General features: G+C 42.2%; 1 protein-coding gene across 2 annotated transcripts; it reads left to right on the top strand.

Annotated features, from left to right (window-relative positions):
• Positions 1 to 33,864: 33,864 nt before the first annotated feature.
• On the top strand, positions 33,865 to 54,206 carry PRNP (prion protein). 2 transcript variants are annotated; one of them, XM_027559434.1, is made up of 3 exons: positions 33,865 to 33,971; positions 36,415 to 36,512; positions 50,114 to 54,206. In XM_027559434.1, the coding sequence occupies exon 3, from the start codon at positions 50,124 to 50,126 to the stop codon at positions 50,916 to 50,918; it is 795 nt and encodes a 264-aa protein (XP_027415235.1). In that variant the 5' UTR covers positions 33,865 to 33,971; positions 36,415 to 36,512; positions 50,114 to 50,123; the 3' UTR covers positions 50,919 to 54,206. The 2 variants fall into 2 exon arrangements, with proteins under 2 accessions (XP_027415235.1, XP_027415236.1); XM_027559435.1 differs by having other exon boundaries at positions 33,892 to 34,086.
• Positions 54,207 to 72,089: the final 17,883 nt, after the last annotated feature.

Below are 72,089 nucleotides of genomic sequence, written 5' to 3'. Positions count from 1 at the left end.
CATGCAAGAGTACTGGAATGGCTTGCCATTTCCTTCTCCAGAGGGTCTTTCTGACCCAGGGATAGAACCCAAGTCCCCCATGTGGCAGGCAGACACTTTACCCTCTGAGCCACTAGGGAAGTGTGCCAGATTCAGTGAAAACTCAACTACTTAACCAAAGATGTTCTGGAATGGAAGAGCAGAATGAGCCTGTTGTGTTTTTCTGGCAGGTGGGATGCTGCAACCACACAGGTTTCCCCAAGGGGAAATGACTACTTTGGGACTTGAGACCCCAATTCCAGTTGCACCAGAAGACATCTCCCTGCAGTTTCAAAGCTATGTAAATGCATTCCTAGGACACAGTGTACTCTCCATGAATGTTGACTTTTGTATCTCTTTTTGCACTGATAAGCTAAAACTGTACTGTTAGAAACTTTCCATCATGAAAGGGTAAGCCAACTTCTGGTCCTAAAGAAAGGAAATGTGCCCCCGTGAGCTTTTCTGTTAGGCTGGAGAAACAAGTACTCCATGTTTGTTAGGCGCAAATGCTGCTTTCATTTCAGGCCCTGAGTTCTAAGTTCAGAGAAACATTTCCCCACAGCTTCAAAGCTCTGCAAAGACACTCCTAGAACAAACAGTATCATTCACTTAAACAAGAGACCAGGGAGGAGTGTTCTGTGAGTGCTTCTGCCATACCAGTTGTTTCCTTGAGTGGGCAGAATTACACTGTCACATGACTTCGTAGCAACAATAGGCAAGAGGCTGTGCTTTCAGAAAATGCAGACACGGTCTGCATTTTAGCAAAGCTGTGATCCTAAGGAAGAAGCAAATGAACCCATGTGCATTTCTTTCAGGCTTAAGGCTGCAAACACCCTGCAGTCACATGAAGAAGTGCTGCTTCTGCCATTAGACTCCGAACCCCATGGGAGCATTAAAAAATGTCCCTGTTGTGAGAAAGCTGTGTAAGAGACCCCAGGACACACTGCACCATTCCATGGAAAAAGAGTTCAGTGGGATATGTTCTCAGAGTTCAGTGCGGAGTGTTCTGGGACTGTTAACTGCCATACCTGTTGTCAGCAGCCTAATTTCATAAAATTGGACTGGGTGATGACTTCCCAGTAAGAAGTGGAAAGCTGCACGTTCCTTTCGGAAGACTCAAAGAATGGCCGAAAGCTGTTGTCATAACGCCCAGACAAATGAGCCAGTGCATTTATTCCTGGCTGGTTGGAGGCTGCAACTATTCAGCTTTCGCAGGACAAATATACTGATTTTTCCATTTTATCTGGATTTGCACCTTCAAGATAACACATTCCCCTGCACATTTAGTGCTGTGTAAAGACACTCCTAATGTACAAACTCTGTACCGATGTGGAGCAAAGACAGTAGTGGACAGTGCTCTATTAAGGTGGATGGCCAACCTGTTTTTACCATGATGAGGTGAAAAGTACTATCTGATGACCTCACAGTCAGAAGTGGCAAGCCGCCTGTTTCATGAGAAGTGAAGTTTCTCAGTCGTGTGCAACTCTTTGCAATCCCATGGATTGTAGCTAACCAGGCTCCTCTGTCCATGGAATTTTCCAAGTAGACTAGAGTGGCTTGCCATTTCCTTCTCCAGGGGATCTTCCTGACCCAGGGATCGAACCCGGGTCTCCCACAATGCAGACAGACACTTTACCCTCTGAGCCATGGGTCCATTGAAAATTCAGCTACTTAACCAAAGCTGTTCTGGAATGGAAGAGTAGAATGAGCCTGTTGTCTTTTTCTGGCAGGTGGGATGCTGCAACTACACAGGTTTCCCAAGGGGAAATGACTGCTTTGGGACATCAGATCCCAATTCCAGGTGCACAAGACATTTCCCTGCAGTTTCAAAGCTGTGCAAATGCATCCTAGGACACAATGTGCTCTCTGTAATGCTGACTTTTTTATCTGCTTTTTCACTGATCAGCTAAAACTGTACTATCGGAGGACTTCCCATCAAGAAGTGGCAAGTAGCGTGTTTCTCTCAGAAAACATAAGTACTTGATGAGACTTGTGGTCCTACAGTGGGGAAAAATGCCCCCGAGTGCTTTTCCATCCTGATGGTGATTCCAAATATTTCAGGTTTGATGGGCACAAACGCTGCTTTCATTTCAGGCCCCAAGTTCTAGGTTCAGAGAAACGTTTCCCCACAGCTTCAGATCTGTGCAAAGACACTCTTAGAACACACTGTACCATTCCCTTAGAAAACAGACCAGGGAAGAGTGTTCTGTGAGTGCTTCTGCCATACCAGTTGTTATCCTGAGTGGGCAGAATTACACTGTCACGTGACTTTGTGACATTAATAAGCAAGCGCCTGTATTTCAGAAAATGCAGACACTTTAGCAAAGTTGCCTTTGTAAGGAAGAGGCAAATGAACCCATGTGCGTTTCTTTCAGGCTTAAGATTGCAACCACCCTGCAGTCACACGAAGAAATGCTGCTTCTCCCTAGGCTCCAAATCCCATGTGAACCAAATGTCCCTGCAAATAGGGAAAAATCAGTATGTTCCTCCTGGGAAAGCAGGAGAGTTGTAGCCTCCAGCCAGCCACGAAAACACCCCAGGGCATTCCATTGCTCATTATGACAACAGCTTTGGTCAATTATATGAGTTTGCTGAGAGGAACATGCTACTTGCCACTGCTTACTGGGAGTTATCACCCAGTCCACTCTCAAAGAAATAGGCTAACCACAGGTATGGCAGTCAGCAGGCACAGAACCCTCCCCACTGAACTCTCAGAAACCTCCCCACTCAACTCTTAACTCTTGGAATGGTGCAATCTGTCCCTGGGCTCTGTGACACAGCTCTCTAACTACAGGGACATTTGTCTTCTTACAACGGGATTTGGAGTCTAATGGCAGAAGCAGCATTTCTTCGTGTGACTGCAGGGTGCTTGCGGTCCTTAGCCTAAAAGAAACACACATGAGTTCATTTTTCTCTTCCTGAAGACCGGACTTTGCTAAAGTATCTGCATTTTCTGAAAACATAGGCACTTGCATATTAATGCTACAAAGTCATTGGACAGGGTCCTTTGGCCCACTCAGGGTAGCAAGAGGTATGGCAGAAGGGCTCACAGAACACTCTTCCCTGAACTCTTTTCTAAGGGAATGGTACAGTGTGTTCTGGGAGTGTCTTTCCCTGGCTCTGAAGCTGTGGGAAAAACATCTTACTGAACCTAGAACTCGGAGCCTGAAGAGAAAGCAACCTTTTCCCCTAACAAAACTTGAATACTTGCAGTCTCCAACCTGACGGAACACCACACTGGTGCATTTCTCCCTTCTTCATGACAGCAAGTGTCATCAAGTATTTGTGTTTTCTGGAAGAATCACGCTTCTTGCCTTTTTTTGTGGGAAAGTCCTCTGACAGTACAGTTTTAACTGTTCGGGATAAAAATAGGCAGAGAAGTCAACATTCACGGATAGTACATTGTGTCCTAGGAACGAACTCACTCAGCTTTGAAACTGCAGGGAGACGTGTGTTTTACGACTGGGATTGGCTTAGGGCATCAAACAGCAGTCATCCTCTGTGAAACCTGTATCGTTGCAGCAACCAACCTGCCAGCAAACGCACAGGCTCATTCTATTCTTCAATCCTAGAACAGCGTTGGTTAAGGAGCTGAGTTTTTAGTGAATCAGGCGGGCTTCCCGGTGGCTCAGGGGGTAGAACATCTGCCTGCAATGCGGGATACCTGGGTTTGATCCCTGGGTTGGGAAGTTCCACCCACCGGAGAAGGAAATGGCAACCCATTCCAGTACTCTTGCCTGGAAGCTACAGTCCATGGGATGGCAAAGAGTCGAACACAACTTAGCAGCTTAATATCTCATGAATCAGGCTGCTTGCCACTTCTTGCTGTGAGCTCATCTGACAGTACATTTCACCTAATCAGAGTAAAACAGCCTTGGCCATCCACATTCACAGAGCCCTCTCCACTTATATCCTTGCTCAGCACGTGGTACAGTGTCTGTACACTAGGAGTGTTAACATGGGATTTGGAGCCTAATGGCAGAAGCAGCATTTCTTTGTGTGACTGCAGGTGGCTTGCAACTCCTTGCGTCAAGGTCCTTTCCACTGGAATGTCAACTCATCTAGGTAACAACACTATGGCACTCAGCACTCTCAAATACTCTCCCACAGATTTTCCTCATGGGCAGTCCCAGTATGACCAAGGAATCTGTTCACTAGTCTCAGAAAGTGGAGGGAAACATACTGGCTGTGACTCTCAAAATTAGGGCCTGTGTGCAAATGTGGTGTTCTCACATCATAAAATCTAGACAGCTGCTGAGAGAGAGATGCCTGAAAATCACTCTTTTTTCGCCTTTCATGCATCAAAGCAATGTACATTTCCCAGCATTCTGTTTGCTGAGAGTAACCCACTACTTGTGAATCCTTGCTTGGAGGTAACAATTTCCCCTCACCTGTTTCACAGTACAGAAGGAAAGCATAATCGCTGCTGCGGCCCCTAAGTCGCTTCAGTCATGTCTGACTCTGTGCAACCCCATAGACGGCAGCCCACCGGGCTCCTCTGTCCCTGGGATTCTCCAGGCAAGAATATTGGAGTGGGTTGCCACTTCTTCTCCAAAGCATAATCACAGGGAAAAACAAGACAAAAACCCCAAGTTCCAACAACTTTTCTCTGTAGGAAGGATCCAGTGATCCTAGGTCTGTCTTGAAAATTCTTGGATACTGCAGGGATACCTACTGAGTGTGAACCTGGATATTGCACCTTGATGACAAAATTAGCATTGTCTCTTGGTTGACTCTAGAAGGCTGGGGTTTAGCAACTGCCTGAAAATCTATCCAATGTTGTTTTCATACTTTGACAGCAATAGCTTTGGTTAAAAACATTGGGATTTCTGAAGCAAGTAGGCAGCTTATAACTTCTTGTGTCAAGGTCCTTTCCACCGGAATGTCAACGAATCTAGGTAACAACAGTATGGCACTCAGCACTCTCAGTCACTCTCGCTCAAACTGTTTCCTCATGGGCAGTCCCAGGATGACCTAGGAATGTATTCACCAGGCTCAGAAAGTGCAGAGAAACATACCAGCTGTGACTGTCCAAATTAGGGCCTTTGTGCAAACCTGGTCTTCTCATATCATAGAATCTAGACAGTTGCTAACAGGTAGGTGCCTGGAAAACACTCCCTTTTTTTGCCTTTCATTCATCAAAGAAACATAGGTTTCCCAACATTCTGTTTGCTGAGAATAACAACACTACTTGCAAATCTGTGCTTGGAGGTCATTTTAACTAACAATTACCCATCATGTGTGTCACAGTAGGGGAGGACTGCCTACTTACAGGGAAAAACAAACAAGCAAAAAAACTCAAGTTCCTTACATTCCCTCTGTAGAAAAGATCCAGTGATCCTAGGTCTGTCTGGAATATTCTTGGATACTGCAGGGACACACACTGTGTGTGAACCTGGATACTGAACCTTGCTGGCAAAATTAGCGTTTTCTCTCTTATGGCCCTGAAATGGTGCAGCCTAGCAACTGCCTGAAAATCCATAAGTTTTTTCCCCTACTTTTGACACCAATAGCTTTGGTCAAAAATTGGGATTTCTGAAGCAAGCAGGGGGCTTGCAACTCCTTGCGTCAAGGTCCTTTCCTTTGGGATATCAGCTAATCTAGGTAACAGTGGTATGGCACCCAGCACTCTCAGATACTCTCGCACAGACTGTTTCCTCAGGGATGTCACAGTATGACCTAGGCATGTGTTCACAAGGCTCAGAAAGGGCAGGGAAATAAACTGGCTGTGACTCTCGAAATTACATCAGGAGGGATGCTGCAACTGCACAGGGTTCCCATGGGGAAACGACTGCTCTGGGGCATCAGACCCCAATTCCAGGTGCACAAGAAGACGTCTCCCTGCAGTTTCAAAGCTGTGTAAATGCATTCCTAGGACACAGTGTGCTCTCCGTGAATGGTGACTTTTATATGTTTTTGCACTGATCAGCTAAAACTGTACTATCAGAGGACTTCCCATCAAGAAGTGGCAAGCAGTGTGTATCTCTCAGAAAACACAAGTACTTGATGAGACTTGCGGTCCTAGAGCAGGGAAAACTGCTCCTGTGTGTTTTTCCATCAGGCTGGAGATTGCAAGTATTCCAGGTTCATTAGGCGCAAATGCTGCTTTCATTTCAGACCCTGAGTTCTAGGTTCAGAGAAACATTTCCCCACAGCTTCAGAGCTGGGCAAAGATACCCCTAGAACACACTGTATCATTATCTTAGAAAAGAGACCAGGGAAGAGTGTTCTGTGAGTGCTTCTGCCATACCTGTTGTTACCCTGAGTGGGCAGAATTACACTGTCGGGTGATTTGAGGCATTAATAAGCAAGTGCCTGTGTTTTCAGAAAACGCAGACACTTTAGCAAAGTTGCCATTGTAAGGAAAAGGCAAAGGAACCCATGTGGTTTTCCTTCAGGCTTAAGACTGCACCCACCCTGCAGTCACGGAAGTGCTACTTCTGCCATTAGGCTCCAAACCCCATGTGAACATAAACAAATGTCCCTGTCATTAGAAAGCTGTGTAAGAGAACTCAAGGACAGACTGCATCATTTCATGAGTAAAGAGTTCAGAAGGGAATGTTCTGGGAGTGTTGACTGCCATACCTGTTGTCAGCAGCCTAATTTGGTGAAACTGGACTGGGTGATGGCTTCCCAGTAAGAAGTGGCAAGTTGCATGTTCCTTTTGGAAGAATTAAGTAATGAACCAATGCTGTTGTTTTAATGCCCAGACAAATGAGCCAGTGCGTTTCTTCCTGTCTGGTTGGAAGCTGCAATTATCCAGCTTTCACAGGAGGAATATACTGATTTTGCCGTATTATCTGGATTTGCGGCTTCAAGATAACACATTTCCCTGCACATTTACAGCTGTGTAAAGACACTCCTAGTGTACACACTCTACCATTTGTGGAGCAAAGACAGCAGTGGAGAGTGCTCTGTGAATGTGGATGGTTAGGCCTGTCTTTACCATGATGAGGTGAAAAGTCCTGTCAGGTGACTTCACAGCCAGAAGTGGCAAGCAGCCTGCTTCATGAGAATTAACGTTGCTCAGTCGTGTGCAACTCTTTGCAATCCCATGGACTGTAGCTTACCGGCTCCTCCATCCACGGAATTTTCCTGGCAAGAGTACTGAAGTGGCTTTCCATTTCCTACTCCAGGGGATCTTCCCGACTCGGGGATCAAACCTGGGTCTCCCAGGTTGCAGGCAGATGCTTTTTCCTCTGAGCCACCAGGGAAGCCAGCCAGATTCATTGAAAATTCAACTACTTAGCCAAAGATTTCTGGAATGGAAGATAGACTGAGCCTGTTGTCCTTTTTGGGCAGGTGGGATGCTGGAACTACGCAGGTTTCCCATGGGGAAATTACTTCTTTGGGACATCAGACCCCAACTCCAGGTGCACAAAAAGATGTCTCCCTGCAGTTTCAAAGTTGTGTAAATGCATCCTAGGACACAATGTGCTATCCTTGAATGTTGACTTTCATATCTGTTTTTGCACTGATCAGCTAAAACTGTACTGTCAGAGGACTTCCCATCAAGAAGTGGTAAGCAGCATGTTTCTTCAGAAAACACAAGTACTTGAGGAGCCTTGTGGTCCTGATGAAGCAAAAAATGTCCCCGTGTGCTTTTCTATCAGGCTGGAGATTGCAAGTATTTCAGGTTCGCTAGGTGCAAATGCTGCTTTCATTTCAGCCCCCAAGTTCTAGGTTCAGAGAATTGTTTCCCCACAGCTTCAGAGCTGTGCAAAGACACTCCTAGGACAGACACACTGTATCATTTCCTTAGAAGAGTTCAGGGAAGTGTGTTCTGTGAGTGCTTCTGCCATACCCTTTTTTTACCCTGAGTGGGCAGAATTACACTGTCTGGTGACTTGTTAACATTAGTAAGCAAGCACCTTGCCTTCAGAAAACACAGATACTTAAGCAGAACTGTGGTCATAAGGAAGAGGCAAATGAACCCATGTGCATTTCTTTCAGGCTTAAGATTGCAACCACCCTGCAGTGACATGAAGTGCTGCTTCTGCCATTAGGCTCAGAACCCTAAGTAAACATAAACAAATGTCCCTGTCCTTAGAAAGCTAATGTTGTTCCAGTGGTTTGTGTAAGCTTTGTATAGGCTGAGACTTATGCTGAGTTTTTGTTTGTTTTTCCTCTGATGGGCAAGGCTGAGTGATTGGGTTTGTACTTTTGTTTTGTTTGTTGTTTAGATGAGGAGTCCTGCACAGGGTGCTACTGGTGGTCTGGTGATGCCAGGGCTTGTATTCAAGTGGTTTCCTTTGTGTGAGTTCACACTATTTGATACTCTCTAGGATTAGTTCTCTGGTTGTCTAGGGTCTTGGAGTTAGTGCTCCCACTCCAAACGCTTAGGGATTGATCTCTCTCCAAAGACCAGCCTAGGTCCAAACTACCAAGAGGAATTTCACTTGAAATGAAAGGGCCTTTACTTTACCAAGAGGAATTTCACTCGAAATGAAAGGGCCTTTACTTTACCAAGAGGAATTTCACTCGAAATGAAAGGGACTTTACTTGAATTCCAAAAGCCAGTGCACAAGAACACAGTGGAGATCTCTGACCCAGTGGAAACTCTTCCATGCCTTGGTTGCAGCAGATGTTGTTCCTCTTCTGCTTTGATCTGTCCCCGCTTTCTGTGGCAGCTGCCCAGCAGAGGCCATCTGACGTCATTTTGTTCATTACCTGGATGAAGGGGTGTCTCCTTCTCAGAGGAGCCTGAGACAAACAAAGGGACAGTGCAGAGCCATCCCCGCACGGAAGCCCCCTTCCATTTAGAAATGTTTCTCTTAAGCTATGTTAATGAACTATGTATTTAGCCTAGACTCTGTGTTTCTTCACTTAGGTTCTGCCTAAGACTCAGAACTGATAATGGCTCAACAAACCAGTATGTTTTTCTCATACAATTGTTCTCCTAATCTATATTAATGAGACTATGTATTTGCTTGGAAACCTGCCTTCTTCAAAATTCATGTCAATCATTTTATGGCCTGGGATGACTCACCTTGTTCCAATGTTACCTCAAAATGCATGTTGTGGGTGAGGGGCCCTGGTGCCACTCTCTGAGTTTTGAGACATTTCCTTTCTTTAATTAGTACCCTTCTGATAGGTGTATAAGTTACCATTAAAGTCTAGCAGGGGGGGCACTCTTTCTGCCCCTTCTAATGTCTATGTCAGAAGCTTAATCTCTTTTATACTTTAATAAAACTTTATTACACAAAAGCTTGGAGTGATCAAGTCTCATCACTGGCCCCAGATTGAATTCTTCTCCTCCAAAGGCCAAGAATCCCGTCATCTTTCATGGCTCAGCAACAACCTTTCACCTTGGGAGCTCATCTGGGATTCTTCAGGACAAGGTAAGGACACTTGGAGCTCTAGTTCTTTGTTCTCCTGGCAAACACATTTTCTGCTGTACTTTACTAACTCTATGGTGTGCTTGTGTGTGTGATTGAAAGATGCACACATGTGTGAAGCAAGATCTGGGTCCAAATCTTTGGTTCTGTGGTGACCTCATACCACTTATGGCAGGAACCCTGTTGGGGGATTATACTGACCTGCTAATGTCAAGAGGCACCCAATGTCTCCTCCAGGGAAACAGACCAAGGTGGATAAAACGTGTGGATGGAACTCTCCTTTTTTGGCCAAACTTTCTGGTCTCTTTGACCATTTCATAACTTCCTGGGAATTAGAACTACTAACCTAATCAGTGGGATCATAGACTTTCAAGGGACTTGTTATCTATGCTGTTACTGTGTATTGTCACTTAGGTTCCAAACTTTGTTTTGTTTTTTTTTGTATTCACAAATTGCCTAGCCTCACTAGGAGTCAATAGTTTGGAAGCTAGATGGAGTTCTAATTCCAAGAACATCTCTCAGGTTAAAGATTACTCAGGAAATACAGCAGTCTTCTTCCTTTGGTAACACTAGCTCTTAGTGGACCAGAGGAGGATCTCCAGTTGCTTCTGTCTCAACTCCTTAGATATTCTTCCTGTGGAATCTGTGGGAATGAACTGGAAGGACTGGCCATAATAACTTGAGGACAAAAATCACTTTTTCCTCAGTGGCCAGCCCCTCACCGTCTCTTTTGCTATCGCTTATATTGGTGTGGTGAGACTCAGAAGGAACATCTTGGTTTTATGTTTGTCCTTTATGATTTACTGGTCTTACTGTGGTCAGGAATGTACTCAGGGTTGTGCATAGGCACTCAGGAGACAAATATTTCCCTTAGTGGTCTTAGCTTGGGAGGCATTCTGGAAGGTTACTCTGACTGCACCTCGGGTGGCATCAGAGGCAAGCAAAAGTTTTAATGGTGAGGAACTGGGTATTAGTCTGGGATGCCATCAGGTCTACCCCTGATACATCTCCACCCCACCGCAGTGGTAGAATGGGGAGGGGCAGTAGTGGAATACCTGTGGTAAGAGACAGGTTAACTCCAGCCAGGGAAGGAAGCTTAGGTGGAAGACCTGTCTCCACCCCCATCTAGAACAGGGAGGGACAGTAGAAGGACAGTGCTGGTAGCTGTTTTTCTCTCTTAAAGGTGGGAGCTAACCATTCCAGCCTCACTCCTTTGAAAAACTGGGATAGATTTGATCCCCAGAGCCTAATGAAGACATGCCTGATCTTCCTATGTGATACTACATGGCCACAGTATCCATTGGAGGATAGTGAATGGTGGCTGGTTGGAGGGTCTCTTGATTATAATATTGTTTCACAATTAAACTGGTTCTGTAGATAACAAGGAAATGGGTAGAAGTAGCATATGTGTTGCCCTTTTTCTCTCTGTGAGACATATCAGATTTATGTCCTAAGGGTGCATATTAGGGTATGAAATTTTCAGCTCCCTATTCTGCTATATGACCTTATTTGGGAGGATGTGATGTATATCCTGGGACAGGCGCTAACTCCTGCATCAACAACTTGAGTTTGGAAAGCTGTTGCCTATGGAGATGAATGGCTTGGCAAGGAATCATCAGGGAAGAGGGAGGATGAGATAGCTGCCCTCCCCACTGGGGATCAGGCAGTCCCAACTATAGAACCAGATTGGGACTAAAAGGCTAAAGGATGATGGGATAAGAGTCATTTTGTCAGATGTGTTCTTGAAGGACTCAGACAAGCTCATGCTAAGACTTTAAATGATGCTAATTTGGCAAACAGAACAGGAAGAGAAGGAAGCTTCTGGTAAATTCCTAGATAGACTGAGGGAAGCCCTTTGCAGATTCACTGAGATTGAGCCTAGTCAGCTCCAGATAGCCACTAAAACACGTGTATGGACCAAATCAGTCTTTAGATAATCTGTTGCAACTGGCTCAGTCAGTCTATTATGGCAGGGAGTATGAGGGAAGAAAGAAAGGCAGAGAAAGACCAAGGTACTGGCAGAAGCCCTTGTAATGGCTGTCAGGACTGTTCTTAAACAGCCTGAGAAAAATTCCAGGAGAGACCCAGGTGAAAGGGGATGGGCTTGCTATTTCTGTGGAAAGGAGGAGCACCTCAAGCGGGATTGCCCTCAGGCATCTAAGGGGTCCCCAGCTCCATGTTTGTCTGTAAGGGGCCACACTGGAGGAGAGACTACCCCAGAGGCGTAGGTCCCAGTGGTGGGATTCTCAAGACAACCAGGACTGAATGTGCCCAGGGGTCCCCACACAAACTCCCACCCTAATTACAGCTGAGGAACCCCAGGTATTAGTAACTGTGGGTGGCCAATCTGTCAATTTCCTTGTGGACACCAGGGCAAGTTACTCTGTGCTTACTGAAGCCCCTGGTCCACTTTCTCCCCAATCCGCTTCCATAATGGGACTGTCTGGACGAACCAAACATTAATATTTTGGTCATCCTCTAAGCTGCAACTGGGACTCTATTTTTACAGAGTGCCAGATTGTGCCAGAGTCTCCCTCACCCCTTTTGGGGAGGGATATACTGAGCAAAGTCCATGCCTCTGTTTCATGAATATGGAGCCCTTCCTTTCTCTCCTTTTAATTGAACAAAATGTAAATCCTAAAGTGTGAGCTGATGGAAAATCTGTGGGTCAAACACAAAATGCTATTCCTGTAGTTGTGAAGCTCAAAAACCCACTCATATTTCCCCATCAAAAGCAGTATCCACTGAAACCCGAGGTTAAAGAAGGGTTAAAACCCATCATCGAGATTTTAAAGGAGCAGGGGCTATTAATTCCCTGTAACAGTCCATGCAACACTCCTATTTGGGGTATAAAGAAGTCAAATTATAAGTGGAGACCAGTTCAAGATTTACAAATAATAAATGAGGCTGTACATCCTTTACACCCCATGGTGCCTAATCCTTATACTCTATTGTATAAAATTACTGAACAAGAGAAATATTTTTCAGCATGCTTTCTAGAGTTAAACCTATACTATGTCATCCCCTACCTATGACTTTCAGACAATTGAGAGGATTTGGGGGAATCATAGGCTACTGCCTCATTTGGATTCTGGGTTATGGGGAACTTGCCTGGCCTATATATGAACTTACAACTGAAACTCAACAAGCCCAAACTGACAAACTGGTTCAGTCTCTAGATACTCAAAAGGCTTTTAAAGCTCTTCAGATTGCTCTCCTGCCAGCTCCTGCTTTGAGCTTGGCCACAGGGTCAGAATTTAATTTGTTTGTCACTGAAGGAAAAGGTATGGTCTTGGGAGTTTTGACACAACCCCGAGGGCCTCACCAGCTATATATAGGATACCTGAAAAACTTAAATCCTGCCACTTTCCTTCCTGACAAGGAAAATGAAACACCTGATAGCAATTGTTCCCAATTTCTAACTTTAAACTATACAGCTCGGGAAGACCTGATGGATACCCCATTAGACAATCCTGATATGGAATTATTTACAGATGGCAGTTCTTTTGTTCGGGATGGGAAACTTAAAGCAGGTTACACTATAATGCGACTGGACAGATTTTAAAAGCAGTCTCTCCCCGAGGGGATGAGCGCTCAGGTAGTGGAGCTTGTGGCTCTGACCCGAGCTCTAGAGTTAATCAAAGGGCAGCAAGTCAATATCTACAGTGATTCTAAGTATGCTTATTTGACTTTACATGTTCATGCTGTGATACGGAAAGAAAGACAGTTTAAAACGGCAACAGGAGAACCTATTAAGCATTTCAAAAGATTGAGAGACTTTTAACTGCTATAAATTGTCCTACAGAAGTAGCTGTTGTGCACTGCAAAGGACACAGTAGGGACGGGAATAAGTAGCTGAGGGTAATCAGCTGGCTGACTGTCAAGCCAGAAAACCAGCAGTTTAAGAAACCCCTTCACTGCAGATGCCTTTGAACTAGACAGGTCCTGTGGAATAGGAAAAACATCACAATGAGGAAGAATTAGAAAGATATGAGAAAGTAGGAGCAAACATTATCGATAAAGGATGCTTATAGTCCAAGGATGGATGATGAATAATTACTGAAAATTCTCAATGGAAAATTCTTAAGAGTTTACACCAGAGTTTTCATTTAGGTGTTGAGAGCACTTACCAGATGGCTTCTCATTTCTTTGAAGGAAAAATGTAATGGAAACTTTAGAGAACATTATCAAAAACTGTGAGATTTGTCAGAAAAATAACCCAAAGACTGAAAAGTTAGCAAAATCTGGGTTACAATGAAGTGGAAAATATCCTGGAGAGGACTGGGAAATTGATTTTACTCATATGCCAAAGGCAAATGGATATTCTTGATTACAAGTTTGGGTGGATATATTTACTGGACAGATTGAGGCTTTTCCCTGTCATAGTGAACAGCCTAAGCAGGTTATAAGAATTTTAATCCATGAAATTACTCCCAGGCTTGGGCTGCCGTGGAGCCTTCAGAGTGACAATGGCTTTGCCTTTAAAGCCACTGTAACTCAGGGGATGTCAAAAGCTCTAGGAATAGACGATCACTTACACGGTTCCTGGAGACCCCAATCCTCAGGAAAGGTTGAAAAAGCCAATGACATTATTAAGAGACACCTGTGCAAATTAACTCAAGAGAGGCATGACAATTGGTGTAAAGTTCTACACATAGCTTTAATGAGGGCTCGAATTGCCCCCCAAAATGAGGGACTGTCCCCCTTTGAGTGCATTTATGGAAGACCCTTCTTACCCACAGACATTGTTATAGACCTTGAAGCCTTGGAATTATCTAACTGTGTAACTCAGCACTCAGCTTTTCAACAGGCATTAAAGGAACTCTGATGTGACTCATGACCCAGACTCTAAGTCAAGAAAGACACTGTCTGAGCCAGGAACTGAGGTCCTGATAAAAATATTGGGATCTCGGGGGCAATCCCTGGAGCCCCTCTGGGAAGGCCTTTACCAGGTTATTCTATCTTTTCCCATAGCTGTCAAAGTGCCAGATGTTGATCATTTTACACCACACTTAAGAGTTGGCATCCTGATCAGAACTAAATGATGTCACTTTATGTCTTTATTCTCTACACTCTTACTTTGTACTTTTCAGATCAGCCTGATAATCTATGTGAGCTTGCTTCTGCTGACTCCAAAAATCCAGTGTCTGCCGTTTGACCCTCAAGACAATGCCTTCCTGTCCTGGGATCACTCCTATGCTGCATTTCACGTTCAGTCTAATTACTGGGTCTGTGGAGCACTCCCTTCTTCATCAGTGGAAGGCTTCCGTGGTGGGCATCTCCACTTGAAGGAAAGGAGTTTCTCCAAGTCTGCAAATCTTTCTACAAAGACAATAATATGTGATGCCTCTTCTTAATATGATAACATCTAACAATCCTAAGATGGACTGGTGCAACACTTTGTACCTTAACTATGGGCACTATGAGACTTTTAACTTTGCTGATTGTTCTGTTTTTGCTGTTTGCTCCCTGCATCTGTAAGAGTGTGGCTGGATTTGTTTCTAGCTGCATGAAGGATTTTAAGTGACAAATGGTTGCTCAAACTCCTGCCACTGTGGCAGCTTCCTCCAACTACCTACTTGGGGCCCCTGGATCAGAGACCCTCAATATGAGGGTTAGGAGAGTATGTTGCCTCACCAATTTAGGGACGATGCCCCTTATCAGCTTGGAAGCAGTTACAGAATGAAAACAATGCCCCTTTCCCTAGGAAACATAATTCTCCTAAAAGAAAAGGGAGAAATAAGACGGTAACAGGCAGGAAGGCTCAGTTCAGTTCAGTTCAGTCACTCAGTCGTGTCTGACTCTTTGCGACCCCATGAATTGCAGCATGCCAGGCCTCCCTGTCCACCACCAACTCCCAGAGTTCACTCAAACTCATGTTCTTCGAGTCGGTGATGCCATCCAGCCATCTCATCCTCTGTCGTCCCCTTCTCCTCCTGCCCCCAATCCCTTCCAGCATCAGAGTCTTTTCCAATGAGTCAACCCTTCACGTGAGGTGGCCAAACTATTGGAGTTTCAACTTCAGCATCAGTCCTTCCAATGAACACCCAGGACCAATCTCCTTTAGAATGGACTGGTTGGATCTCCTTGCAGTCCACAGGACTCTCAAGAGTCATAGGTTGCAAATGTCAGACATTTTTCATCTCTCTCTCAAGTGGCAGGAGGAAACAAACTGCAAGTGTCAGATTTCTTTTCCCTTCTCTATACAAAATTAAAAGATGCTTTCTTTTAAAATTCTGTGTTGCCATGACACCTGGTTCCACCTGAACTTAACTTTTCTCAAATCTTGAGCCAACCAATGCATTTTTCTTATGGAAATGTTTTTCTTAAGCTATGTTAATGACTATGTATTTAACCCCTAGACTCCGTGTTTCTTCAAGTCGGTTTCACCTAAGACTCAGAACCGATAATGACTCAACAAACCAGTATGTTTTACTCATACAGTTGTTCTCTTAATCTATGTTAATGAGACTGTGTATTTGATTGGAAACCTGCCTTTCTTCATGCCAATCGTCTTATGGCCCAGGAAGATTCACCTTGTGCCAATGTTATCTCAAAATGCACGTTGTGGCTGAGTGGCCTGCAGCCACTCTCTGAATTTTGATACATTTCCTTTCTCTAATTAGTAGCCTGCTGATATGTATATAACTTACTGCTGAAGACTAGCAGGGGGGCACTCTTCCTGCCCCCTTCTCTTTTCCTCTGGAGGCCAAGAACTCTGGTGTCTTTCATTGCTCAGCAACAACCTTTCAATAGGAGGATACTGATATTTCTCCAAGAAAAACTATAGTTTTGACTATACAGACCTTTGTTGGCAAAGTGATGTCTCTGCTTTTTAATATGCTGTCTAGGTTTGTCATAGCTTTCTTCCCAAGGAACATCTTTTTTTTTAATTTAATGACTGCATTTTTAATGTTGTTATGCTTTGGTCCAGCTGTTGCATTCTTTCTGAAGCTATTAGTAATTACCCTCTGCTCTTTATCAGTAGCTTATTCGACACTTTCTGACCTGAGGGGCTCATCTTCCAGTGTCATCTATTTTTGCCTTTTCATAACATTTATGGGGTTTTGGCAGCAAGAATACTGGAGGAAATTCCCATTTCCTCCTTCAGTGGACCATGTTTTGCCAGAATACTTCAAATGACCTGTCCATTTTTGGTGGCCCTGCATGGCATGGCTAATAGCTTAATTGAGTTATGCGAGACCCATTGCCGCGACAGTGCTGTGATCCATGAAGAGACAGGAAGCTCTTAGAATTACTTTCTTTTTAATGCATTCTATTTATTCCCCTCAGCTAGATTCTAAGTGTAATTTGTCTGTTTATTCATTGATACATTTAACAGATGTAGAAGAGTTCCTTTTGTTTCTAAAAGATTCAAAATATTTCTTTATATATAAAGGATATTCATGATTTTGTAATAATTTTCACAAACTGACATAATAATTTTACTGTTCAGTTCAGTTCAGTTCAGTCGCTCAGTCGTGTCCGACTCTTTGCGACCCCATGAATCACAGCACGCCAGGCCTCCCTGTCCATCACCAACTGCCGGAGTTCACCCAGACTCACATCCATTGAGTCAGTGATGTCATCCAGCCATCTCATCCTCTATCATCCCCTTCTCCTCCTGCCGCCAATCCTTCCCAGCATCAGAGTCTTTTACAATCAGTCAACTCTTCTCATGAGGTGGCCAAAGTATTGGAGTTTCAGCTTTAGCATCATTCCTTCCAAAGAAATCCCAGGGCTGATCTCCTTCAGAATGGACTGGTTGGATCTCCTTGTAGTCCAAGGGACTCTCAAGAGTCTTCTCCAACACCACAGTTCAAAAGCATCAATTCTTCGGAGTTCAGCTTTCTTCACAGTCCAACTCTCACATCCATACATGACCACTGGAAAAACCATAGCCTTGACTAGACGGATCTTTGTTGGCAAAGTAATGTCTCTACTTTTCAATATGGTATCTAGGTTGGTCATAACTTTTTACTGTAGACTACTTTTTTTTTTTTGAGATGGCAAGAATACACAGAAGAACTGTACAAAAAAGATCTTCACGACCCAGATAATCATGATGGTGTGATCACTCACCTAGAGCCAGACATCCTGGAATGTGAAGTCAAGTGGGCCTTAGAAAGCATCACTACGAACAAAGCTAGTTGAGGTGATGGAATTCCAGTTGAGCTATTCCAAATCCTGAAAGATGATGCTGTGAAAGTGCTGCACTCAATATGCCAGCAAATTTGGAAAACTCAGCAGTCCCACAGGACTGGAAAATGTCAGTTTTCATTCCAATCTCAAAGAAAGGCAATGCCAAAGAATGCTCAAACTACCGCACAATTGCACTCATCTCACACGCTAGTAAGTAATGCTCAAAATTCTCCAAGCCAGGCTTCAGCAATATGTGAACTGTGAACTTCCTGATGTTCAAGGTGGTTTTAGAAAAGGCAGAGGAACCAGAGATCAAATTGCCAACATCTGCTGGATCATGGAAAAAGCAAAAGAGTTCCAGAAAAGCATCTATTTCTACTTTATTGACTATGCCAAGGCCTTTGACTGTGTGGATCACAATAAACTGTGGAAAATTCTGAAAGAGATGGGAATACCAGACCACCTGATCTGCCTCTTGAGAAATTTATATGCAGGTCAGGAAGCAACAGTTAGAACTGGACATGGAACAACAGACTGGTTCCAAATAGGAAAAGGAGTATGTCAAGGCTGTATATTGTCACCCTGCTTATTTAACTTATATGCAGAGTACATCATGAGAAACGCTGGACTGGAAGAAACACAAGCTGGAATCAAGATTGCCAGGAGAAATATCAATAACCTCAGATATTCAGATGACACCACCCTTATGGCAGAAAGTGAAGAGGAACTAAAAAGCCTCTTGAGGAAAGTGAAAGTGGAGAGTAAACAAGTTGGCTTAAAGCTCAACATTCAGAAAACGAAGATCATGGCATCTGGTCCCACCACTTCATGGGAAATAGATGGGGAAACAGTGGAAACAGTGTCAGACTTTATTTTTCTGGGCTCCAAAATCATTACAGATGGTGACTGCAGCCATGAAGTTAAAAGACGCTTGCTCCTTGGATGGAAAGTTATGACCAACCTAGATAGCATATTCAAAACAGAGACGTTACTTTGCCAACAAAAGTTCGTCTAGTCAAGGCTATGGTTTTCCTGTGGTCATGTATGGATGTGAGAGTTGGACTGTGAAGAAGGCTGAGCGCTGAAGAATTGATGCTTTTGAACTGTGGTGTTGGAGAAGACTCTTGAGAGTCCCTTGGACTGCAAGGAGATCCAACCAGTCCATTCTGAAGGACATCAGCCCTGGGATTTCTTTGGAAGGAATGATGCTAAAGCTGAAACTCCAGTACTTTGGCCACCTCATGTGAAGAGTTGACTCATTGGAAAAGACTCTGATGCTGGGAGGGATTTGGGGCAGGAGGAGAAGGGGACGACAGAGGATGAGATGGCTGGATGGCATCACTGACTCGATGGATGTGAGTCTGAGTGAACTCCGGGAGTTGGTGATGGACAGGGAGGCCTGGCGTGCTGTGATTCATGGGGTCGCAAAGAGTCGGACGTGACTGAGAGACTGATCTTTTTTTTTGTAGACTACTTTTAATTCAAAGAAATGTCCGTCAATTATTTTCTTATGATCACCTCAACTTTGTATCTATGGTAAGCACAGAAAAGTTCAAAACTTTACCTCAGCATTTCCTATTATATTTCTTCCTTGTGTATACGTCAATAATATGTGAATCTAGCCAAATGCACAAACTGTTCAGTCATCAAAGCACTTACTAGGTGCCTGATACTGCAGTAGGCATGATGGGAAGCAACATACATGCATCACAGAGGGACATGCTAAATATTGTTGATATACATTAAAGGAATAGTTAGGGAAAATATCGATATAAAGGAAATGGTAAATCTGATGGAGTTTATAGAGGATTGTGTATTGTCAAATACAGATGTCAATTTCTATAAGTTTAACATATAAAAATGGAGAACAAAGGGCTACAATGAGAAGAAAGATATAAACATTAAAATCATCTAGCAAATGTTATCTCACAATTAAAAAATACCTTCTGTGCACTAAAGCACTAAACTTATTTTTCTTAAAGCCCTTGAAATTAAAGGCTATAAGCCAGTTCTTTCAAAGGGTAAACAAAATTGATAAACTTTAAGCCAGACTCATCAAGAAAAAAAAAGAGATGGAAAAGAACCCAATGAATAAAATCAGAATTGAAAAAGGAGAAGGTACAACAGATATAACAGAAACCAGTGGACTATACCCCAATCAAATGAAAACCCTAGAAGAAATGGACAAATTCTTAGAAATATACAATCTCCAAAGACTAAACCAGTCAGAAATAGAAAATATGAACAGACCAATTACCAGTAATGAAATTAATCAGTAATTTTAACACTCCCCAAAAAATAAAAGTCCAGGACAAGACGGCTTCACAGGTGAATTCTATCAATTTAACAGTTAGCACCTATATTTCTGAAACCATTTCAAAAAATTACAGTGAGAGAAACACTTCCAAACACAATCTAAATGCCACCATCACCTTGATATTAAAATCAGAAATATGCCACAAAAACAAATAAAATTACAGTCCAGTAACACTGATGACAGAGAAGGCAATGGCACCCCACTCCAGTACTCTTGCCTGGAAAATCCCGTGGATGGAGGAGCCTGGTAGGCTGTAGTCCATGGGGTCGCTAAGAGTCCGACACGACTGAGCGACTTCACCTTCATTTTTCACTTTCCTGCATTGGAGAAGGAAACGGCAACCCACTCCAGTGTTCTTGCCTGGAGAATCCCAGGGACGGGGGACCCTGGTGGGCTGCTGTCTATGGGGTCGCACAAGTCGGACACGATTGAAGTGACTTAGCAGCAGCAACACTGATGAACATATACACAGAAACCACCACAAAATACTTGCAAACCAAATCCAACAATACATTAAAAACACCAGACACCATGGTGAAGTGGGATTTATATTAGGGATGCAAGGATTTTTTAATATCTACAAATCAATCATTAGAAAATTTGAAAAATGAAAGCAACCTGATTATCTCAATAGGTGAGATAAAAAAAAAAGGTTTTAAAAAATTCAATCCCCACTTATGATTAAAAAAAAAACCAATAAAAGGACATGTGGGGAACCTACCTAAATATGATAAGGATCATATACAACAAACTCACAGCAAAAATCATTCTCAATGCTGAAAATTAAAAGGCATTTCCTCTGAGATCAGGAAAAAGACAATGATGTTCATTCTCACCATTTTTATTTAGCATAGTTTGGGAAATTCTAGTCATGGGAATCAGAGAAAAAAATTAACAAAAAGAATGCAAATTAAAAAAGAGTAAGTATGGACTCTGTTGCAGAGGGAGAGGGTGGGAAGATTTGGGAGAATGGCATTGAAACATGTATAATATCATGTATGAAACGAGTTGCCAGTCCAGATTCGATGCATGATACTGGATGCTTGGGGCTAGTGCACTGGGACGACCCAGAGGGATGGTATGGGGAGGGAGGAGGGAGGAGGGTTCAGGATGGGGAACACATGTATACCTGTGGCAGATTCATTTTGATATTTGGCAAAACTAATACAATTTGTAAAGTTTAAAGATAAAAAAATTAAAAAAAGAGTAAGTAAAACAATCACTGTTTGTAGATGACATGATACTATACATGTGTGTGTACTAGGTCACTTCAGTTATGTTTGACTCTTTTTGATCCTATGGACTGTATCCCAACAGTCTCCCCTGTTCATGGGATTCTCCAAGCAAGAACACTGGAGTGGGCTGCTGAAACCTTCTGCAAGGGATGGTCATGACCTAGGGACTGAACTCGCCTCTCTTACATCTCCTGCATTGGCAGGCAGGTTCTTTACCACTAGCGCCACCTGGGAAGACAAATACTATACATACAAAATACTAAAGACAATTCCAGAAAACTAAAACAGCTAATCAATGAATTCAGTGAGGTTTCAGGATATGGAATTAATACACAGATTTCCCTTGTATTCTGATACATGAAAAGTAAAAGATCCATAAAAAATTAAGGTAACAATTCCACTTACCATCATATCAAAAAGAATAAAACACCTAGGAATAAACTTACCTAATGAGGCAAAAGACCTATACTCAGAAAACGATAAGATACTGATAAAAGAAATCAAAGATGATACAGATGGAGAAATATAACAAGTTTTTGAGTTGGAAGAATCAATGCTGTTAAAATGACTGTACTACCCAAAGAAATCTACAGATTCAATGCCATCCCTGTCAAATCACCAGTGACATTTATCCCACAATTAGAACAAAATATTTTTTACACTTTGTATTGAAACACAAAAGAACCCAAAGAGCCACACCAATCTTGAGAGAGAAAAAAAGGAGCTGAAGGAATCAAGCTTCCTGACGTCAAATTATGCTACAAAAGAAGAGTCATCAAAACTATATGATACTGGCACAAAAACAGACATATAGATCAATGACACAGGATGAGACCCCATAAATAAACCCACATTCTTACGGCCAATTAACCTATGACAAAGAAGGCAAGAATATACAATGAAGAAAAGACACTATTTGCAATAAGTTGTGCTGGAACAAATTGACAACTATATGCAAAAGAAAAAATTAGAATATTCTCTAACATCATGTATAAAAATAAAGTCAAAATGGGTCAAATACCTAAGTATAAGGCTAGATACTTGAAAAATCTTAGAGTAAAACACAGGTAGAACATAAATTGCAGCAATATCTATATTTAGATATGTATCCTGGAGAAATGAAAATAAGAAAAACAGGCAAACAGGACCAAATGAAACTTTAAATCATTTGCAAAGCAAAGGAAGCCATAAAGTGAAAAGACAAACCAGAGAATGTAGAAAATATTTGTAAATCAAATGATTGATAAGAGATTAATTTCCAACATATACAAAGGGCACATGTAGCTCAACAGAAAACAAAACAACACAATCAAAAACGGACTATTCAGTTCAGTTCAGTTCAGTCGCTCAGTCATGTCTGACTCTGCAACCCCATGAACCACAGCACACCAGACTTCCCTGTCCATCACCAACTCCCGGAGTTTACCCAAACTTATGTCCATTGAGTCAGTGATGCCATCCAACCATCTCATCCTCTGTTGTCCCCTTCTCCTCCTGCCCTCAATCTTTCCCAGCATCAGGGTCTTTTCAAATGAGTCAGCCCTTCCGCATAAGGTAGCCTAAGTATTGGAGTTTCAGCTTCAACATCAGTCCTTCCAATGAACACCCAGAACTGATTTCCTTCAGGATGGACTGGTTGGATCTGCTTGTAGTCCAAGGGACTCTCAAGAGTCTTCTCCAACACCACAGTGCAAAAGCATCAATTCTTTGGTGCTCAGCTTTCTTTATAGTCCAACTCTCACATCCATACATGACTACTGGAAAAACCATAGCCTTGACTAGATGGACCTTTGTTGACATAGTAATACCTCTGCTTTTTAATATGCTGCCTAGGTTGGTCATAACTTTCCTTCCAAGAAGTAAGAGTCTTTTAATTTCATGGCTGCAGTCACATCTGCAGTGATTTTGGAGCCCAAAGAAATAAAGTCTCTCACTGTTTTCATTGTTTCCCCATCTATTTGCCATGAAGTGATAGGACCGGATGCCATGATCTTAGTTTTCTGAATGTTGAACTTTAAGCCAACCTTTTCACTTTCCTCTTTCACTTTCATCAAGAGGCTCTTTAGTTCTTCTTCATTTTCTGCCATAAGGGTGGTATCATCTGCATATATGAGGTTACTGATTTTTCTCCCAGCAATCTTGATTCCAGCTTGTGCTTCTTCCAGCCCAGTGAAGAATAGCAAGGAGCGATAAAGCCTTCCTCAGTGATCAATGCAAAGAAACACAGGAAAACAATGGAATGGGAAAGACTAGAGATCTCTTCAAGAAAATTAGAGATACCAAGGGAACATTTCAGGCAAAGATGGGCTCAATAAAGGACAGAAATGGTATGGGCCTAACAGAAGCAGAAGATATTAAGAAGAGGTGGTAAGAATACATAGAAGAACTGAACAAAAAAGATCTTCATGACCCAGATAATCACGGTGGTGTGATCACCCACCTAGAGCCAGACATCCTGGAATGTGAAGTCAAGTGGGCCTTAGGAAGCATCACTACCAACAAAGCTAGTGGAGGTGACGGAATTCCAGTTGAGCTATTTCAAATTCTAAAAGATGATGCTGTGAAAGTGCTGCACTCAATATGCCAGCAAATTGGGAAAACTCAGCAGTGGCCACAGGACTGGAAAAGGTCAGTTTTCATTCCAATCCCAAAGAAAGGAAATGCCAAAGAATGCTCAAACTACCACACGATTGCACTCATCTCACACGCTAGTAAAGTAATGCTCAAAATTCTCCAAGCCAGGCTTCAGCAATATGTGAACTGTGAACTTCCTGATGTTCAAGCTGGTTTTAGAAAAGGCAGAGGAACCAGAGATCAAATTACCAACATCCGCTGGATCATGGAAAAAGCAAGAGAGTTCCAGAAAAACATCTATTTCTGTTTTATTGACTATGCCAAAGCCTTTGACTGTGTGGATCACAATAAACTGTGGAAAATTCTGAAAGAGATGGGAATACCAGACCACCTGATCTGCCTCTTGAGAAACCTGTATGCAGGTCAGGAAGCAACAGTTAGAACTGGACATGGAACAACAGACTGGTTCCAAATAGGAAAAGGAGTACTTCAAGGCTGTATATTGTCACCCTGCTTATTTAACTTATATGCAGAGTACATCATGAGAAATGCTAGGCTGGAGGAAGCACAAGCTAGAATCAAGATTGCTGGGAGAAATATCACCTCAGATATGCAGATGACACCACTCTTATGGCAGAAAGTGAAGAGGAACTAAAGAGCCTCTTGATGAAAGTGAAAGAGGATATGGCATCACCGACTCAACAGACATGAGGTTGTGCAAGCTCCGAGAGTTGGTTATGGACAGGGAAGCCTGGCTTGCTGCTGTCCATGGGGTTGCAAAGAGTTGACCATGACTGAGCGACTGAACTGAACTGATTAATTAGTGATATTCAGTATCTTTACATATCTTTAGTGGCCATCTGTGTATCTTCTTTTGAGGAATGTTTATTTAGATCATCAGTCCATTTTTGGCATTGCCTTTCTTTGGGATTGGAATGAAAACTGACCTTTTCCAGTCCTGTGGCCACTGCTGAGTTTTCCAAATTTGCTGGCATATTGAGTGCAGCACTTTCACAGCATCATCTTTCAGGATTTGGAATAGCTCAACTGGAATTCCATCACCTCCACTAGCTTTGTTCGTAGTGATGCTTTCTAAGGCCCATAACCAAAGCTAAAACAACACTCAGGTGTTGATGTGACTGGTGATGGAAGTAAAGTCCGATGCTGTAAAGAACAATGTTGCCTAGGAACCTGGAATTTTAGGTCCATGAATCAAAGTAAATTGGAAATGGTCAAAAAGAAGATGGCAAGAATGAACATCAATTATTTTAGGGGTCAGTGAACTAAAATGGACTGTAATGGGTGAATTTAACTCAGTTGACCATTGTATCTACTTACTGTGGGCAAGAATCCCTTAGAAGAAATGGAGTAGCCCTAATAGTCAACAAAAGAGTCCAAAATGCAGTTTTTGGGTACAATCTCAAAAACAACAGAATGACCTCTCTTTGTTTCCAAGGTAAACATTATCACAGTAATCCAAGTCTATGCCCCAACCAGTAATGCTGAAGAAGCTGATGTTGAACGGTTCTATGAAGACCATTATGGAGAACTGCCCCAGGAGCCCTGACTCTCCACGCTTTGTGGGTGCTCCTATCGGAGACAGGGCAAGTTGAGACATAGCTAGAGAAAGACCTGAGGCAGAGACAAGAGATGCAGGCCTTGAGGTGGGAAGGTGTCAGTGTTCTAGAAGCCTGCAACAGGTGAACTCAAGTGGGCCAAGAAAATGCAAGACGAGGTCTCAACAGCATCTGTTCCAAGTCTATTGAGAGGTACACAAAACAATCTGAGTAAGCTGATTCATGTTATTTTCCTGGATACGCAAACAATGTCTTAGCTCAGGCTGCTATGACAAAGTACCACAGACTGAGTGGCTTAAAGAACACAAACATTTCTCAGTATTTATCATGCTTTGAATTCTATTTGTGCAATGTTTGAGGGGAATGCAGTGCTTATCTTTTTAATAGGTACATTAACTGTGTCTTCGTTTGGATGTACCAAAGGATGAGACAATGGGAGATGTGAGTTGGTGGATCGATGCCTCAGCTTCCCCTTCTTGCAGCTGGATGATCTGAGGTGTATTCCCATTATTTCACAGATGGTCCCTGTGGCATCAAGCTCCACTCACCTACCATGGTAATCGGCCCACTTTTCCTGACTTTGCTCCCTTCCTTGTCTCATGTTTTCTACTTCCTCACTTTGCTTTTCTGGAGGCTGGGAAAAATAAGATCTTGGTATTGGTCAATCCAGTTACTGGTGAGGACTCTCTTCCTGGTTTGCAGACAGCTGCCTTCTTGCTATGTTCTTATTTGGCTGAGACAGCAATCATCTCTCATGTCTCTTCTCATAATGACACTGATACAGGAGATAGATGGGCTCCAGTTTAGACATTTATAACTGGCCTCCTGTTTGCATTTTATGGGGCAGAAAAAAGTGGGCTTCAGGCTGGACACTTACAACTAGCCTTCTCTTTGGATTTCCTGGACAAGGATAGGTGGGCTCTGGGTAAGGCACTTACAACCAGCCTTCTGTTTGCTCTCCAAAATGGAAGTAACAATAGAAACAGAGTAAATAGCCAGATTTTGTCTCTTGTCAATATCTTAAAACAACAGTCGTGGCAAGAACAAAGAGGGGTAAAATCCTATTTGAGTAAAGGATTAAAGGCTCTCTGTTCCCCTCCTTCTTGGGACAAGGGAGACACTACACATGCACAGAAAGGCTACTTGGGAGACAAAAGTCAGAGGAAATGCCAGGCCATAATGAGTTTCCCCTCCCAAATGCTTTCAAGTCAGTTCATTTTGGCTGAGGGGTGCATGCACACGTAAGGGGAGGGTCCTGAGACAAATTAGCTGGGGGGACAAAACAAGATGATTAGCCTGAAGGAAGAAAAAGACCTGGAAAACTCCCCCCTTATAAAGGATTTAAACTTCCCAAAGGCATGACTCTTCTCTGAGCTTCCCTGTGCATCTTTTCACATGTATTTTTCCAATAAAATTTTTACTTTTCTCATTACCTTCTGCCTCCTCACCTGAATTCTTTCTTGACGAGACAGGCATGGACTATCGACCCAGGCTCTAGCCAACTGGCCTTTGTGGTCTAATGGTTAGGACTCCTGATCTGGGAACTAAGATCTTGCTCCCTGCTACTGCTCTCTTCTGCTTGCTGCAAGGGGTTGCTTACTGATGCTAGCATCTGAAATCAACACTAAGCTCATCCATGAGGGTTCTACCCTCACGATCTAATCATTCCCAAAGGTCCCATCTTCATACTGGGGATAAGGGTTCAATGAGTAAATTTGGGAGGGACACAAACATTCAGTCCACAGTACATAAAGATGTCAATCTTGCACATATTTATTTCTAAATACAATGCCATTCCAATAAAAATTCCAACTACAGGTTTCTTGGAATTCAACAGAATTATATAATTAACCTGGACAGAAAAACTAAGAATATTAGAGAGATTCTAAAGCAAAGAGAGGATAGTGGTTGATATTAGTCCCATTAAGTACTGAGGCATATGATAAAGCTTTTACCCACTTCATGTATTAGTATTTATGTGGGTTTCCTAGAGCATGAGGAAACAAACCTCTTCCCATGTAGCACCCCTTCCTCCAGTTGTAACAACTTGAATTACTCTGATTAATTGTGGAGCTATGTAAAAAGAAAGCAGGTATATCCACCAAGTAGGGTAGCAGCTTACTGTTCACCAATGTGACACTGTGCTTTACAACAGTCATCCAGAAGATCACAATACATTTCTCATATATATTTAGTCATCTACTGCTCTTGATTCACAGCTCCCAAAATCTGCGGGATTTCCTGAGCAATAAGAGCAAGAACAATGTGAGTATCTTTTGTTATAATACTGGGTCTCTTCCCTCAGTTCCTAAAATCACTTCAGAGCCATAAAGGTGTCTTGTTATTAATGCAAGTCCCTTTCCACAACTACTGAATTTATGTTAGTGTAATCACTTTTCAGCTTCCCTGGTGACTCAGTTGGCAAACAATCTGCTTGCAATGCAGGAGACCACCTGTAATGCAGGAGTCCTGGGTTTGTTCCCCAGGTCATATCCCCTGGAGAAGGAAATGGAAACCCACTCCAGTATTCTTGCCTGGGAAATCCCATAGACAGAGAAGCCTGGCAGGCTACAGTCCATAGGGGTCACAAAGAGGTGGACACTATTTAGCGACTGAACCACAATCACCACAATGACTTCTGGAAAGCACCTAAGGATGGGTGGCTAATTGCCAGTTGCCAGGGGGGACAACCTGGCAGAATTGACAGATGGAACTTAAGTTCTAGCCCATGACTTTTGGGGAGGGGTGAGATACTAGAAGTTGAATCAATTACCAACCACCAATAATTTAATCAATCAACTTTATGTAATGAATCCTCCATAAAACCCCCAAAGGATGGCTTTGGAGCATCCCAGTTGTGAGCATAGAGACTCAGTCACATGGACACTCCACACAGTCCCTCATCCCTTGCTCCATGCATCTCTTCATCTGACTGTTTCTGAATTACAACTTTTTATAATAAAACAGTGATCTAGTGAGCTATAGAACTCACAAAAATGTGTTTTTATGAGTTCTATAGGCAGCATATTAAAAAGCAGAGACATCACTTTGTCAACAAAGGTCCGTCTAGTCAAGGCTATGGTTTTTCCAGTGGTCATGTATGGATGTGAGAGTTGGACTATAAAGAAAGCTGAGCACCAAAAAATTGATGCTTTTGAACTGTGGTGTTGGAGAAGACTCTTGAGAGTCCCTTGGACTGCAAGGAGATCCAACCAGTCCATCCTAAAGGAGATCAGTCCTGGGTGTTCGTTGGAAGGACTGATGTTAAAGCTGAAACTCCAATACTTTGGCCACCTGATGCGGAGAGCTGACTCATTGGAAAAGACCCTGATGCTGGGAAAGACTGTGGGCAAGAGGAAAAGGGGACGACAGAGGATGAGATAGTTGGATGGTATCACCGACTCAATGGACATAGGTTTGGGTGGACTCCAGGAGTTGGTGATGGACAGGGAGGCCTGGCATGCTGCGGTTCATGGGGTTGCAAAGAGTCAGACATGACTGAGCGACTGAACTGAACTGAACTGATGAGCCACTCTAGCAAGTTAATCACAGGAAAGGAAGGAGTCATTGGAACCTCCAGTCTGTAGCAGATCAGTCAGAAGCACAGATGACAGCCTGAACTTACAACTGGCATCTGAGTCAGGAAGAGGGGCTATCTTATGAGACTAAATCCTTAACCTGTAGGATCTGATACTATCTCTGGGTAGATAGTGTCAGAATTGAGTTGAATTGTAGGACTTGCAATAATGTTGGAAAATTGCTCGTGGCAGGGAAACCACCACCACTCCTAGACACACACACACACACACACACACACATTGGGTTTGAGTGTTAGAATCATTTTAACCAGTGATAAGAAAGATTACCAATGGTGCAGGAACTGCCAGTGGAAACACAAAGTCTCCTGACCAAAACAGAGCAAATCAGAAGCCAAACCTGGGTTGAGAAACAAAGAAATGATGACAAAAATCAGACAGTTTGTTTCGAAAATCTGGGACCAGGAAGAAATTAAGTGAAGAGCCCAAGTGTGGCAAAGGTTCAGGGTGACACTAAACTTTGTTTTGCATAGCTGGGAACTTCACACATGGCTAGACAGAAAGAGAAAAGGACAAATTCTGTGGGAACCAAGGGGGAAATAGGCACAGCAAGATGAGGACATGGGATAGGTAACCACACTCAGGACATTGTTTAACTGATTCTTCTGGTAGACTCTCATTTGCAAGGTCCTGAGGCTCTCCTCCCAAGCAATTTATAACCTAGTTAAATACGGACAGAACAGCTTAAAATGGTGCTGGATGATACCAGCCAGTTGCTGCTGGAGCAGGAGGAAGACAGTTGAGTTTTGTTGGGGAAATATGGACAGCTTCACAGAAGAGAGGGGTGTGAAGGAATTCGGGGTGAGGAAACTGCTTGAGCAGAGCTTCAGCCAAGGCAATTAAAGAAGGAGCAACTGGCCTCGCAGGACTGAAGCCCAGCGGGGATTCAGGGAGAGAGGTTGTCAGAAACATGGTCTGGGCTTTTTCACACAATCTGAACCCCAGACTCTGGAGTCTAGCCACTAAGGAATCATTTTATGTGTTTAAAGAATGGAGAGATATAGCCGCCTGTAATACATCTGCACCATGATGGTTTCTCTTTAAATTCACAATCATTCATCCTTAGAAAAAATGTAATTTCTGATGCAATAGCTTAAATTGCTGAACTGAGAAAGTCAGAGGGGAGAAAGGGGGAGGAATGAGGTCTTTGAGGACATGAATACCCTCAATGAATGGGCCCATCCTAAAGAGGACCCTCATTATTAGAGAAAGTTTAAAATACTCTCCATTACACCCATACTCTCCTCCAGCTAATACCTATTTCTCTGTTCCTCCCAGGACAAAACTTCTCAGAAGAATTGTCTCTACTCCCTCACCTTCCATTTCTTCATCAATTTACTCTGTCTGTTCTTATCACTCTCTTGAAACTAATCCCATCAAGGCCCCAGTAACGACCTCCACGTCACCAAATCCAGTGAGTTCTTTCCCACCTCCATTCTATTTTGTCTCTCTATAGCTGACTCCTGCCTTCTTGAAAGGCACCTCCTCTCTCACACTCTTGATATCCTCCTACTTCACTGGCTGTCACTTTTCAGTCTGTCTTGCTATCTTCTCTTTCTCTAATTCAAAGTGTGACTCAGCAGATCAGCAACATCTAGGAACCCAGGAGAAATGCAGATTCTTGGACTTCATCTCAGAATTACTAAATCAGAATCTCTAAGGTGGGCCCAACCAGTCCATCCTAAAGGAGATCAGTCCTGGGTGTTCATTGGAAGGACTGATGTTGAAGCTGAAACTCCAATACTTTGGCCACCTGACGTGAAGAGCTGACTCATTGGAAAAGACCCTGATGCTGGGAAAGATTGAGGGCAGGAGGAGAAGGGGACGACTGAGGATAAGATGGTTGGATGGCATCACCGACTCAATGGGTAAACTCCAGGAGTTGGTGATGGACAGGGAGGCCTGGGGTGCTGCAGTCCATGGGGTCGCAGAGTCGGACACGACTGAGCGACTGAACTGAATTGAACTGAGGGTGGGCCCAGGAATCTGTGTTTTATCCAGACCCCAGGTGATGCACACTGAAAGCTAAGCACCATGATCTAAAACTGTCTGTTTCTTACCATTCAGTCCTGATTCCTCTTCTTTCCTCTGGCTACACTTTCTTTCTTGATGTTATCATCTAAGCCCACAACTTTGAAAATCATCTAAATACTGGTGGTGGTTTAGTCACCTCAGTCCAACTCTTTGCAACCCCAGACCCCTCTGTCCATGGGATTTCCCAGGCAAGAATACTGGTTGCCATTTCCTTTTCCAGGGGATCTTCCCGACCAAGGGATCAAACCCGGGTCTACTGTAATGCAGGCAGATTCTTACTGACAATTTCTAAATGCACATCTTCAGCACCAACCCTCCCAATCTGGAGATTACATTAAAATTCAACATACCCCAAATGGAAGAAACTTCTCTAAAAATGGTTGCGTCTAAAACTTGGTCTTCCTCCATTTCTCACCATTTCCGAATACATCCTCTACCACCAAGCCCCATCATTGCCCCTCAGGCCCCACACAACAATCAGAATGGTCTTTGAAATCAGGTCAGGTCACCACCCTGCTTAAATCTTCAAGGGCTTCTTATCACATTTAATTAAAATCTAAAGACCTGGTCATTGGCTGTTAGGCCCTACATGACCTGGTCACTTTCTATGTGGCTTCCTGTATTCCCTTTGTTGTCTAATGTCAGAAACTATAACTATCTAATTCACACTAGGTTCTCTATAAATTATTTGCTGAACAAAATATTTCTTCTTTTGAAAATAAGAGAAACATAGAGTTTACTTCGTTAGCTTCTCCACATTTGCTGAGGAGGATCTATGTGATGTTGACAGGTAACTTCAATTGAGCCAGGACACAGGAGATGCGAAGGGAGACTTTCAAAGAATGTCTTCATGGTGCCATAACCTCAGCACAGCCAGGCTCCAGAGGACAAACCCCCAAACATGCTTGTCATTCAGTTCAGAATGTAGCCTTCCTTATATATAATGGGATATAGTAGTTGTGGTGATGGTAGAGACTAAGATGAGGAATGATGTAGGGCCATTTGCAAAAGGTTTCTCCTGTGGGCTGACCAACGTGATGTTGTTCATGAGGCCAGTGAAAGCCCCTAAGAATCTACAACCCCATAATGGCAGTTTTCAAAAATGGCCAGAAATTCTTTGATACTCTTCCCATTGAGAGATGGGGTCCATGATTCCTGCCCTTGAATCTGCATGGGCATATGGCTACTTTGGTCAATAGCATATAGTGAAAGTGATGTTATGTGATATTATGTGACTTTTGAGACTATGTGAGAAGCGGCAATGCAGCTTCCATGTTGTTTACTGACAGTCTCACACTTGGGTCCTCTTGGGACTTCTTAAGCCAGGTAAGAAGCTCATCAAACTTGAGACTACTATGCTGGGAGGAAGCCAGGCCACGTGGGGAAGTCACGTGAAGGCACTTCAATCAGTACACCTGATTTTCAAGTCCTCCCAGCCCAGGTGCCAGCCATGTAAGTGACTGAACTAATTCCAACTCCTAGCTATCACGTCAAGCCTCAGACGTCATGGGGCAGAGTCAAGTCCCCATTGTGCCTGTCCAACTCTTTGGCCTACACAATTCATGGGCATAATAAAATGGTGGTTTCTTTAAACCATTAAGTTTTGGAGTAGTTGCTACATGGCAACAATAGCCAGAATAGGACAAAAGGTAATGTCATTTCGTTCCCTCAAACCCTCACGAACTATATTGCCTTTTGAGCATTTTCTTGGTTGGGGGAGGGAAGGAAATCATTCAGCCAGTTGACATTGGATTCTTTTGAGGAAAAAAGGCTGAGTTTTGGCATCCTCTAAAGGAGCTGTACATTGCCCCTCCTAGCAGGGGAAAGTCAGTCCCTTGCCCAGCCTGATCTGATCACTCACTCCCAGCTCCACCCAGCTCAAGACTCAAACAGATGCTTCACTGCCCCCAATGTGCCTCACAATAAACAATCTCTGAGGAAAGAAGGTAAGGCTCTAAAAGTAGTGTCAACTTAATCATTATGTAAGACTGACTGGATAGAAAACAGCCCTGGCATTGCTGCCTAATACTCATTTCTAGCTGGCCACAATCCATTTCTGCTACTGAATCATCATCATCCCATCGTCATGTTTTATAGACCTCTCATTTCTCCTTCCCAGCAGAACTTTCAGGCCCCCATCCACATTCATATATTCATCACCTCATTCTACACAATTCTCCTGGCCTCTCCCCTCCCTCACTTGTCCCCATCCTATTTGAGAGATCCACCCTGAGATATTTACCCTAATGGGTGTCTCAATATTTTTAAACCTCTTTCCTTGCAAGCTTAGTGGAGCCTCTTGCCCATAACAAGGGGACTAGATATTTCATTTTTCCCAGGTTTATACCCATTGCCCTGGCATAATTAATATTGGTACTCTCAAAAGTGCACAAATTTGGGTAATGATATATATGATCCCTCTAACCCTAAAACATGTCTTCTATCACTTGCCATCCTTCACATGAGACAAACACCTACATAAAATTTTGGCAGTAATAATGATCAAGTACACACCATGTTTTATACAAGAAACCTCAGGTAATGTGCAGAATGGACTTGTTAAATGGAGTGCATTTCCTTCACTTATGAATATCATAATCTAAATCATTTATTTTGTAGATAATGAGCAGGAACTGAGTAAATGACGGCAGGTGATGGCTAATATACTTTCTAGGCCTCAAATTTTAATCTGAAAATTCACAAACATTGGGCTCAATCCAGGGCAATAGAATTTTTGTCCCTTTTAGAAATTTCTGGTTACCAAAGTTCCAGAAATTGCTTTCTCATTCCCTAATCTTTCATTTTCTCCATTACGTAACGAGAAGCTGGGGCTTTGGCCGATTTTCCCTTTAAAGATGATTTTTATCGTCAACAAGCAATTTCAGGGAGTGATGAGCCGGGGAAGCGGTATTAGCTGATGCTAGCGTTTAAGCTAGTCTCAACTCGTTTTTCCCAGGGACTTAGATTCCTGGGTCTGCCAGTAAACCCCGGGCGCCGGCAGCTGGTGCGCCTGAGCGTGCGCGCGCGCGCCGTCGCCTCCCCGCCCCTGCCCCTCCTCCTTCGCCCGGCGACTCACCCGCCCTAGTTGCCAGTCGCTGACAGCCGCAGAGCTGAGAGCGTCTTTTCTCTCGCAGAAGCAGGTAAATAGCCGCGTAGTCCTTTAAACTCCCAGCGGAGGACGCCCAACCCTGGGTCTTGCGGCCGAGGCCCCAGGGCACCCAGCCGAATCGGATTGGTGGGAGGCAGACCTTGACCGTGAGTAGGGCTGGGGGCTTGCGGCGGGCGCGGGGAACGTCGGGCCTGTTGAGCGTGCTCGTTGGTTTTTGCCAGCCGCCGCTCGGTTTTACCCTCCTGGTTAGGAGAGCTCCATTTACTCGGAATGTGGGCGGGGGCCGCGGCTGGCTGGTCCCCCTCCCGAGGTATGTGGGTGGTGTGTAGGAATCTAGCCCCCTCCCACGCTCGTCCACTGCGGGAGTGGGATGGGCGAATCGCACCGGTAGAGGGGCCGCAGGTCCGAGGAACCGCTGGGGAGCTCAGAAGAACAAGGGCGAGGCCCCGGGATTTGGGCCCTCCCGAAGCCCAGAGGAGTCGCGGAATTGGGGGTGGGGGTGGTGGGGAAGAAACGGGCGCCCAACGGGGCCCGACCTCGGCGGTGAGGAGTGCCGGAGCATCCGTGGGCCCCCAGCCGCTGCTGCCGAACTCCTCCCGAGAGGCGGCCCTGCCTGCCATCACGCGGCTGGGAGGTACCTGGGTAGCCGCAGCGGGTGGGTCTCTGGCAACCCCCCGGGGATCGGCTCTGGCGGGCGTACGTGGCCTGGGCTTCAGCCTCGGCGCGGGGAATCATGGGCCACCTGGCGCTCTCTCCGGGCCAGAGAAATCCAGGTACCGGGAACAGTGTTTCCTGGGAGCTCTGATGTGGTGGACCCAAAAGCAAAGCGAAATTTTCCCTGTCTCGACTGATCCTCCGGAAGGAGGGAGCTCGGCCGTCAGGAGACTGAGGGGAGGGGATCAGGCGCCTCTCGGAGAACCACCCTCATCTGCCAGTGAGGGTGGCACCTTCACGCTTGATTTTTTTTTTTTTCCCCCTCACACGTTTGATTATTAAACAACGAGAAGTCCGTTTTTTGCTGTCCTTTTTCGTTTTTTTTTTTTTTTCCTTTTGGTACCATATGTAGCAAATAGATTTTTTAAAATCATAAGCCCACCACCCTCACCATCTTTTTTTCAGTTTCCTCGTCTCCAGATTCTTAACAACAAAGCAGTTTCACCTCCCTGATCATGGTTATCCTTATCTCATGGCCGGGTTATTTTCTTGTACTTAAGAGCAATCACGTTTTATTAAGCAGTTCCCCGAATGCTGAACCTTTGAAGTGTTACCTTTCCTTACAAAAGATACCACATAGAATAGGATTAAAAATTTTCACAAGTTGTCAGAGAAAAATAGGAACAGAAAATTGTATAAAAATGTCAGACCTCTGGAAAATGAACAGCTCTTTCAGATTTGAAAATTAACCTATGAAAAGGAACAGTTTTCCTACGGAAACATTGAGGTGCTCTAACAATGAAAAAGAATCAGAAAAGGAAAAAAACAGAGTTAGGATGTGATTTGTATATGATTTGTATCTGATGCAAATTTTTCATACTTGTGAAAGAAAAATATCAAGATTATAAAAAGATAAATGGTGAAATGAACAATCATTTATGAAATAAAATACAAATCAAAGCAAGTCTGGATTTACAACTACTAGTAAAAACAACAGTAACAGCAACCACTTCTGGAAAGTTACCTAGAAATTTACATATTCAGTATGTGAGGTGGCAAGGCTTTGAGTTAGAAATATGGCTCTGCAACTAATTTTACAATTTGGGACCTAATTTCCTCATCCTCCTTTTGGACATTCATAAAATAGAGGAAATTATACCTACTTCAGGAGTTTGCCAAGATTAACTGTGTAAAACTGACCTTTAGTGTGTATACTTTTATTCTTTTCCTAGTCACACTGCACTGGGGGACATTGTGAATCTGTATGAAATTTGTGAAAAACAGTCAGGTGATCCTTTAAGCCATGACCCTAAAACCCCACTCCTGGGAACTTACCTGTAATGGAAGAAACCAGGAAAGAAGAAGAAAAGCTGCATTCACCCACAGAACTCAGAATGATCTAAAATTAGATCCAGTCCAGAGACAACCTAAATGTATTAATAAAATAGCAGGGCAGCAGCTAAGAAAATCATAGCACTTTAACTGAAAGGAACATTGTGTAACCATCACGAGTCATAATTTTAGAGCCTCTCTGTGATATACAGGAAAAAACTGACAGGTCAAAGTAAGATTACTCAGACATGGATGCGTTTGTGGAAAATCTGAATGAAAAATGAATCCACAGTTTTCTGTGTATGGGAGGAGAGTTCAGTGTCACGTTTGCTGCTTTTTTTAAGTTAGCATCATCTCTTTTTAAAAATACTATCATATTTTTTCCTTGAGTAGATTCATTAGTGGTTTAATAATTTATATACTGTTATTCTGTTAAATAATCCGTTCTTAGATTTATCAATTATAGTTTTTTCTTTTTTTTTTTTAAGGACTTCTGAATATATTTGAAAACTGAACAGTTTCAACCAAGCCGAAGCATCTGTCTTCCCAGAGACACAAATCCAACTTGAGCTGAATCACAGCAGATGTAGGTACCCTGCAGAATCTCTTTGGTCTTGTGATGGTTGAAAGTGCCCAACTGTTTCACAGAAGATAAGGGACTGAAAGGCTGGGATCACAAATCCTTGCTCTGGAGGCCACTGGAATCTATATATGTAACCCACACCTATTATATCACTCTTTCTTGTAAAAGCATCTTGATTTTGCAGGGAAAGGGACATAGCTTTCTCTGGAATCATTCTGAGTTATGTAAGAAGCAGCCATTTAAAAAATAGTATAATAAAAGCAATTACCTAACATTTCTGCACCAAATCAACACTGAAGGTGACTATCAACAGACAAAAGGTTTATGAGGTAACAGTTTTTCTAAGCTTTAGTTTTAATTTACCTATTCCATTCTCCCTTTTTAGATCTTATTTCCTTTTCCAAGGCAGCCAGTTTATCAACTGTGAACTGCTGCATATGAAGCATTCAAAACCTGACTGTGTCTAAAGCTGTGATGGCTACAGCACAATCATCTTTGAGTGAATAGTATGTTTAGCAGTTCTTACAGTTGGGAGAATTTTTTCTCAGTTTGTTCATCCTTTTTCTCCTAACCGTGTTCTGCTTATTGCTGTTCTAATATTGTGTGATCATGTCAAGGGAGGTGTTCCCTTTTATGCAAAACATTATGTTAAATGTTTTCTTCCCGAGACCAAGCTCCGAAGATTGGCTAGGAGTGCAGTTCTGTGGGAAGCCTTATTATAGGTTCCTAAATCTCATCACTAGATACTCCCAGGCTGTTGGCCTGATGCAGACTCTAGCTATGTTGCTTTTCTTAAAGCTCTTCACATCACTCTGAGGATGGACTAGACTGGGGACCGTTTGCCCATTTCAGTCCAGGGCTAGGCCTCAGTGTCAGTAGAAAAACCTCCACCTCAAAATGGTTTGTAAATTTTTGTATAGTTTGCATTAGACTCTTGTTAAGGGACAGTGACCTCAAAAGATGAAAATATGACAAATGAGTTCCACTTAGCTTATGAAAAATTGGAAATTTCCCCAGGGCAAGGATGGGTAGAGGGACTGTTTGGTGCCAGTTTCCAATTTAAATAAGTCTCAAGGGTATAACATATTTTGAGTATCAAAAGTGTGGCCCCTGGCACATGACCACTGGACATAAGTTCCTACCAGCTCTGATTCTCAATCCCCATGTATAAAAGGGAATAAGATGAATGGGACAATATATGGATTTTGTTGTTGTTGTTCCTTCTCTCTCATTCCACCGCTCTGCCTTTGTGCTTATGCACTAATGCCACGAGATCGTATTTATTATAGTTTTCCAATCCATTCTGATACTTGGCAGGCCAAGTGTACCTTAGATGTTCTTCCTGTTCAGTAATTTCTTCAGTCTTCTTAATTTTGAGTATCATTATATTCTTTAAAATCCTCTTTGAATTAGGACTGAAATTGTATTGACTTAATGATTAATTGGAGTTGAATTGGTATCTTTCAAAATCTTCGATCTTGATTTTCCCAACCATAAACCTTGCCTGTCTTTCTTTTCTTTCCAGTCTTCCAGCTTTTTTCGTCTAAGTTCTACTATTTATTATTAGGTTAAATCTTAGTTTGAATTTTTTGTTGCCATTAATGAGTGGAATTTTTTTTTCACACTAAATCTTCTAATAATTACAACTAATTGGAGTATTCACTCTTTTCTATATGTTGAGTTCAAAAACTGCCACCCTAATAAATAAGCTCATTGATTTATTTGAGGGCATTTTTGAATGATTGTCCTGGATTTTCCAGATAGAAAAATCATACCTGGCTTTCTCCATAGCGGTCTAAAATGCAGCAATCACTTACATTCTTATCTTGTTAATCTCATTCATGAGAATGCTTTTCCTCTTTCTGTTAAGATAGGGTGTGGAATGTGTATTACTTCTAGTTCTATAGAAATTTTTTCAACATCTTAAACTTAAAAAGTCAGGAAAGCACTGATTCCTGAGTTTAAGTGAGAACTTTGATTTTAATTGAAAACTTTGCAACATCAGAGAATCTTTTTTTTTTCTCCTTAGCCTACTAATAGGTTAATTGATTTCATGATTTTGAGCCATTCTTGTATTCCTAAAATAATCCTTATTGTCACAGTGTATTCTTTCACTAAAATATCAAAATCAACTTGGTGGTATTTTCTTTTGGATTTTGGCACCCATATTGCTAAAGGTTGGGTAGCTAAGAGTGTGAGCCCTTCACTCCCTGTGGCTCTTAATACTACATCTCAGGTGAACTGCCCAAATGTTTATCTCTACTGAGTAAGAGTTCGAGATTCTTATAACAATTGCCTAAATTGATACTCTCACTTGAATGGCTCATAGATATAGCAAAGTTAATATATCCAAACTATAGCTTTATTTTTTCTCACAAGCCTGGCCCTCCATTAGTTTTCTTGTTTTCATTAGGTGGCATCACCACCATCTACCTAGTTCCAAAAGCCACAAACCTGCTCAACTCTCACTCTCCCATCCACTCTATCAGCGTAATCGTTTTTTTCTACAAAATACTTCCCATTTTTCACAGCTCCGTGCTGCTTTGTCACAGTTCCAGGTTACACCACCATCTTCCTTTAATCATTTTCTAAGTGGTCTCACCATTTCCTTTCTTATCCCTCAAATTTTTCTCTTTAACACAGCAGTAAGGGTGAACTTTAAAAAAAAAAAATCTGTGATGTGATTCTCCTAAGCCACTTTAATGGCTTTGCACTGTTTCAGGCTCCAGACACGTATCTCCCTGTAGTCCTCAAACCCACAAACTAAATATCTTACCACTGTGTCCTCAGCCACAGAACAGTAATATTAGAGGACATGTAATAAATATTTGTTAAGTAATCAATAGTTATTGTACAGTAACTTTGTTCTCCATTTCTTTTATGATATATGGTCAAGTTTTCTATTTAAAAATTGGTACATACTAGCTGTTCCATAAATATTTATTTAATTTAAATATTTATTTAATTGAATGAATTCAATATCAGTTTTTATAATTGAATAGAAAAGTAATCCCTCCCACACAGATTTTTCTTTCTTTTTTTTTTTTTTTTTTTTATGAAGCAAGGAATATGACTACTTAGAAAGCTGGCTGCCAGAGAAAATGGCAGACTAATGTCTTAAAACAAATATCAGTGTCTAGATGCCAGGTTCTTTTATAGAACAGAGATGGCAGGAAGATGAGGAAATAAAGGCAGAATAGAGAGGGAGAAGTGGGGTGGAAGTAAAGTAAAAAAGGCCACGTCCTGCAAGACATCTCCAGAAAGGCCAGCCTGTGGAAGGGATGTGTTAATCTCTTCTTGCCTGCAACCATTCACAGGTGGGAAGTGTCAAATTATCTCCCTGTGAGCTGAACAAAGGCACTTCAGTCCAACAGTTAGAGAGAGGGACTGGGTTTTCTGAGGCAGGCTATTATATATGATTGTAACAACAACAGCAACAAAAAGCAAGTCAAAGAAACAGTTCCAATATGGAGTCAGAATTGGTTCTTCTCAGCAACAGTTCCCCACTGTCAAGGTCCATTTGACAATCTTGTAGGAAAAGGGGACAGTGATCTTTCTGTTTGTCAGATGAATCTTTCTGGGAGTGTCTGCCTTTGATGCCAGTGTTCCAAATAGTGAGATTTGTTTTCTTTTTGTTCCTCCTTGGAAAGTGTCTACTTTATACTTGTCAACTTAGAAATATTGGACTTCAAACCCAGGAGGGTTTCTCAAGTTAAGAAATTTTGCACTTTTCTGTGTATGGGAAGATGCAAGCGTCAGGGTTCATTAAAATTATTTCCTTGATGTGTAATTCAGCTGTCTGGGACCTGTGATCCTGTATTCTCAAGAGTTTCCTCAAGGTTCACCATAGGGAGTGGGTGCAATCTGATGACTGCTGGATGGCATGTATTCTCCTTCCTGAGTTTTCTCCTTCCTGAGTTGACTTGGGGTTCACCAGCTCACATTAGAGGGCTTCAATTGTTAATTCCATTTCTCAGGTCTTCCCTTGGTCAGGAATTTGACCAATATTTGGGAGACATTTCATGGTCAAACTTTGCTTCACGGTGCTGTGAGGTTCATCCCAAATCAGGCAAAACTTCTTGATGTACCACTCTAGGTGCTAAATTTTGGATTAGACCCCCATGAATAATTAAAGATTCTCTGGATTCTAATTGTCATCCAGGAGACATTTTCCATTGTTGCTTCTTCCCATACCTAGAATCACACTATTATAATTATTTTATGTTATAAATGTGATCTATTTTCTCAAGATGTTTATCCGTAGAAGTTTTGTTGGAGGCCTGATTACACATTGGTTACTGCAAGAGACAACTATCTTATAAATTAGTCAGGATATAAGTAATGCAGCTAGTAACACTGATAATGACATAGTGCAACAGGGGTGTACAAAGCACAATCTAAAAACAAAGAATAAAGTAAAGCAATGATTAGTATAACTAGTTGTAGTCCAGTTGCAATAATCTAGTGACCAAAGGAGCCATAACTGATTTAATGATCTATCTTCAGTTTCATTGTACCAGCCATGCCATAGCTTAATCTTTGAGACAAGCATATGCTACTGGCAGGATCAACCAGATAGAAGAAGATTTAAGTTTTACTTTTGCTTACAAAGGATATAATTTACCAAGTTACTGTAAGTCAGAGGTTAAGGAAGTTTTCCTTACACCTGAAAAACAGATTTAAACCAGTTATTTTTAGATAGAAACCATAAAAATTATAACAAGTTCAGTTCACTCAGTCCTATGTAACTAATCCTTTTTGTTAACAGCTTTATGAAGCCATCAGGTTTCCCATTAGAATTCTTCAATGTGTTACTAGTTCAGCATTATGGTCTAAAAGTCAGAAACTTGGATTTATCTGAAAGTCCTTTTTATAAATCTTCTTAAAGAGGAGACATTTTTACAGAGGCAACAGAGTGAAACCATAACTGTCCATAATGACCAAAGACTTAAGAAGGCACTTTAAATCTGATTATGATGCAATTGACAAAGTAACCTGGTTACTGCTGTGACATACAACAGTTTCAGGTAGTAGAAGTAGAATCCTGACTGATAATATTCTACCAGGACATATCACATTTTTAGGAACTCCATATAATCTCTAGTATATCAGTATCATTTATCATATAATTTAAGATATATTATTCATTGGACAACACTTGCCATGTAGTTTAACATACCAAGTGAATCTAATTAGTTTAATATCTCCCTTTGGTGTGTCTCAGGGGCCCTTTGAAGCACCCCAAAGTTAGCTAAAGATCAAAGGAACTTTATTGTAACTTGATTTGGGAAGTCTTGTCAAAAGAGCATTAAGAAAAAATGTTTTAAAACACAACAGGATCATAGGTCACTGTGAAACAATAGTTATTTACTTAGCCAAAATGACAATAAAAGATTTCAAAAGCAAATATAGAACAGATTATTTAAAAGGTAGAAATAATCTGTTATCAAAGGAGAGGAAAGCCAAATTTGTTTTGTACCAGGTTACTTTCAAGATTCATTTAGTCAATTAAAATTTTTTAAACTTAGTCCTGATCATGTACAAAACACTTTTTCAGGGTCCATGTTTCACGAATTTTCCATCACTTAATTTATTTTAGCACAATTTTAACTTTCAAGTTGTTGAATATCTGGAGATATCCTAAAATATAATTATTTCTGAAAGTTCACTCTAAGCTCTTATCTTCATTTGCATTTTCTTTGCTTAACAGTTTATTCACATCAAGTCCCTTTCCTTGCTGACAAATTGTATCAACAAACAACCATAAATACCAAATATAATTTAATATTAAATATTTCCCAGTTCACGTGAACCTGGAGCTCATTTAGCTTAATTGTATTTAGAATTGTTTGGTTTGTAAGCACTTACTTTTATTTAAACCAATTAAATAGAGCTCTTTTACAAATCAACTGCAGCAATATTATCCAAAGACAAAGATACATACAAACACACAAACAGAGAGGCCTCAGTTCTTATTTCAAGATTTCAGTCCTGAGTCAGGCAATGTAAAACCCATCAGTTTACATACGAGGTTGAATTAAAATTGGATTTCTCATAGATGGAATAAGTCAAGCTCACTTGGCTAGATAGCTAAATATTTGCAGAAAAAGCACTTAGGAATTCTAATTATCTTGGCCAACCCAACTTCTAAATTACTTTACCTTCTCTAAAATTTGCATTTTAAAAAGACAGCATAATGAGGGTTCCTGAGAGGACATTTGCATCTCAAAGACATTTGCATCTCAGAGTTACAGGCAAGTTTTTCCAAAAATGACTTTGTTTCTCCTTTAGTACTTACAGGCCTCTTAAGATAACCAGGGAAGGTCTGGGGAGTAGTAAAAGGATTTATGGGATTTGGATTATTTTTGGAACCACACTTCTGGTGCTGTAAAGACTACATTTGTAAAACACAGTTTTGTTTTTCTTTTTTGAGTGATACTGAAGGATTGACATACCCATTTACCTATGTTGGAAAGTTTTATCTTTCCTCATTTAGCTTAGCTCTTGGGAAGACACAGAGGCAACAATTTAGGCTCCTGTAAATCAGTCTGGACTGAGGGGGGAACGAGGTGAAGATAAGAAAGACAGGCTGAGGAATCCGCCTCATAGTCCTACCAGGAAGATAGTGGCCAGGGCGAATGGGTCAGTGTTTTGCTTGAACCAATGTGTGCTTCACAGTGCACAGAAGCTGTCTTGCTGGAGTTGTTGTAGCCACAAGTTCCGGCAAACAAACTCACTCAGAAGGACAATGCAGATAGTGGAGTGCAGTTTATTACACCTGCGGGCCCAAGGCAGAGTCTCCTCTTAGCCAAGGACCCCGACCAGTTTTTGTGAAAACCTTATATATCCTAAGTGTATGTGCCCAAACCCACCTCCCCGAATTCCCTGAAACTAGTCTGAACAAAGGAAAAGAAAGATACAATCAAAGTTAACCTGTGATTCATATGCCTTAAGCCTAGGTAGTTAACAGTGGACAGTTATCAATAGGCCTGTGGTCATACCCCAATAAGCATAATAGAATTTATGATTCTATTCAGTTACACAGATAATTAGGGTATTCTTTTAGGCTACTGAGAGTCTAGGTATGAGCCCTGGGGCTCTTGCGGGGGGGGGGGAGGGTCTGGTTTTCCAGTTAGTATGTCATTTCCATAGATACTGGGCATATAGCTCAAAGTCCACAGTCCAGCCCAACATGGAGTCCTGCTTTCAAGATGGAGCCTGTTCTGTCTGTTTCTTCGTTCAGAGTCAGATGCTCTAATAGCCTGGTCCATTCTGTTACCCACTTAGCCTGTCACAAGAGACTTCAAGCGACAGGCACCTTAATGGCTTTTAAGTGCCTGACCCATGCCCTCAAAATATTAATTGGCCTGGTACTCAGCCTAAGGGAGAAGGAGGTAAGGAGAGCCCTGACCTGTTGGGAGGCAGCTACCGGGGCACAGAGGGCTATTAGGCCTTTAGAACACCCCAGAGAATAACCCTAGCTAGAGTTCCATAGCTATTAGTCTGTTTGCAGAGGGTTTAAGGAGAAAGGGATGAGGGAGTGTGAGGAGAGTGGAGACCTTAAAGGAAGTACTTCTCCTTTTAGCTCAAGCAATTAGTATCAGATGTCTATATGTTACCAAAGTATCCGGAATAAACCAAAATCTAGCCAGCTAGAGAGTCACATTAACATGACTTCCCAGTTTCATTAGACGTGTGACCTTTGTCCAAAATGCTTTATAAATGGAGTTTTCCTTCACAGGGGTGCTTCCCAAGCTGAAGCTGAAGCTCTCCACTGTCAAAGTTACCCAGGGCTCCCGTAGGGAAATTAGAATCAGATGCCTCAAGTCCAAGGGAGTCCCCAGGCCTCTTCACTTATATCAGAGTGTTCCTCTCCTTTGCAAAACACTTCTAATTGCAAGAGTGTGTAATTGTGAGCCATTTAGGCCCATTGCTCTTCTGATCTTAACATATCTAATATATGTCCCCCAAAGCTTTTCTTCAGGATAGATGAAATATTTCCCATTTTTATAAGTTTCATAGCACCAAAACACACACAAAAATAGGCAAATTCCAACATAAATGACACAAATTCCAGTACCAATACATAGATGAACCAGTTTCCAGCTCAGGTAAATAAATTTACCCTACAAAACAAATGAACTAATCCCAACTGTGTGCTTGTTCTGTGCCCTCCCTCTGGACGCATGCTTGCTAAGCCGCTTCAGTTGTGTCTGACTCTTTGCAGTTGTTTGGACTGTGTCCCACCATGCTCCTCTGTCCATGGCATTCTCCAGGCAAGAATACTGCCATGCCCTTGGATAGACTCCAGTATTCTTTTACTCCAGTATACTCATTATTCTTGCCTGGAGAATCCCATGGTCAGAGGAGACTGACAGGCTACAGTTCATGAGGTCACGAAGAGTAGGACACGACTGAAATGACATAGCACAAAACAAGCACACAAGAACTAGTTCCCCAATAAACTGGTTCCAACTCAGGTAGAATCCAACAACAATTCCCATCTCCAACAGGGTACCCCAACCAAATTGACTAGTCCTGTAAAGGAAAAGCCCAAATTTAGAGGGGAATATGTTCTCAGTGTGCACACCAGAGCAACTTACCCTACAAAATCAAGTTTGTCAACTCGTAATAGAAAAGGGCACACAAAACCACAAACAAATGAGCCAGCTATCGAATGAAGAAAACTAATGCTATGAAATTGGGTCTGTCAACTTGTAGAAGTTTGTTGATTCTTTGCTTCAACTGCCAGGCCCTAGGGCCACTGATACCACTTCAGGGAATCTTGAAGGAGAGATCCTCAGCACAAATGGTCCCAGCAGCTGCTGGAGCCTTGCCCTAATATTCCCTAACAGAGCTGGCTAAACACAAGCAGCAAGTCAAATTTGTTACCGAATCCAGGCTTGCTCTACTGAGTGAACAACAGGCCAGTGAATCAGAGATGAGATGTTGAGGGAAAGAATGTGATTTTATTCAGTAAGCTGGCTGACCGAGAAGATGGCAGACTAACATCTCAAAATAACCATCTTCTTGGGTTCTGGATGCCAGGTTCTTTATAGAACAGAAATGAGGGGAAGTGAGGAAATAAAGGAAAAAGGCAGAATAGAGAGGGAGAGGCAATGAGTCTTGGGCCATCAGTCTTGCAAAACATCTCTAGGAATCCCCACACAGTTTTTTAATTCATAAAACTTTTAACTTTCACAGTTAGGTCTCTAATCCATTTAGAGCGTGCTTTTGCATGTAGCATTAAGCTCCAATTTTTATTTTCCTTCAATTTCCCAGAAGTCTCTGCTAAATAAACTTTCCTTTCTCATTGATTTGTTTTGTCAATTTATCATTTATCCAGTTTGGACTAAAGTCAATGTATGTGGCTTTATCTCTGAACTTGTTATTCTGCTTCCTTTGATCTATATGTTCATTTCTAGGTTGTTACCATATTTATTACTATGACTTTATACTAGGATTTAATGTTTGATAACAGTAGGTTCTCACCTCATTTCCTTTCTAAGGTTGAGTTTGTTATTTGTGGACATTTCTTCATCCTTTATTGAATTCCTCAAAAAATCCAGCTACAATTTTGATTGTCATTATTATTCATATTATAAGTTCATTTGTAGGAAATTGACATCTGTATAATACTAGGTGGTTCCACTGAGACTTTTCCATTTTTACAGATCATCTTCTTTGTTCTTTAGTAGTGTTCAATTTCTTTTTCCCCTAGTCTTACTTTCTCTTGAATTAAGTCAATCCTAGATACTTTACAGTATGAAAGTGAAAGTGAAAGTTGTATCTGACTCTTTGTGACCCCATGGACTATACAGTCCATGGAATTCTCTAGGCCAGAATACTGGAGTGGGTAGCCTTTCCTTGCTCCAGGGCATCTTCCCAACCCAGGGATCAAACCCAGGTCTCCCACATTGCAGGCAGATTCTTTACGAGGTGAGCCACAAGGGAAGCCCAAGAATACTGGAGTGGGTAGCTTATCCCTTCTCCAGTGGATCTTCCTGACCCAGGAATCAAACTGGGGTCTCCTGCATTGTAGGTGGTTTCTTTACCAACTGAGCTATCAGGGAAGCCCACTTTACAGTATGAGTTGAAATTATTACTATCTTATTTATTAATTTTTTTCTAGTCAATTATTGCTGATATAGAGAAATGCTGTTGATTTTTTAAAACCAATCCATAGCCTTGCTGAACTCTAGTTGAGTTTCCTGTTACCTCTGCCAAGTGTGTGGAATTTTCTATGTATATGATCACATTAATTCCAAATAATGACAGCTGGAGCTCTTTTCTTACAGTTATTGCACCAGTCTTTGTCCTTGCATATGGCATTGGAAGAGGGCTTCCCAAGTGGCTCAATGTTAAAGAATCCACCTATCAATGAGGAGATCCAGGTTTGATTCCTGGGTCAGGAAGATCCCTTTGAGAAGGAAATGGCCACCCACTCCGTTGTTCTTGCCTGGGGAATCTAATGGACAGAGGAGCCTGGAGAACTACAGTCCATGGGGTCACAAAAGAGTCGGACACAATCTAGCAACTAAAATAACAATAATGGCACTGGAAGGATCTCCAGTCCTGTGACAGGGGATGTCCTTGTTTTGTTTCTGATCATAAAGGGACTGCATTCAAAAATTATCTATTAATTATGTTTACCATTTCTGTTATATAATCTTTATTAAGTTAAGCAGGTTTCCTCCTATTCCTAGTCTGCTAAGAGTATTTTTCTTAGTGATAGGTATTCAGTTCAGTTCAGTCTGTTGTGTCCCACTCTTTGTGTCCTCCATGGACTGCAGCATGCCAGGCTTCCCTGTCCATCACCAACTCCCAGAGCTTACTCAAACTCATGTCCATTGAGTCAGTGATGCCATCCAGTCATCTCATCCTCTGTCATCCCCTTCTCCTGCCCTCAATCTTTCCCAGCAACAGGGTCTTTTCCAGTGAGTTCTTCACATCAGGTGGCCAAAGTGTTGGAGTTTCAGCTTCAGCATCAGTCCTTCCAATGAATATTCAGGACTGATCTCCTTTAGGATGGACTGGTTGGATCTCCCTGCAGTCCAAGGGACTCTCAAGAGTCTTCTCCAACATAACAGTTCAAAATCTAGGTTGGTCATAACTTTCCTTCCAAGGAGTAAGCGTCTTTTAATTTCATGGCTGCAATCACCATCTGCAGTGATATTGGAGCCCCCAAAATAAAGATAGGTATTGACTATTATCAAATACTTAGTATCTTGATGTGCTAAAGGATTAGGCAGCAACCTGACTATTCTCTGAGAACATCTTATATGAAGTGTTATAACACAGCCAGGCATTCAGAAACCTAATGTGCATTCCTAGTACTTTTACTGTAATCACAGATATGTTTCTTGAATTTGCTAATCTTTGTAGCATAATTTGTACAGTGAGAGATTTTGGATTAAATAATACAAGATCTTCTTTATTTTATCACAAACAGAAAGAAAATTCTCCAAGGTCTCATTAAGTTTTGAGTTCTTCTTATTTTTAGAAATGATTCTCTACTTCAAAAAAATTTTTTATGATTTTCATAATTAAGTGTTGCTTTTGTGTTCTCAACTGATTTTAAAATGATTTTGTCTTAATATAGTTTACAATTATCCAACTTTATTCTAATATTCAATTTTAAAGTAATGATCAGCAACATATGCCCGTGGCCTTATGTCCTATTGCCTGTATCTCCAGTCCATGGTCATTCCTCACCTCCAGACTCACCAAGCTTACCAGACTGACTGGTATCTCTTGTCCCACGTGTAGCTTGATAATGGCATTGTCAAAGAGACACTCCTCATTTGTCTTCCTATGGTCTTGCTCCACCTTCCGTCTTCTGTCCACAGAATTGTCCAATCCAGAAATCTGGGTGCCACCTCAATTCTTCTAGTCTTTCATCTTCCATGTCAAACACCAAGCCTTCCAGAAAGTTCTTATGTTCAATTCCCTGAGGTGTTTGAGCAGAATTGTGAGCAGCATGGAAGCCAAGATCTGAGCCCCATGAGCAAATGGAGAGATCAGGGAAGCAGGCCTGCAAAAGACCAGGTGCAAGAATGAGGCCATTTGGCATATCCCAGGACCCTGTTCCTCTGGCCTTTACCCAAAACAGACTCCAAAAATTCTAGTAGACATAGTCTGAGCAGTTTAACTGGCCTTATAACTTTCAAATATATTTTTATTTATACCCAGGCATTTCAATAATGATAGTAGAAACATAAATGGGATGTTAATTCATTGTTTAGTCATCCTTCCTCTGAATATTATCCAAGTTAGTCTTTAGTTCTGAAGGTCATGAAAAATAATTTTATAATATTTGGTGCCACTTTTATTTGAAGATGTCCCAGTGCTGGGGATGACTAATGTCAGCATTACAACATATGCCATTTTTGGTTTTATGGCAAATGGTATTTTGGAACATGTAGTTTGATGTGGGGTACAGTAGAAAGTGTTTAATGATCATTCTACTGTGCATCTTTAATTTCTGCCCTTGGAACCACCCAGGGTAAGTGAGATATTCATTCTGAAAGATCTGAATCTTCAATTCATTCATCTATAATTTGATGAATGTACATTCACAAAGGTTCATAGGTTATCATGCAGGATACTTTGTTCCCAAACTGTGCTTGCCCTTACATGTAAGATATGTGTCTTTTGTACCAAAAATTAAGAGAAAATAAGTCACTTATGAACCATTAAATGCTGAACTAAGACTCATTCAGTGAGTGAGTAACTGCAAATACTATGAACACAGCCTTTCTTACCCCTTTTTGAATAGCCCCATTGTCTGTCTATAGAAAGAAAAATTACTTTATAGGTGTGTTTGCAAAATCTTGCCTGTTTCCTGTTTCCAAAAGTTATTGTATTGAGAATTCCTTTGAGAAAATTCTTGTTGGGATTTATGTGTTCAGAAGATGATAATTCCTTCATTTAACAGATATCTATTGTGTACCTTCTCTGTGCCAGGCTCTGCCCTGGCCCGCTAAGAAGATAGCAGCAAACAAAAGAGGCTCATTCCCTGCTTACATTCCTACATGAGGAAAGAGGACATGAACCAGCTATTCAGAAAAGTATTTAATGATCTCAGCACCTACCTTGGGGTCTTCCCAACTGGACATTAGAATCACTTCCATAGGGCCCATGCCAGGGTTCAGAAGGTTCCAGGAACTAATATCCCTTATAACAACCCAATAGGCAGAGTTTCTAGGGTCCCCACAAGAACAAGCCCAGTTGCAAGAATCACTACTTTAAAGAAGTTCAAAGCTATGGTAAACCTACCAGATGTTTATAGTTTCTTCCAATTTATGATACAGTGTACCAGTCAGAGGTTATTTTTATCATAAGCAATGTTGCTGGCATTCTACATTTATCAAGTTACTAGGAAACAGAGCCAGGAATTATTTTAAGGTCAACTTTGTCCTTAGAGAAGGAAGAGTTGTGTTAACACTTTACCTATAATTACTTTCGTGAGATGTATGGAATGTGAAGAATATTTATGACCTAGACTGTTTATAGCTGATGCCACTGCTATGCAGTCATTATGCTACAGACTTTAAGTGATTTTTACATGGGCATATGATGCTGACACCCTCTTTATTTTGCAGATAAGTCATCATGGTGAAAAGCCACATAGGCAGTTGGATCCTGGTTCTCTTTGTGGCCATGTGGAGTGACGTGGGCCTCTGCAAGAAGCGACCAAAACCTGGAGGAGGATGGAACACTGGGGGGAGCCGATACCCAGGACAGGGCAGTCCTGGAGGCAACCGTTATCCACCTCAGGGAGGGGGTGGCTGGGGTCAGCCCCATGGAGGTGGCTGGGGCCAGCCTCATGGAGGTGGCTGGGGCCAGCCTCATGGAGGTGGCTGGGGTCAGCCCCATGGTGGTGGCTGGGGACAGCCACATGGTGGTGGAGGCTGGGGTCAAGGTGGTACCCACGGTCAATGGAACAAACCCAGTAAGCCAAAAACCAACATGAAGCATGTGGCAGGAGCTGCTGCAGCTGGAGCAGTGGTAGGGGGCCTTGGTGGCTACATGCTGGGAAGTGCCATGAGCAGGCCTCTTATACATTTTGGCAGTGACTATGAGGACCGTTACTATCGTGAAAACATGCACCGTTACCCCAACCAAGTGTACTACAGGCCAGTGGATCAGTATAGTAACCAGAACAACTTTGTGCATGACTGTGTCAACATCACAGTCAAGGAACACACAGTCACCACCACCACCAAGGGGGAGAACTTCACCGAAACTGACATCAAGATGATGGAGCGAGTGGTGGAGCAAATGTGCATTACCCAGTACCAGAGAGAATCCCAGGCTTATTACCAACGAGGGGCAAGTGTGATCCTCTTCTCTTCCCCTCCTGTGATCCTCCTCATCTCTTTCCTCATTTTTCTCATAGTAGGATAGGGGCAACCTTCCTGTTTTCATTATCTTCTTAATCTTTACCAGGTTGGGGGAGGGAGTATCTACCTGCAGCCCCGTAGTGGTGGTGTCTCATTTCTTGCTTCTCTCTTTGTTACCTGTATGCTAATACCCTTGGCGCTTATAGCACTGGGAAATGAAGAGCAGACATGAGATGCTGTTTATTCAAGTCCCGTTAGCTCAGTATGCTAATGCCCCATCTTAGCAGTGATTTTGTAGCAATTTTCTCATTTGTTTCAAGAACACGTGACTACATTTCCCTTTTGGAATAGCATTTCTGCCAAGTCTGGAAGGAGGCCACATAATATTCATTCAAAAAAACAAACCGGAAATCCTTAGTTCATAGACCCAGGGTCCACCTGGTTGAGAGCTTGTGTCCTGTGTCTGCAGAGAACTATAAAGGATATTCTGCATTTTGCAGGTTACATTTGCAGGTAACACAGCCAGCTATTGCATCAAGAATGGATATTCATGCAACCTTTGACTTATGGGTAGAGGACATTTTCACAAGGAATGAACATAATACGAAAGGCTTCTGAGACTAAAAAATTCCAACATATGGGAGAGGTGCCCTTGGTGGCAGCCTTCCATTTTGTATGTTTAAAGCACCTTCAAGTGGTATTCCTTTCTTTAGTAACAAAGTATAGATAATTAAGTTACCTTAATTTAATTAAACTACCTTCTAGACACTGAGAGCAAATCTGTTGTTTATCTGGAACCCAGGATGATTTTGACATTGTTTAGAGATGTGAGAGTTGAACTGTAAAGAAAGCTGAGTGCTGAAGAATTGATGCTTTTGAACTCTAGTGTTGGAGAAAACTTGAGAGTCCCTTGGACTGCAAGGAGATCAAATTAGTCCATCCTAAAGGAGATCAGTCCTGAATATTCATTGGAAGGACTGATGCTGAAGCTGAAACTCCAATACTTTGGCCACCTGATGGGAAGAACTGAAGGCAGGAGGAGAAGGGGATGACAGAGGATGAGATGGCTGGATGGCATCATGGATTCAATGGACATGAGCTTGAGTAAACTCCAGGAGTTGGCAATCGACGGAGTCCTGGCATCCTGCAGTCCATGGTGTCGCAGAGTTGGACACGACTGAGTGACTGAACTGAGGTGAACCCAGATTTTAACATAGAGAATGCAGATATAAAAACTCCATATTCATTTGATTGAATCTTTTCCTTAACCAGTGCTAGTGTTGGACTGGTAAGATTATAACAACAAATATAGGTTATGTGATGAAGAGAATAGTGTACAAAGAAAAGAAATATGTGCATTTCTTTATTGCTATCATAATTGTCAAAAAACAAAATTAGGTCCTTGGTTTCTGTAAAATTAACTTTTGAATCAACAGGGAGGCATTTAAAGAAATATCTTAAATTAGAGACAGTAGAAATCTGATACATTCAGAGTGGAAAAAGAAATTCTATTACGATTATTTAAGAAGGTAAAATTATTTCCTGGGTTGTTCAGTATTGTCACCTAGCAGATAGACACTATTGTTCTGCACTGTTATTACTGGCTTGCACTTTGTGGTATCCTATGTAAAAATACATATATTGCATATGACAGACTTAAGAATTTCTGTTAGAGCAATTAACATCTGAACTATCTAATGCATTACCTGTTTTTGTAAGGTACTTTTTGTAAGGTACTAAGGAGACGTGGGTTTAATCCCTAGGTCATGTAAATCCCCTGGAGGAGGAAATAGCAACCCACTCCAGTATTCTTGCCAGGAGAATCCCATGGGCAGAGGAGCCTGGCAGGGTGCAGTCCATGCATAGGGTTGCAAAGAGTCAGACAAGACTTGAGCTACTAAACAATAACAACAATAAATGCTGGGTTGGCTAAAAGGTTCATTAGGTTTTTTTTCTGTAAGATGGCTGTCTTTAACTTCATTCGAAACAATTTTGTTAGATTGTATGTGACAGCTCTTGTATCAGCATGCATTTGAAAAAGAAAACAACTTACCAAAATTGGTGAATTTTTGTATAGCCATTTTACTATTGAAGATGGAAGAAAAGAAGCAAAATTTTCAGCATATCATGCTGTATTATTTCAAGAAAGATAACACAACCAAAATGCGAAAATGTATTTGTGCAGTGTATGGAGAAGGTGCTGCAACTGATCAAGCTTGTCAAAGTAGTTTGTGAAGTTTTGTGCTGGAGATTTCTTACTGGACAATGCTCCACAGTCGGGTATACCAGTTGAAGTTGATAGTGATCAAATTGAGATATTGAGAACAATCAATGTTATACCACGTGGGAGATAGCTGACATACTCAAAATATCCAAATAGAACCTTGAAAACCATTTGCACCATCTCAGTTATGTTAATAACTTTGATGTTTGAGTTCCACATAAATTAAGCAAAAAAAAAACAAAAACAAAAACACACAACCTTGACCATATTTGCATATGCAGTTCTCTACTGAAATGAATGAAAACACTTTTGTTTTTAAAAACAGATTTTGATGAACAGTGGATACTATACAATAACGTAGAATGGAAAAGACTGTGGGGTGAGCAAAATGAACCAGCACCACCAAAGGCCAGGCTTCATCCAAAGAAGATGTGTGTATGGTGGGATTGGAAAGTAATCCTCTATTATGGGATTCTTCTGGAAAACCAAAAAATCAATTCCAACAAGTACTGCTCCTAATTAGACCAACTGAAAGCAGCATTCAATGAAAAGCATCCAGAATTAGTCAATAGAAAGCATATAATCTTCCATCAGGATAACACAAGACTACATTTCTTTGATGACCCAGCATGGCTGAGAGGTTCTGATTCACCTGCTGTATTCAGACATTGCATCTTTGGATTTCCATTTATTTCAGTCTACAGAATTATCATCATGAAAAAAATTTCCATTCCCTGGAAGATTGTAAAGTGCATCTGGAAAACTTCTTTGCTCAAAAAGATAAAAAGTTTTGTGAACACAGAATTATGAAGTTGCCTGAAAAACGGCAGAAGATAGTGACTATGTTGTTCAGTAAAGTTCTTGGTGCAAATGTGTCTTTTATTTTTATTTAAACACTAAAGGCACGTTTTGGCCAACCCAATACTGAATACTTAAAGGAAACTCTTCCGTGTTGTCCTTAGCCTTACAGCGTGCACTGAATAGTTTTGTATAAGAATCCAGAGTGATATTTGAAATACGCATGTGCTTATATTTTCTATATTTGTAACTTTGCATGTACTTGTTTTGTGTTAAAAGTTTATAAATATTTAATATCTGACTAAAATTAAACAGGAGCTAAAAGGAGTATCTTCCACGGAGTGTCTGGCTGTTTTCACCAGTGTGCACACCATGTTGGCAGCTTCATTTGGGGGGTTAATATGAGAAAAGTGGCACATTCAGTCCTCACACTGCCAGTTGCGGCAGGAGGGCTTCTCCTGATCCTGCCTCAGCCTTACTCCCAGTCACATGCCAGCTGTTCTCTGCTACCTTTTCATATTTTTCCATGAATACCCGTCAAAGTTACTACTATAGCGGAGGAAAACAGTCCTTGCATTCTGGAAGATTTTTTCTGACCAGGATTTTGAAATAGAGGATTTTCGTGATTAAGATGAGACTTAACAAAGTATCTACCTTATGCCTGTACCCACCCTTGACACCATTTCAGGTCATAAACTGTGAGGCCTGGTGACAACACCCATTGAATTGAAATTCAACACTGTACGGTCAATATGGCTACTTTCCTTTGTTACAGGCTTTCAAATGGTTCTTCATATGTTTCCTCCTTCCCAAGTATGAGGTGCCAGCTCCCAGTTTTCCTTCACAAAGGTTTTCTTCTGCAACTGTAGTTCATTAACAGCCGGAAGAAATAATAAATGATAGTGGTTGAAATCATAACATTTATTAACACTTTAATAAATGCCAGTGTCCTTCAGTATCTGAACAGAGGATCAACTTTGCATTAAAAATGAAAAGATTAAAAATCAACATCTTGATATCCCATAATTCACAAAATAATTTAAAAATGACATAAAATCCTCAAAAGCATTACTCAGTTAATCTTTAACATAAGAAGTGCTAGGACTATTTTCATGCTGTCCTTTTGGCCATATGTAAGATTATTTAAAAATAGACTATTCATTATCTGCCAATCATAATCTCCCAAGAATACCCCACTGAAAAGATGTCAGTTATACAAAGCAAGGTATTTACAGGGCCGAAGTGAATGATACACATCTGTATTTTTCTCAGGCTACCATGTTTTCTTCCTGTTACTTCCAATTCCTTTGAGTTGTGCTAAAGAAATTTCTTTATATTTCATATGTATTTTTAAATAGAGGATAATTACTTTACAATATTGTGATGGTTTCTGCCATACATCAGCATGAATCAGCATAGGGCTTCCCAGGTGGCACTAGCGGTAAAGAACTCACCTGCCAGTGCAGGAGACATAAGAGATGTGGGTTCAATCCCTGAGTCAGGAAGATCCCCTGGAAGAGGGCATGGCAACCCACTCCAGTATTCTTGCCTCGAGAATCTCCATGGGCAGAGCAGCCCGGTGGGCCACAGTCCATAAGGTTGCAAAGAGTCGGACACAACTGATGTGACTTAGCATGCATGCATACATATGGCCCCTTCCCTCTTGAACCCCCTCTACCACCTCCCTCCCCACCCACCCCTCTAGGTTGTCGCAGAGTACTAGCTTTGGTTTCCCTGCATCATACATTGAACTCTCACTGGCTGGCTGTTTTACATATGGTATATGTTTCAGTGCTATTCTCTCATATCATCTCACACTCTCCTTCCCTTACTGTGTCCAAAATGTCTGTGTTTCCTTTGCTGCCCTGCAAGTAGGACTATCTTTCTAGATTCCATATATATGTGTTAATGTATGATATTTGTCTTTCTCTTTCTAACTTATTTCACTCTGTATAATAGGCTCTAGGTTCATCCACCTCATTAGAACAGACTCAAATATGTTCCTTTTTATGGCTGAGTAATATTCCATTGTGTATATGTACCACAACTTCATTATCCATTCATCTGTCTATGGTTGGACATCTAGGTTGTTTCCATGTCCTAGGTATTGTAAATTGTGCTGCAATAAACATTGAGGTATATACATCTTTTTCAGTTCTGGTTTCCTCAGGGTATATGCCCAGTAGTGAGACTGCTGGGTCATATGGTAACTTTGGGCTTCCCTTGTGGCTCTGCTGGTAAAGAATCCACCTGCAATGCGGGAGACCTGGGTTTGGTCCTGGGCTGGGAAGACCCCCTGGAGAAGGGAATGGCTACCCACCCCAGTATTCTGGCCTGGAGAATTCCATGGACTGTATAGTCCATGGAGTTGCAAAGAGTTGCACACGACTGAGCAACTTTCACTCACCTATGGTAACTTTATTTCTAGTCTTTTAAGGAAACTCCATACTGTTCTCCATGGTGGCTGTGTCAGTTTGCATTATGACCAACAGTGTCAGGGAGTTCCCTTTTCTCCACATCCTCTCCAGCATTTATTTTTTGTAAACTTTCTGATGATGGCCATTCTGACCAATATGAGATGACATCTCATTGTAGTTTTGTTTGCATTTCTCTAAAATGAGTGATGTTGAGTATCTTTTCATGTAATTATTAGTCATCTGTCATCTTTGGAGAAATGTCTGTTTGAGTCTTCTGCCCATTTTTTAAATTTGGTTGTTTTTTGTTACTGAGCTGCTTATGTATTTTGGAGATTAATTCCTTTCAGTTGTTTCATTTGCTATTATTTTCTCCCATTCTGAGAGTTGTCTTTTCACCTTGCTTATGGTTTCCTTCATTGTGAAAAAACTTTTAAGTTTAATTAGGTCCCACTTATTTATTTTTGTTTGTATTTCCATTATTCTAGGAAGGGGGTCAAAGAGGATCTTACTATTCTGCCTATGTTTTCCTCTAAGAGTCTTATAGTTTCTGATCTTACATTTAGGTCTTTCATCCATTTTGAGTTTATCTTTGTGTATGGTGTTAGGAAGTGTTCTAATTTCATTCTTTTACATGTAGCTGACCAGTTTTCCCAGTACCAGTTATTGAAGAGGCTGTCTTTTCTCCATTGTATATTTTTGCCTCTTTTGTCAAAGATAAGGTCCTCATCAGATCAGATCAGATCAGATCAGTCGCTCAGTCATGTCTGACTCTTTGCGACCCCATGAATCGCAGCATGCCAGGCCTCCCTGTCCAACACCAACTCCCGGAGTTTACTGAGACTCACGTCCATCGAGTCACTGATGCCATCCAGCCACCTCATCCTCTGTCATCCCCTTTTCCTCCTGCCCCCAATCCCTCCCAGCATCAGAGTCTTTTCCAATGAGTCAACTCTTTGCATGAGGTGGCCAAAATATTGGAGTTTCAGCTTTAGCATCATTCCTTCCAAAGAAATCCCAGGGCTGATCTCCTTCAGAATGGACTGGTTGGATCTCCTTGCAGTCGGACTCTCAAGAGTCTTCTCCAACACCACAGTTCAAAAGCATCAATTCTTCAGTGCTCAGCCTTCTTCACAGTCCAACTCTCACATCCATACATCACCACAGGAAAAACCATAGCCTTGACTAGATGGACCTTGGTTGGCAATGTCTCTGCTTTTGAATATGCTATCTAGGTTGGTCATAACTTTCCTTCCAAGGAGTAAGCATCTTTTAATTTCATGGCTGCAGTCACCATCTGCAGTGATTTTGGAGCCCAGAAAAATAAAGTCTGACACTTTCCACTGTTTCCCCATCTATTTCCCATGAAGTAATGGGACCGGATGCCATGATCTTTGTTTTCTAAATGTTGAGCTTTAAGCCAACTTTTTCACTCTCCACTTTCACTTTCATCAAGAGGCTTTGGTGCATGGATTTATCTCCAGGCTTTCTATATTGTTCCATTGGTCTATATTTCCATTTCTGTGACAGTACCATACTGTCTTGATGACCATAGCTTTGTAGTATAGTCTGAAGTCAGGAAGGTTGATTCCTCCAGTGTCATTCTTCTTTCTCAAGATTGCTTTGGCTATTTGGGGTCTTTTGTGTTTCCATACAAATTGTGAAAGTATTTGTTCTAGTTCTGTGACAAATACCATTATTAGTTTGATAGGAATTGCATTGAATCTATAGATTGCTTTGGATAATATACTCATTTTCACTATATTGATTCTTCCGATCCAAGAACATGGTATATCTCTGCGTCTGTTTGTGTTGTCTTTGATTTCTTTCTCAAGTGTGTTATAGTTTTCTGCATGCGGGTTTTTTTGTTTTTGTTTTTGTTTTTTTGTCTCTTTTGGTAAATTTATTCCTAGGTATTTTTGTTGTTGTTGTTGCAATGGTGAATGGGATTGTTTCCATAATTTCTCTTTCTGATTTTTCATTGTTAGTTTATAGGAATGCAAGGGATTTCTGTGTATTAATTTTATATCCTGTGACTTTACTGTATTCATTGATTAGCTCTAGTAATTTTTATGTGGCCTCTTTATAGAGTTTCCTATATAGAGGATCACATGATCTGCAAACAGAGTTTTACTACTTCTTTTCCAATCTGGATCCTTGTGTTAAAGGATTTTTACTAAAAAATTAAAATATCAATTTTAAATAACTGAGTCTAACTCTTACAGAAGGTTTTTCTGGAGAAGTGTCAGGTGTCAAACTTTCTTTCCCTTCCTCTCTCTCTGGAATTAAAGCCAAAGAAGTGTCCTCTGCCTTGGAAGAAATTTTGGGTCTGTATTGCTTCTCACTCTAGTGGGAACCTTAATATGGCCAGAACCTGAGCTTCCCCAGGCTCAGGCCCTGACCTTCCATTGGTCTAAGCAACTGACCTACATAGTTCATTTCCACTTGAGAATGGTCAGTTCCTCTCTGGCTCTTTGAAACTCCTGGAGGATTTAGCTTCTCCTGCATTAATTGGAGGAACTAAACCCATCCTTTGCCCCACTCCTGTGAGGCCTACCCCTGTTCTCCAAGAAGCCACACCTTCTGCTACACACATTCAGCCTATGAGCTTCAACTCTGCCTTGCTACAATTTTCCTTTCCTGGAGAGCTGGTGTTCTGTTCTTTCCCTGGAGTAGTGTGCCTCAAACTTGAATGTGCACCTGACAGGGGCCCAAGATTCTGCATTTCTTACAGGTTCCCAGATGATGCCATGCTGGTTCTGTGAAACTTCACTGGAACAGCTCCCTCAGGATTTCACACTGGAGCCTCTACCAGCACCACCTGAAGTTCAACACAAGTCGCTGCACCCCACCCCAGAGTTTCTGATTCCAGAGTGCAGGGTAGGACCAGAGAATTTACATTTCTAACACACTCCCTGGCAATGCTGCTGTTGATGTGGAGATTGCAAATGGAGCTCCACTGCTCTACAGGAAGATGTACATGGAATAGAAGGCAACCTGGCCCTGAAAAATAGAGCAGTTAGGAGACTAAAAATCTAATTGGAATGCTCCCTGAGGAGGAGAGAGCTGAGAGCTCTAGGGATGAAAAGCAAAGGAGACATAAGGAAGTAGTTAATACCTGCTGCCTGAAAAACTGGAAGCACTGGTGAGTCCTGAGGCCCACCACTAGTGAGAGATTCAGCTAAACTTGGAATAGTAGCCAGGCCACAAATGCAGCACTTCTCAAATTCAGATGTGCGCACAAATCACCCAAGAACCCTGTCAAAATGCAGTTCTGAGGCCATATGTTTGATGTAAGCTTGGAGATTTGTCATTTCTATAAGCTCCCAGGTGATGTGTGGTCCCAGTGGTCCCAGGACCACACCAAGAAACAAGGACCTAGAAGCCTAAGTCATCTCTTCTAACCGTGGCCAAGACTTTAAATAAGCATTGAAGTCTCAGGAGCTGGGGGGAGGTGGGGAGTAGCCAATAGAGAGTCTTCACCTTTTCTTGATTTAGCCCTAAGTTTTGCCTGTCGTGCTTTGAGAGCACATTCCTCTTACCTATCAACCTCCTGCTGGCAGCAGTGAAGTCAGCTTGTGTATTATCTCTGAAACAAGCTGAATTAGTTGGCTGCCCATGGGAAATATCAAATCCAGAGACACTCTGTCAGTTTTTCAAGGTCATACAAATAGTGAGTGAAAATTTTAGTTGCTCAGTCATGTCTGATTCTTTGCAAACTTATGGACTATAGCTGCCAGGCTCCTCTGTCCATGGAATTCTCCAGGCAAGAATACTGGAGTGGGTTGCCATACCCTCCTCCAGGGGATCTTCTGGACCCGGGGATCTTCTGGACCCAGGGATCAAACCCTCTCTCTGTTGCAGGCAGATTCTTTACTGTCTGAGCCACCAGGGAAGCCCACACAAATAGTATGTTCACCAAAGCACATTGTGGAAACTCTTTGCCTTGGTTTGTGTTTATATTTAAGGGTTTGGCTCAAAGGTCCGACATCTCAGTCACTGTGCACAACTCATGGCCTCTGTCAAGGGTGCCCCCTGGTGCAGGGCTCCAGCTTGAGGGGACTCAGTTGAATCCAAGGGGAACCTGAAGGAAGGGTCAGAAATCCTAAAAGCAAATTCAGCCCAAAATGCCTCCTACCCTATTTGATTCCTCCATCACTCACTGTCCCATACACACTTCTCTCATATTATTTCAGAAGTGACCTGTAGCCAGGGCCCATAGATTAGTAGCCCTCTCCAATCAAACCATAGTTCCCTAAGCCCTAGAACACATACATGTCACCTCGTGCCAGAGCCCCTAGGCTGGAGGCCACCAGGGTAATTGGGACTGGGGGCTTCTTTCTCCCTAACTGTCCTGGCAAATCTGCCCCTTTCCTCCTTCTCTAAAAACAAACAGTAAACAAACAAAAGCAAGATCGTTATCTTAATCTTTATATCGAGTAAAAATAAAAGTTTTCAGTAACTCTATTCTTTAGCACCCTTACTCAACCTAATCATTTAAGAAAACCTTACAGGCCCTTGTTTCATTGCCTTTCTTGTTGAATATACCATCTTGATTAGTTTTCTGGGGTTGCCATTAAAAAAAAAAAAAAAAGTGCCACAGATTGAATGGCTTAAACAACAGATATTTACTTTCTCACTCTTCTGGAGACTGGAAGTCTGAGATTAAAGTATCATCAGGGTTGGTTTCTTCTCTGACTTGTAGATGGCCTCCCTATGTCTTCCCACAGTCTTCCCTTTTTGTGTCTCTGTGTCCTAATCTCTTTTTATAAGGACCAGTTCATGCTCTATCATGAGACCCTATGGACTATAGCCCTCTAGGCTCCTCTGTCCATGGGGTTTTCCAGACAAGAATACTGTGGGTTGCTATTTTCTCCTCTAGGCAATCTTTCTGACCCAGGGATCAAGCCCACGTGTCCTGTATCTCCTGCATTGCAGATGGATTCTTTACTGCTGAGCCACTGGGGAAGCCCTTTTATAAGGACTGGGCTTCCCTTGTGGCTCGGCCGGTAAAGAATACACGTGCAATGCAGGAGACCAGGGTTTGATCCCTGGGTCAGGAAGATCCCCTGGAGAAGGGAATGGTAACCCACTCCTCAAATTGTATTTGAGGTGAGGACTGCTACTGCTGCTGCTAAGTCGCTTTAGTCGTGTCCAACTCTGTGCGACCCCATAGACGGCAGCCCATCAGGCTCTCCTGTCCCTGGGATTCTCCAGGCAAGAACACTGGAGTGGGTTGCCATTTCCTTCTCCACTGCATGAAAGTGAAAAGTGAAAGTGAAGTCACCACTCCTCAAATTGGATTTGAGGTAAGGACACCACTCCTCAAATTGAATTAGGGCTCACCCTAATGGCTTCATCTTAACCTAACTTTAACTCTTTAAAGGCCCTAACTCCAAATACAGTCATTTTGAGGTATTAAGGACTATGACTCCAACACCTATCAAGAAATGTCACAGCAGTATGTTAGTGTCAGTCTCAAGAGCGCTCAAAGGCAGTCCCAGGACTAAGACAACCTTAATGGCAGCCTCACAGTCACATTCTATTCCCTTATCAGGATCACACTATTCCTTCAATAGACTGAGCCACTGCCCATCAATCCACTTAGAATTGCCAAGGGTACCTATCTCATAGTGCCCATTGCAGAGCAAACAGAAATGCTTCCATTCTGGATACAGACCCTGAAACCCAGCCACCATGCCCCCATGGCTCACACAAAGAGCTTCATAATCAAACAAATTTGCCCTTTGGTTTGTATCCACACACAAATACACTACAAACACACCTGGCTTAGAGTTACACTGATTATGAGTTAATTGACATAAAACTGAGTGTTAGCTATAATTTAAGGGGTACTATCTCTAATTTTCTTGAAGAGATCTCTCATCTTTCCCATTCTGTTGTTTTCCTCTATTTCTTTGCATTGGTCCCTGAGAAAGGCTTTCTTATCTCTTCTTGCTATTCTTGGGAACTCTGCATTCAGATGCTTATATCTTTCCTTTTCTCCTTTGCTTTTCGCTTCTCTTCTTTTCACAGCTATTTGTAAGGCCTCCCCAGACAGCCATTTTGCTTTTTTGCATTTCACGCAAAGATGGGCTTGATAAAGGACAGAAATGGTATGGACCTAACAGAAGCAGGAGATATTAAGAAGAGGTGGCAAGAATACACGGAAGAACTGTACAAAAAAGATCTTCATGACCCAGAAAATCACGATGATGTGATCACTGACCTAGAGCCAGACATCCTGGAATGTGAAGTCAAGTGGGCCTTAGGAAGCATCACTACCAACAAAGCTAGTGGAGGTGATGGAATTCCAATTGAGCTATTCCAAATCCTGAAAGATGATGCTGTGAAAGTGCTGCACTCAATATGCCAGCAAATTTGGAAAACTCAGCAGTGGCCACAGGACTGGAAAAGGTCAGTTTTCATTCCAATCCCAAAGAAAGGCAATGCCAAAGAATGCTCAAACTACCACACAATTGCACTCATCTCACACGCTAGTAAAGTAATGCTTAAAATTCTCCAAGCCAGGCTTCAGCAATATGTGAACTGTGAACTTCCTGATGTTCAAGCTGGTTTTAGAAAAGGCAGAGGAACCAGAGATCAAATTACCAACATCCGCTGGATCATGGAAAAAGCAAGAGAGTTCCAGAAAAACATCTATTTCTGCTTTATTGACTATGCCAAAGCCTTTGACTGTGTGGATCACAATAAACTGTGGAAAATTCTGAAAGAGATGGGAATACCAGACCACCTGACCTGCCTCTTGAGAAATCTGTATGCAGGTCAGGAAGCAACAGTTAGAACTGGACATGGAACAACAGACTGGTTCCAAATAGGAAAATGAGTTCATCAAGGCTGTATATTGTCACCCTGCTTATTTAACTTATATGCAGAGTACATCATGAGAAACGCTGGGCTGGAAGAAGCACAAGCTGGAATCAAGATTGCCAGGAGAAATATCAAGAACTTCAGATATGCAGATGACACCACCCTTATGGCAGAAAGTGAAGAGGAACTCAAAAGCCTCTTGATGAAAGTGAAAGAGGAGAGTGAACAAGTTGGCTTAAAGCTCAACATTCAGAAAATGAAGATCATGGCATCCAGTCCCATCACTTCATGGGAAATAGATGGGGAAACAGTGGAAAGTGTCAGACTTTATTTTTCTGGGCTCCAAAATCACTGCAGATGGTGACTGCAGCCATGAAATTAAAAGATGCTTACTCCTTGGAAGAAAAGTTATGACCAACCTAGGTAGCATATTGAAAAGCAGAGACATTACTTTGCCAACCAAGGTTCGTCTAGTCAAGGCTATGGTTTTTCCAGTGATCATGTATGGATGTGAGAGTTGGACTGTGAAGAAAGCTGAGCACTGAAGAATTGATGCCTTTGAACTGTGGTGTTGGAGAAGACTCTTGAGAGTCCCTTGGACTACAAGATCCAACCAGTCCATTCTGAAGGAGATCAGCCCTGGGATTTCTTTGGAAGGAATGATGCTAAGGCTGAAACTCCAGTACTTTGGCCACCTCATGCGAAGAGTCGACTCATTGGAAAAGACTCTGATGCTGGGAGGGATTGGGGGCAGGAGGACAAGGGGACGAGAGGATGAGATGGCTGGATGGCATCACTGACTCGAGGGACATGAGTCTGAGTGAACTCCAGGAGTTGGTGATAGACAGGGAGGCCTGGCTGCTGTGATTCATGGGGTCGTAAAGAGTCGGACACGACTGAGCGACTGAACTGAACTGAACTGAACTGAAGGGATACTATAGAAAGTTGGCAAGATTCTATTCCCTCATGCTGCCAAATTCTGAATGCTATGCTCGCCTGTCACCATGCTCATGGTATCTGCCCACATATGGAATGCTTCCACTCAGGTTTTATTTAGGCCCAGCTCATCTTCCCAAGGCCCCAGATTCAATGTGCAGGGAGAACCCCACAGATTCCAGGCTCACCCAGGTGGTCTTCCCATTGTCTAGACTAGGAACTCAGTAAGAAAGCAGACACTCTCTTCTTTGTCCAACCATGTTTCCCCCATCCCCTGCATGTCTCTGAATATCCTTTTATTCCAACCCTCCAAGGGGGCCTTTTCTCTCCAACCATGTCTTTTCTCTCCAACCAATCTGAAGAATCTTTTCTCTATACTGCCTTCCTGCTACTGCCACTAAGTCGCTTCAGTCATGTCCGACTCTGTGCGACCCCATAGACAGCAGCCCACCAGGCTCCCCTGTCCCTGGGATTCTCCAGGCAAGAACACTGGAGTGGGTTGCCATTTCCTTCTCCAATGCATGAAAGTGAAAAGTGAAAGGGAAGTCGCTCAGTCGTGTCCGACTCTTCGTGACCCCATGGACTGCAGCCCACCAGGCTCCTCCATCCATGGGATTTTCCAGGCAAGAGTACTGGAGTGGGTGCCATTGCCTTCTCCATACTGCCTTCCAGGAGGTGACAAAACATCGTGCATTTGCTATTTCCATGGCATCAGGCAAACACTGAGGCTATTGTTGTGGACCAGACTAGTCTAAGAGGGTTGTTGCTGTTATCATTTAGTTGCTAAGCTGTGTCTCCTTGCAGCCCCATGGACTATAGTGCCAGGGTACTCTGTCCATGGGATTTTCCAGGCAAGAATACTGGAGTGCCTGCCATTTCTTTCTCCAGGGGATCTTCCTGATCTATGGATCAAAACTGTGTCTCCGGCATTGGCAGGCAGATTCTTTATTGCTGAGCCATCAGGAAAGTCCAAAGGAAAGGTTTCCCACCTCCAATTAAAACCATCAGGCAGGGCTAATGTTTCCTCAAGAAACATCTCTGGAGCTTTGATGAATGAGGATATACTCAGACAAGCCCAGATCCCTCCCGGGTTAATGTACCAGAATTCTCAGCTTTGAGAACTTTAGGAGAATGATTTTTCACTGCCACCAATGGAGGATGCCCACTCTGGCTCTGCTGCACATCTGACTCCCACAGCTAGGGCAGCCACATTCCTCAGAACCTGCCAGAAGATGAGCTTAATAAATAAACCAGGTTGGGTTGTTTGGCTCTGTCCCGCCAAGTTATGGAAAATGCCCTGTGAAAGCTACAACCTTGCTTTTGACAAAATCACCTGAAGGGTACTTGAACAACAGAGACATTATCTTATTCAGTGTCTCCTAGTTTGCAATTATCAAACCATAACATCGGATTGAGGAGCATTTATGCCCTCCACAGTGACAAGTGTAAACCACAAAAAACTGAATGAAGTTCTGATCTGTGCTATAATATAAACGGACTTTGAAAACGTGATGCTAAAGTGAAAAAAAGTCAGACACGAAAGGGTAAATATTGTATGATTCCATTCATATGAAATATCCAGAGTAGTCAAATCCATAGAGACAGAAAGTAGATTATTCATTGCCAGCAATTGGAAAGAAGGGGTAATGAGAAGTGATTTTGAATGAATGTGAGCTTTTCTTCTGGTATGACACAAATATTCTGGAATAAGAGATAGTGAACAACTTTGTGAGTAGACTACATATCACTGAATTGTACAGTGTGAAACGGGGAATTTCATGGTATTTGAATTATATTTAAATGAAAAAAATTTTAAACATAGAATTACCTACCTAAGAATAGAAGTGATGAATGGGTAGAGGGAGATTTGAGCATTTGTTTGAAATTTAATCTGTTATAAGAATATTTCAGCCCACTTGTTTTTCTCCTAAAAGCCTTGAGTCCAAAGCCTTTTCTAGCCATAGAATCAAAGCCTATTCAATGAAAGTTGAAAAATGTTATACAAAATTCTCTCCCTCTAAAAAGGCGAGCACCACAATATTTAACCACAGAGTGGTTGAATTTAAAACCTGCTTGCCTCTCCTGCAATATGTTATATTAGAGGACATGCTGGTGTCAAGAGGTGACAGAATTGTTACCAGGTAAAATAAACCTGTTACCAGGTAAATAATGTGCCAAAAGCTCAACCCCCTTTACTCAACATTAAATACTAAAATTTCCTCAAGAAAAACTATGATCTTTGATAAACAATTGGAGGACCTGGAAGTTGTTTCATGCACCAGTTTTCTGATGACTGCCTTTTCTATTAGATTACAAGTCACTCCTCCAGCAAACTATTGCAACAACTTTCATCCACCTGGTGGAAACTTTACCCTTTTCCCCAAAGATGGCATTTCTCTGGACTTCTCAATCTGCCCAGCAGAGGTAGCCCTGTTGTTTCTTTTCCACCTAGTAGAGAAGTTACACAGATGATTAAGGACCCACCCTTCTGTACCTCCATGTTTTATTTACTTTGACCTGCTTTCCTTGTTCAGGGGCCTTGCTATACCATTTAAGAACCCATCTGAGTAAAGCATGTGATGTTTTGGCTTTTCCTCTATTGGTGCTCATTTCATTTGGTTTTTCCTCCCAAGTTTATATCTGATTCTCCTTCCCTGTGTGTCATTTCATATCTACATGTCACTTCCACTTGAGGTCAGTTCAGTTCAGTTAGTCGCTCAATCGTGTCCAACTCTCTGTGACCCCATGGACTACAGCTCGCCAGGCTTCCCTGTCCATCACCAACTCCTGGAGCTTATTCAAACTCACGTCCATCGAGTTGGTGATGCCATCCAACCATCTTATCCTCTGTTGTCCCCTTCTCCTTCTGCCTTCAATCTTTCCCAGCACCAGGGTCTTTTCCAAGGAGTCAGTTCTTTGCATCAGGTGGCCAAGGTATTGAAATTTCAGCTTCAGCATCAGTCCTTCCAATGAATATTCAGGACTGATTTCCTTTAGGATGGACTGGTTGGATCTCCTTGCAGTTCAGGGGACTCTCAAGAGTCTTCTCCAACACCACAGTTCAAAAGCGTCAGTTCTTTGGTTCTTCAATTCTCCTGACCACTTGAGGTCAGGAGATCAGAAAAGATGGAAGAGGGGCACTGGTTCATGTAGTTGAAAAGTTTTAAATGTTTCCATATGGCAGCTAAAGTGAATGGCTGAGAAGATCTTTTCCAACCCTTGAAAAACCCTTGAAATCAAGGACATCTATGGTAGAGGTGGATGTGGTCTGTGAACTGCTAGTAGAGACATATCTGCAGGATGAATCATTCCCCTTACAATGACCACCATTCAGGGCTAGAAAGGAGAATGCACTGTTCAGTGTTAGCCTTTCCTACAGACCACAAAACTCAGTCATATGGAAAAATTTGCAGCACAGAAACAATTGTGAAAGAAATCCAGCAGAACACTAAAGATGTCAATTATCCCTCTCTGTGCCTTCCTCCCTACAGCCCTCTCAGTGGCTATCTGGCCTGCCATTCAGTTCAGTTCAGTCGCTCAGTCATGCCCGACTCTTTGTGACCCCATGAATCACAGCACGCCAGGCCTCCCTGTCCATCAGCAACTCCTGGAGTTCACTCAGACTCACGTCCACTGAGTCAGTGATGCCATCCAGCCATCTCATCCTCTGTCATCCCCTTTTCCTCCTGCCCCCAATCCCTCCCAGCATGAGTCTTTTCCAATGAGTCAACTCTTCACATGAGGTGGCCAAAATACTGGAGTTTCAGCTTTAGCATCATTCCTTCCAAAGAACACCCAGGGCTGCTCTCCTTTAGAACGGACTGGTTGGATCTCCATGCAGTCCAAGGGACTCTCAAGAGTCTTCTCCAACACCACAGTTCAAAGGCATCAATTCTTTGGCGCTCAGCATTCTTCACAGTCCAACTCTCTCATCCATACATGGCCACTGGAAAAACCATAGCCTTGACTAGACGGACCTTAGTTGGCAAAGTAATGTCTCTGCTTTTGAATATGTTATCTAGGTTGGTCATAACTTTCCTTCCAAGGAGTAAGCGTCTTTTAATTTCATGGCTGCAGTCACCATCTGCAGTGATTTTGGAGCCCAGAAAAATAAAGTCTGACACTTTCCACTGTTTCCCCATCTATTTCCCATGAAGTGATGGGACCAGATGCCATGATCTTTGTTTTCTTTTTTTTTTTTTTTGGTGCCATGACTCGGATCTTTGTTTTCTGAATGTTGAGCTTTAAGCCAACTTTTTCACTCTCCTCTTTCACTTTCATCAAGAGGCTTTTTAGTTCCTCTTCACTTTCTGCCATAAGGGTGATGTCATAAGCACACCTAAAATAAGACACTGTCTTGCCCATCCTCACTTCCTTCCCAAAACTAGTCTCATTGTTTTCCTTCTAAGCCGTTATCTCTGCAGACCTCCACCAAAATGATCACCACTTCCTCTACACTCTGATAACCTTTGCCTGGTACCTAGCATCGTATAAACTGAGCCAAGGGACTGTTTTGTCTATTACAAATATTACCAATCACAATCAACTACCGTCACTTCCCCAAGCCTAATTTTAAAAACTGTATCCAAACACATCATGAATTCTTACCTTATTGTACCTTAGAGGCACTTCTAAGATGCTTCCCTTCCTTTTCCTTTAAAAATTTTTTATTGTAATTTATGTTTGACTGTACAGGCTTTTCTCTACAATTGTGGAGAGCAGGAGGAGACTCTGTAGTTGTAGTGCATAGGCTTCTCCTTGCAGTGGCTTCTCCTGTTGCAGAGCACAAGTTCTAGGGCTCGGCAGGCTTCAGTAGTTGAGGCACATGGTCTCAGTAGTTGCAGCTCCGAGGCTTTAGAGCACAGGCCCAGTAGTTGTGGCACATGGGCTTAAGTGCTCCACAGCATGTAGGATCCTCCGGATCAGGGATTGACCACTGAGCCACCAGGGAAGCCTTCTGTTTCTTTTCTTATGTTGTTCCCTCCACCTGGCCCCCTCTCCATCTGACAAACTCCTGTTTATACATCAAGACCCAGCTGAAATGTCTTTCCCTGCCAGACCTCTTTGTGAGTCTGATGAAGCCTATGGACCTTACTCAGAATAATGTTTTTAAATTCATAAAATATAGAGGTTACACAGGAAACCAATTATGCTGAAATAGAGTTATCAAAACATTTTTACACTGATTAAACATAAATATCTATAAAGTCACTAAATAAGATCTACTAGCAGGCCTAATGACCTCAAGTGATAAGTGTAAGTAGAGACGATATTTTGAGATTTGCTAAACCTGGAATCAGGGTCATCAACTTGTTCTGGTGTGCCTCATACTTCTCGTTTCAGCACTGAAAAATCCCATGTCCCAGGAGCCTCCTCACTCCCTAGCAAACTAGGACAGTTGGTCACCCTTCCTGTAACGTGACCTGAAAACATCTGTGATTCTAGCCGGTTATGGTCACAGGTATAGCTAATGATACTGTGTCTGCTACCTGCATTTTTCAGGGAGGAAAATCTGAATTTCAGGTAGCTGCTGCTGCTGTTGCTGCTAAGTCACTTCAGTCATGTCCGACTCTGTGTGACCCCATAGACGGCAGCCCACCAGGCTCCCCCGTCCCTGGGATTCTCCAGGCAAGAACACTGGAGTGGGTTGCCTTTTCCTTCTCCAATGCATGGAAGTGAAAAGTCAAAGTGAAGTTGCTCAGTTGTGTCCGACTCTTAGCGACCCCATGGACTGCAGCCCACCAGGCTCCTCCGTCCATGGGATTTTCCAGGCAAGAGTACTGGAGTGGGGTGCCTTCACCTTCAGGTAGAAGTTAGTGGAAATAAAGATGTGATGGTTTTCCTAAGTTCATGTATCTTCCAAATTCTATCCATGGACTGCCCCTTGCCAGTTTAAGAACCCCTGCAACTAGCAGGACAAAGTTAGGCCTAATCTCCCCTAACCTTTATACTTTGTTAACTCTGCTACAACTTACCAAGCTGTTGTTACTGTTTATTTAAACAATGCAGCAAAACTTCTCCATTGAGCATCATTCCCACAATGGTGGGAAGAATTAAAAGAAGTCTTCTGTACAGTGGGGCCAGCATGCAGCAGACGCATGAGGAACCTTGGAGACCTCTCATGCAGATGTATCTAAATTTGTTGAACAACTTTGGAAAACTGCTTAGCTGCAGTTTTAGTAAAAACTAAAGCTGGAAAGACACGTATCTGATGACCAAGCCTCTCTGCCCCTGAGGGTTTTACCCAACAAGAATGAGAGCTATGTTCACCAAGAGATGTACATAAGAATTTTCAAAGCACCTGCATTTATAATAGGTCCAAGTGAGAATCAACCCAAATATCCATCAAGAGGTGAAGAGATAAACTGTGATTTACTCATATAATCATATATCATGCAGGAATGAGAACTGAAAAATAACACTTCTAGGCAACAACACTGATGAATCTCACAAACATAATGATGAGCAAAAAAGCCAGCAACAAAAGAGCACTTATTGCATGATTCCATTTGTGCAAAATACAAAAGCAGGTGAAACTAGCTTGAGCATCAGAAGTCAGGACAGCATACCGTTGGATGGGTGGGTGGGTGTGGGTGTAAGGGTTTAGAATATTCTGCAGGCTACATAAGGTTCTTTACTTTGTGAAGATTTATTGAACCCTGCACTTATGGAATGTACATTTTGCCATATGCATGTTGTGCTTCAATAAAAGCGTTTGTTTACAATGTTGGAAAAGCATTCCCACCTACTGGTGAATCTCATCCCAATAAAGCCACTGACATCAAGTGACCTCTCCCTGCATGGTTAATTTGTTTGGCTCTGCAGCTTGATCACCAATTTTCCCACCGAATATGAATTGTCCTGATGGTGCTTCAATTTTCTCCTGGCTGAAGGCCATCACAGACCCAGCCTCTGGAACCAACCACTTCAGCCTTTGTTCAGTTCAGTTCAGTTCAGTCACTCAGTTATGTCTGGCTCTTTGCGACGCCATGAATTGCAGCACGCCAGGGCTCCAACTCCCAGAGTTTACCCAAACTCACGTCCATCGAGTCACTGATGCCATCCAGCCATCTCATCCTCTGTCATCCCCTTCTCCCCCTTCCCCAATCCTTCCCAGCATCAGAGTCTTTTCCAATGAGTCAGCTCTTTGCAGGAGGTGGCCAAAGTACTGGAGTTTCAGCTTTAGCATCAGTCCTTCCAATGAACATCCAGGACTGATCTCCTTTAGGATGGACTGGTTGGATCTCCATGCAGTCCAAGGGACTCTCAAGAGTCTTCTCCAACACCACAGTTCAAAAGCATCAATTCTTCAGTGCTCAGCTTCCTTCACAGTCCAACTCTCACATCCATACATGACCACTAGAAAAACCATAGCCTTGACCAGACGGACCTTGGTTGGCAAAGTAATGTCTCTGCTTTTCAATATGCTACCTAGGTTGGTCATAACTTTCCTTCCAAGGAGTAAGCGTCTTTTAATTTCATGGCTGCAATCACTATCTGCAGTGATTTTGGAGCCCAAAAAAATAAAGTCTGACACTGTTTCCACTGTTTCCCCATCTATTTCCCATGAAGTGATGGGACCAGATGCCATGATCTTCGTTTTCTGAATGTTGAGCTTTAAGCCAACTTTTTCACTCTCCTCTTTCACTTTCATCAAGAGGCTTTTGAGTTCCTCTTCACTTTCTGTCATAAGGGTGATGTCATCTGCATATCTGAGGTTATTGATATTTCTCCTGGCAATCTTAATTCCAGCTTGTGCTTCTTCCAGCCCAGAGTTTCTCATGATGTATTCTGCATAGAAGTTAAATAAGCAGGGTGACAATATACAGCCTTGACATACTCCTTTTCCTATTTGGAAATGTTCTGTCGTTCAGCCTTTGTTAGATATCTTCATATTAGTAAATCCTTCATTAGTATTTCTAACAGGCTAGTAATTAACAGGCTAACACATGCCCATGCACTCAAAGCTGCATTTAGAGCTTAGCTTGTTTTGTTATTTAGTAGCTAAGTCATATCTGACCCTTTTGTGGCC

The sequence above is a fragment of the Bos indicus x Bos taurus genome, chromosome 13, assembly GCF_003369695.1.
Source record: "Bos indicus x Bos taurus breed Angus x Brahman F1 hybrid chromosome 13, Bos_hybrid_MaternalHap_v2.0, whole genome shotgun sequence".
NCBI lineage: Eukaryota > Metazoa > Chordata > Mammalia > Artiodactyla > Bovidae > Bos > Bos indicus x Bos taurus.
Note: the sequence above shows the minus strand (reverse complement) of the source record. Positions and strands in the feature narration are given on the sequence as shown.

Excerpts from the sequence above, each read along its gene's own strand:
- PRNP (XM_027559434.1), top strand. The coding sequence starts at position 50,124 with ATGGTGAAAAGCCACATAGGCAGTTGGATCCTGGTTCTCTTTGTGGCC.